At 30.8% G+C, this 61,947-nt stretch overlaps 6 protein-coding genes and 2 long non-coding RNA genes across 8 annotated transcripts in view; 4 read left to right on the top strand and 4 right to left on the bottom strand.

Annotated features, from left to right (window-relative positions):
• LOC111713785 (calcium-activated chloride channel regulator 4A) overlaps positions 1 to 4,775 on the bottom strand; it is a 14,440-nt gene extending 9,665 nt beyond the window's left edge. The window contains exons 1-5 of the mRNA XM_023488723.1: positions 4,704 to 4,775; positions 3,971 to 4,057; positions 3,028 to 3,099; positions 2,476 to 2,597; positions 2,028 to 2,125 (exon numbers count right to left, since the gene is read on the bottom strand). Of these exons, the coding sequence (XP_023344491.1) occupies positions 2,028 to 2,125; positions 2,476 to 2,597; positions 3,028 to 3,099; positions 3,971 to 4,057; positions 4,704 to 4,757 (433 nt within the window). The 5' untranslated portion in view covers positions 4,758 to 4,775. The remainder of the gene's footprint in view (positions 1 to 2,027; positions 2,126 to 2,475; positions 2,598 to 3,027; positions 3,100 to 3,970; positions 4,058 to 4,703) is intronic.
• A 10,123-nt stretch (positions 4,776 to 14,898) lies between these two features.
• LOC111713790 (uncharacterized) lies at positions 14,899 to 16,589 on the top strand. Its single transcript, XR_002767789.1, has 3 exons — positions 14,899 to 14,978; positions 15,211 to 15,288; positions 16,014 to 16,589. It is a non-coding gene; the product is annotated as an uncharacterized LOC111713790 (long non-coding RNA).
• Positions 16,590 to 16,679: 90 nt separating this feature from the next.
• Positions 16,680 to 22,008, bottom strand: LOC111713789 (uncharacterized). Its single transcript, XR_002767788.1, has 4 exons — positions 21,897 to 22,008; positions 21,603 to 21,647; positions 20,229 to 20,306; positions 16,680 to 18,598 (listed from the first exon to the last, which is right to left on the bottom strand). It is a non-coding gene; the product is annotated as an uncharacterized LOC111713789 (long non-coding RNA).
• A 1,140-nt stretch (positions 22,009 to 23,148) lies between these two features.
• On the bottom strand, positions 23,149 to 26,554 carry LOC111713784 (uncharacterized). Its single transcript, XM_023488722.1, has 5 exons — positions 26,395 to 26,554; positions 24,812 to 24,893; positions 24,020 to 24,117; positions 23,659 to 23,709; positions 23,149 to 23,224 (listed from the first exon to the last, which is right to left on the bottom strand). Exons 1-5 carry the CDS (start codon positions 26,466 to 26,468, stop codon positions 23,149 to 23,151), a joined length of 381 nt encoding a protein of 126 aa, XP_023344490.1. The 5' UTR covers positions 26,469 to 26,554.
• A 4,537-nt stretch (positions 26,555 to 31,091) lies between these two features.
• On the top strand, positions 31,092 to 34,394 carry LOC111713783 (uncharacterized). Its single transcript, XM_023488721.1, has 5 exons — positions 31,092 to 31,200; positions 31,825 to 31,856; positions 32,132 to 32,182; positions 33,417 to 33,620; positions 34,306 to 34,394. Exons 1-5 carry the CDS (start codon positions 31,180 to 31,182, stop codon positions 34,346 to 34,348), a joined length of 351 nt encoding a protein of 116 aa, XP_023344489.1. The 5' UTR covers positions 31,092 to 31,179; the 3' UTR covers positions 34,349 to 34,394.
• Positions 34,395 to 36,630: 2,236 nt separating this feature from the next.
• Positions 36,631 to 44,904, top strand: LOC111713787 (TLD domain-containing protein 2). Its single transcript, XM_023488726.1, has 12 exons — positions 36,631 to 36,736; positions 37,643 to 37,718; positions 37,805 to 37,878; positions 38,569 to 38,649; positions 39,807 to 39,855; positions 40,257 to 40,315; positions 40,589 to 40,653; positions 41,822 to 41,865; positions 41,923 to 42,021; positions 43,302 to 43,370; positions 43,884 to 44,001; positions 44,600 to 44,904. The coding sequence occupies exons 2-12, from the start codon at positions 37,674 to 37,676 to the stop codon at positions 44,695 to 44,697; spliced, it is 801 nt and encodes a 266-aa protein (XP_023344494.1). The 5' UTR covers positions 36,631 to 36,736; positions 37,643 to 37,673; the 3' UTR covers positions 44,698 to 44,904.
• Positions 44,905 to 54,687: 9,783 nt separating this feature from the next.
• LOC111713781 (neuronal calcium sensor 2-like) lies at positions 54,688 to 56,902 on the top strand. The gene is made up of 6 exons (XM_023488720.1): positions 54,688 to 54,807; positions 54,985 to 55,018; positions 55,308 to 55,390; positions 56,069 to 56,124; positions 56,752 to 56,771; positions 56,862 to 56,902. Exons 1-6 carry the CDS (start codon positions 54,724 to 54,726, stop codon positions 56,900 to 56,902), a joined length of 318 nt encoding a protein of 105 aa, XP_023344488.1. The 5' UTR covers positions 54,688 to 54,723.
• Positions 56,903 to 59,239: 2,337 nt separating this feature from the next.
• LOC111713788 (uncharacterized) lies at positions 59,240 to 60,567 on the bottom strand. The gene is made up of 2 exons (XM_023488727.1): positions 60,465 to 60,567; positions 59,240 to 60,044 (listed from the first exon to the last, which is right to left on the bottom strand). The coding sequence occupies exons 1-2, from the start codon at positions 60,468 to 60,470 to the stop codon at positions 59,502 to 59,504; spliced, it is 549 nt and encodes a 182-aa protein (XP_023344495.1). The 5' UTR covers positions 60,471 to 60,567; the 3' UTR covers positions 59,240 to 59,501.
• Positions 60,568 to 61,947: the final 1,380 nt, after the last annotated feature.

The following is a 61,947-nucleotide window of genomic DNA, read 5'->3' as shown; positions in this document are numbered from 1 at the left end:
AACCCGGACACTTACCCTCCCACCATTTATCCCAGTACAGCCCAGTACTTTGCAGTACATTGTAGTACCCTGTCCCTGAAGTACTCTGTATACCCTGTTGCAATCATTTTCCATAAAAAGATTTAGAAATTACAAATTGGTGTTTTTGCCATCCCTCCCTCCAATGAATTATCAGCTGTTTAGTTTTAAACCATCAACAGAATCTATTTTTTGCTGTTTTACATGAACTAAAATAATGCAAAACAAGAGTAGAATGCAACCCAGATAAGCTTCTATGTAAGTTCTAAATAGTTTTGTTCAAAAGAAAAATTCTGTTCGGTGTGGCAACTTTTTTTGCAGAATCTTTCCTACTTTCTGAAAGGTTTCACATTGGTGTATGTTTAAGGATATCTACTCGATATAAAGCAATAATTATAAATAAGTATTTTGACTTAAACTCTTAACACAGTGAATTTAGAAAAAACTTGTCGGTTTAAGAAAGTTTTCTATGAATATATGCAATCACACAGAACAAAAAGTTTTATCAAAATTAAACTTTTTCAGGTTTATGGGACGTTTTAAAAAAAAATGCAAAAAATATTTCTGACACCCCTAGGCTTAGTACGTCAATATAATTCACCAAAACCATACTGCAGTCCTTCAAGTATCATACAGGGAAATTTTCATCTTTCTAAACATCCCAGGGAAAGATTTTACAGGTTCTTTGTTAAATGTGTGCACGAAGCACCAAAAGTTTCTGTTCTTCTAGTTTCTTTTTGTATATTTCTTAACGTTTGTCAGTCTCTGGCTTAGTAATATTCACTATGTATAAAAAGTTTTTTTTTACAGTCTACATTGTTTTTTTTTTAATTCATCCACTAGTCCTTCTTTTTCACTATATAGTCCCTTAATTGTAGTTCTGTGTAGTCCTAAGCATTAAGTAGTTACTGGAAGTACATGACTATCTTTCGTCCGTCTATAATCCATAATAGTCTTTTTTTTAGTCCCTCCGCCCTTGTTTGTGGAGTTATGGGCCTAACCCTGTTCTTAACTTCTCCTATTATAGCATGCAAAAGTCCTAATAGTCCAATATAATTCTTTCTAACTTTAAGTAATTAATTTCTGTATCAATATCTAAAGATGGAGAAGGCTCCAATCCAAATATTACTATGCTCATCAGACGGTTTCCCATTAAACATTCCAGATGAATATTGAGAATGAACCCTAACATACATAATCAATCATATTTAATAGAGATTTTCCTTAAAGGAATGATTTATCTTCTATAAGAATATATTACTCAGAAAATAAATAAAAATCATTGAATTTAAATTTCTTTTTTTTTTACCGTCTGAGATTAATTGTGTTCTCTATCGATATCGAATCATAATTTGGTTTGAGAGTCACCTAGTGAGCATGTTTTCAACTATATTGTCGATAAGAATCCTTGAATATGATACCGATCCTCCACAATTTACCAACCATGCATGGACAAACTTTTGGTAACCAGGGGTCTCTGTAGGAATTTTTGGTTCACAAATATTGAACTATATAATGAAAAGCAAGAAACCCCAAATCTTGGGACTGCAGGTTTTCCTTTTCCTACCAGAATTATAGGAATTAAAGGGACTTTAAACGCAATTTTAAGTGACCCTTGTCTTTTAAAGAGGCATGTCCGATTTACTACGGAACCCTCACACGTAAATATCTTTCATATTATTGATCAGATAAAGATTCAAGGGCACAGTTGTGAATTAGACATGCTATTTCTTTAATGTATGGTTACTTATAATTACAACGCCATGCCCTTTAAGTAATAACTTTTATTTTCTCTTTATTTGAAGCGTAATTCTTGCTTGAATACAACGGAAATTCCAGTTGTGTCCCGATTAAAACAATTGATTCTCAAACATTAAATCTCGGAATTTTTAAAATGTGGTCTGCAATTTGTCTACCCTTTTCATACTAACTCAGATATATAGAAGCTTGTCAAAATTCCATATTGATAATGTTTTGAACGGCGAACAATGAGGCAAGAAAAAATATACCTTTCTCGTTGTCAGAGATTGATGAAAAAATGAGAGATTCTGGTATCAATAGTTTTAATCCTTGCTCCCCACACCCGTTTATATTTAAGGACCAGGGCCTGCGAGAAAAATATTGGTTGGTAGGTGGCAGGAAGATAGGTAGGTTGGAAGGTTGGTAGGTAGGTAGGTAGGTAGGTAGGTAGGTCGGTAGGTAGGTTGGTAGGTAGGAATATGTTGGTATATATAGGTAAGTAGGTAAAAAGAATGTAGGCAGGTATATTTTTTTATTTGTATTATGCAATGATTCCATGGACCTTATGATTTGTAAATGTAATACAATTTACAAAACTTGAAACTTCATAATGAAATCGAAGACGACATGCTTTCCTTAGGTTTCAAACAAAAGTCAGTGGTTAGGTACTTTATAGAAAGTTGAGAAGGTACAAGATATAGATATTATTTTTTGTACCTGTTTCCGATTCCAGGTAAAGGTTTGGTGATCTCAACGTCAGTTGTTGGATTGACCTGCCCAGCTACAATCTGCCTGCCAGGCTGACAAGAAGATATCGACCAAGTGGACGGTACTAACATCTGCAGGTTCGGAACAACAATAGTTTCGGATCACATTTGAAGTTTCAAATATGTAAAATAGTTCTGCGAAATCCATAAAACTATGGAAGACGATTGCCAGAGTAATTTTTTGAATTTGAAAAGTCCAATAACACAAATCAATTGTGCCCATATCCGTTTTTAAGTTGTGTTTCAAGTTACTGGTGAAACCTTTTGCTTTATAACAACATTAAACGCATGCACATTAACCGTCGTCTTCCTTTACACATGTTTATTGGTCCAATTGTAAAAAAACAAAAAAAAAACAATTTTAGCTTATGCAGGATTTCTATTTCAGTTCACACGTCATTTTTTTATATCTTAATGTTTAATTTTTTACAGTAATTAGTTTTCGTATTTGTATTACTTTTGATTATGATGGTTTTTAACTCATTTGGAATTATTTTGTTGCCTGAATTTTCTTGAATCTCTTTCTTCCAGCTGTTGTGGAATGAAGTTGTAAAGAGGCAGAATCAAATAAGCCCTGAAAAATTAATGAATCCAAATTTATTAATATTTATTACTTATTTGATTTCAAGGAAATATAAATAAGCTTATCTAAGTTAAAGACGTCTCTGAGCGGGGATTTACTTAAAGTATTTGGCCTTTATAAAAACTCATTGTTTTATGTGGAAAGGAACTGAACACTTGTCTCAAACTTTAATTTTTTAATCCTGATATCTTTGTAACCTGATGTCGGAGTATAAAAATATTTCAAACTACCAACATGTTGTAAAGATATATGGATTAGAAAGTTAAAGTATTAGGTGAGTTGTTAACCCAATACAACCCATAACACGACTTATTAAGGGGTCTTTTTATAATATTAATTATATTTTACAAAAAGAATCTATGCAGTAAACGCCTACTCCAAAACAAGTTCTGGAAAGTATCTTTCCAGGTTAAATCCGTCCGCTATCAAATTCAACCAGGACTGAATCCCAGGCTCTAAATACCACACAAGGACAAAAGCCTAGCTATACAACAAGCTATATATTGATTCCAAATTAACGGAGACTATCCAACCTTGTTATATCAACACTGGGTTTCAGGATTACTCTCTTGCAGTTATCAGTACAGAGTTACTCTATCAACTGAGGTGTATTTCTTAGTTTAGATTAGAATTGGGTCATTAACATTGATATGTTTCTGTTCCGAACTGATGGCGATGATAAATGATAAAGGACACTTGTAATGGACATATTAATAGTATCAAACTTATAAATTAAAATAATGGTTTTTAAATATTGAAACTGGACTTTGAAGGTTGCCAAACCTTGACCCTTGGATATACCATGTCATGCCATTTAAACTTTTTTAAGTCTTGAAAATCAAGATTTTTAGGTTTAGCTTACCTCTAGCTTATCCAGGTATTGTTGACAGTTGACCGGGTTTTCCACATGTCGTAAATCCACGCTTAGTGCATATCCATCATCCTCAACCTAAACAGAACCCTAAACTTAAGACAGTGTATCGTATTGAAACTCAGTATCGGAAACCCGGTTTCATGATTGGGGTCACGTAGTTTTGTAGATATCAAGGGTTGTGTTAAGAAAATATTGTTTCGTGTGGTTTCTTGATATTCTCTTTATGTTTTCTAATTTCTCCAACTATAATCTACGCCAATGTCTAGACCCAAAATAGGAAAGTTTCGTTCAACGATATTCTCTTAAGTTTCAGGCTCAGTGGACAATGTACGTACAGAAAAATACCGGAGCTGGGAACTTTTTTCTTGGATTCTCATAATCTCGATTGCTTGATCGCTTTTAATTTATGGACTAATGTCTAATCTTTTCATATTCAGTAATCCCTTCAGGGTTTGATTACAATGCGAGATATTGAATAAAGATAAAATTACGAAAGATGAAACTGAATAGCATGATTGTCATCTCTGATTCTTCTTTCAATAATAAAATCTCGCCAAGGGTTTTATAACTTTTTATAATAAATTCTATGCATCTTAAAATGTTCAAGGCAAAAGTTTCGAAATTTAATCAGTTACAAACTACAAAACTCATTTCATAATTATAAAAATCTAATAAAAAACATGCATGCTATTGTTATCTAGTCACTGCTTTAAAAAAATACCTCTAAAGCACTAAGCAGTCTTATTCCTGTCACCAGATAAAATAGTAAAATCATTTTCTGTTTTTACATTCTGAAATAAAAAAAAATTGATTTCACCATTAAAATATCAATAACACATTTTAATGATGACTCATTTATGTGCGCCAAGCAACCAAAAGAATTGAGTTTTTGCCACAAACTCAAATTTTCAAATCCTTATACTTTTGTAACCTGATCTGTGTAAAACTGTGATATTTCAAACTCAGATTATTTAATTTAGCAGAATACAAAGTTTGAAGAATCAAAGTCTACAAAACTGGGTTGCAAATCAAATTGCTTCAAAAACTCAATTTCTGTGACATAATTGCACCCTTAAAAGATTACCAAGTAGAAATCCATTTATCACACATACAATCTATCAAGGAGAATTAAATAGAAGGAGGGGGCGATTGGGTTTCCGTACACTTTGCTGTGACGTTTTTGGACTGCCGAAGAACTAGTTTTTGCGTAACACCTTAATAATAAAGATTATAAACAATAACACAAATGATAAACAGACATCTGGTGCATCTCTGGCGTTAGATGAAGATTTACCGTATACTAACCCATGTTTGTTTACATTAGATCGACTGCCTTTTTCATTGTTGTTACGCAAAAACTAGTTCTTCAGCAGTCCAAAAACGTCACAGCAAAGTACGTGTACAGAAACCCAATCGCCCCCTCCTTCTATTCGCTTAAAAACTTGTTCAGAATGTCTTCATGTTTGATTAATTTTAATCTACTAGGATGGGAGTGCATGAGTGCAAGGCTAGATAGCCTTTCCGTTTTCATGGTGTTCCGCAGCCATGTTAGCAACCTAATTATCAATATACATAAGTTCCGTTTCTATTTTTTGTTTAAATTTTAAACAGTTTTCAAAGCTTATCAAATCAAAATCAAAACAGTTCTTACTTTGTTTTAAATTAATTTTGAAGTTTTAATTAAATTAATTAATTAATGTTCGGAAACAATGTATATTGCCTTCTATGGCTACTAAAAGATCTTTCAGCCTCGGCTGATGTGACTGGATAGGTGAGGATTATTTTGATGTCTTTACACAAGTGCAGACTAATCAATAGGGAATGTATTTTTTTTTTTTGAAGGGAAGGGGTCAAGGCAACTGGAACTGTTACTTGTAGAGGCAGCTATTCAGGGCCTGTTCAGGGGTAATTACCCCTAGAATTCTAGGGGAGGGGGGTATTTACCCCCAGGATTCTAGGGGGGGGTAAATAACCCCAATAACCCCCCTTATGTCCGCCACTGCTTGCAATCTATCACGCAAAAATCGTTGAAATATTTTACCACACATCTAAAAACAAAAGCCTTAAACAAGTGCTTTAAATTTTAAAATGTACATGTCTAGAGCTACAAAGAAATATAGAGAGGTAAAATCAAAAGCCAAGGAGAATTGCAACACTATAAAGTTCATTTAAATTCATGAAATTAATCAATTACAGTATGTGGGAACTCATAAAACTGCAGAATAGAAAGACGACTTAAAATGTGTATTTGAAGCAAAAATTTTCACCAGAAGCATTAAAATCAAAATTTAGTGAAATTGGGTCTGGCCTTTAAATGCACAATTGCTTATTGGACTAAAATTCAATATTATATTTCTCATTATTACTTATTATGTTTTAAAAATCACCCTGTATCACTTTTTCTAAAACACCCTGGTTGCATGTTTTGTTTGCAAGCAGGTACGTCCATATTGTTTAGTAACAGGGTCTATAGGAAGAATGTGTCGTAAATATAAATATATTTGAAGTGAAACCGACCAACCTTAATTTAATACTGTTTATGTGGCGAACCCCAACCATGGTAATGGAGCGTTAATATTTCCGATAATATATGGTTTAAATATATATATACTGTACAGAAGTAGACTTTTAATTATAAAATTTTACTAGGTTTTTAATTTTTAACAAAACTATTTCTAAAAAATACTAGGGACGGAATTTAATGAATTTGAGCTACGTCGCTGCCCGTCAGGACATTTGTTGGAAAATGTACGCTAGATTGTGACGTGTGTATTTTGCTTAGTCAACTACACTGATCATTGTTATTAGTTGCAGTACGTGGGAAAGGGATATGAAAATAAACCAACATTTCATGGTCTAAATTTGTGTTATAAAAAGAATTGTAACTTTTTCTTCGCCTTTATTGTACTTGATAAAATGGTAAATGAGCATTGAAAACTTCTCTTAATTATACAGTGCTCCTCAAAATAATATGGTAAGCATAGACGACTTTTCACAAATATTCAGTACTCCCCAAAATAATATGGTAAGCATAGACGACTGCTCATAAATATACAGTGCTCTCTAAAATAAATCTTCTTTTCTCACTTTCTCTTTCTTCCTTTCTTTCTCTTCTTATTTATTCCTTACATTTACAGTAACATACAGTATAAAATGGTGAAGTGAAGACGAATTTTTTTAATATGCAATCTTTTTTTTAAGAAGCACTGTATAATTGTGAAAAGTGATCATCATTTACCATATTATTTTGGGGAGCACTGTATATTTATGAGCAATCGTCTATGCTTACCATATTTTTGGGGAGCACTGAATAACTATATATTTATGGAAAGTAGTTGTCTTTATTTACCATTTTATTAAGTAAGGTGAAGAAAAAGCTACAATTCTTTTTATAACCCAAATATACCATGAATAACACCCCCCCCCCCCACCCCAACGAAATGTTGGGTTATTTTCATATCCCTTTTCCACGTACTGCAACCAGGGAGTAAGGAATAGAAGGGAGATATAACTGACGCGGTTCGCCCTACCATATGATTATACATGATTTGCAGACGAGTACTCCATTTGTATAAGAAGTATTTGTCTGATGTACATTTACTGCGTATACAATAACCTATTCTGAACATTTCATATACAAATGGAGTACTCGTCTGCAAAGCATGTATAATCATATGGTAGGGCGAACCGCGTCAGTTATATCTCCCTTCTATTCCTTACTCCCTGACTGCAACTAATAACAATGATCAGTGTAGTTGACTAAGCAAAATACACACGTCAGAATCTAGCGTACATTTTCCTCCAAATGTCCTGACGGGCGTCGCTGAACTACAATGCCGCGCCGGTTCAAATTTAAACCACCGATTCAAAGTTAAAGGTTTAGGAATGATTTAAATTGGCGATTCAAGTTTGAACCGGCGGTCCCGGGACATTTTAGAGGAATATATCATTCGCAACAGGTGCAAATCACAAAATCGAAAAATAATCGATAACTACTGTTGGTTATATCTGAATGATTTGTTTGGAATTTAATTGATTTGTTTACGATCCGAGTTGAATGTTGCATCTTTCCGAATTTGTATATATATATATATTTCTCCTTATAGACGCAGCAGATAGAAGTAAGATTAGTAGCGATCAAAAGCGCTTTTTTATCGGATTAAGCCTATACCCCCTTTCATTTTTCGCAAACACTCCCTGTAAGTGACATTTCTTCTCTGTGTTTCCATGTTTTAACAGGATATAAATCAAACAAATTGAAATCGAAAGTAGTCTTTCTTATATTGATTTAGTCGCCTACTAGTACCACCGTATAAAAATTAGAATTTTTCCAATTACTCATATATTTAACCAATGCTAGATACAAGCTGGTCATTATTGTAGTGTGTACATTATCTGGGGCTACTGAAAAGTAATCCTAAATTATCTTGGTAAAACCAAAGGCAGGCACTCTTCTAACAAGTTGATGCATTTTTATATATTTTATGAATAGAAGCATTTGTTTCAATGAAGGGTGTTCTAATGTTCAGTTCAGTGAAAAATAATTGGCAGCTGAAACTAGTTTGTACGCAAATGTCGCATTTCAATACAGCTGAAACTAGTTTGTACGCAAATGTCGCATTTCAAGACAGCTGAAATTATTTTGTACGCAAATGTCGCATTTCAAGAGAGCTGAAAGTTTTGTTTAATTAAATTTTATTCTAGAAATTCAGTGAAATATCATTTCTTTAATATTTACAAAAATAGAAAATGAAGAATGAAGACACTTTAGAATAATTAAAAGTAATTTTAATATATAAAAAAAATATAAATACAGAACATTATGCGCATTACTATATTTTCTATCACGGTCAAAATTTACTTTTTTCTTATAGCATAGCGGAAGAAAATCAATTGTTTTTAATGTTTATTCTAAACATTCGCTTTTCATACATGTATATGTAAAGAAACAGACAAAACGATCCAATAACAAACCAAAAACAAACGTATTATTATAAAGTTATATTGAAAGTTTGATGAAAGCAAACTTTTAAAGAATATATGTAGTTTTAAAATCTTGGAAGTTTTATTAAAAAATTATTATAAACTATTAAGTACTAAGTACATTCCAAAGATGAGGATAAGAAATAATGAGAACAGAAATAATAACGGAGGCTTTTAAAAATTACGGAAAATTTTATTTATTTTTATAATTTAAATTGCATGAACGATCGAGAAAAAAAGTCTTAATGAATGTCGACCACTAATGAATGAATGACCACGGAAAACCCGTTATTTGAACTGAAAGTTTAGATAAAAACGAACAGCTACTTGAAGTTGATGAGTCGATTAGTTATCGAACCGTTAACGAACAGATTAAACTAAGTTTATACGTTAAATTCTCATTTTTTAATATATCATAAGATAAATTTCACATGAGAAAACCCTGTATTAAATCTTGTAATACATTTCAATTTACCGTAATATCCGTGAAAGAACCGAGTATATTAACAAGACACTTGTGGGAAACTATATGAGAAATAAAATACGCTGTTGCTTTAATAACACGTTGAAGTCTTTTTTAAAAAAGCTTGTTTTATTTAAAGAGTTGTTTTAAGACAAAGATATAATTGCTAGATACAAAATATATTATGATTGTGTGATTTACAGACGATTGAAATATTCAAAACATAAAAATCAAGTAAAATATATTGAGAATTGTATTAAATTAAAATGTCATCATAATTAAAAAAAATTTGTGCGTTTTCTGTAAAATTACTTGTAAAATTAATTGGCGGAAGAAGCAAGCGCAGATTTTCTTGTTCTTTGCTCATTTCAGTGAAAATATGTTACACTTTAGCTTTTTTTTTAACCACAAATAAAACAACACACTTAGATATTTTATCCAAGAAACTGTTCCCCAATTAAAACAAATTTTTCGCTGTCAAAAAATCCCTCTCCCTCTCTGCATGTTTCCTTTCGTCAAACCTTCTGTTGAATTATGATTTTCCAACCCTATATTTATCTATCTATCTATGTTCTCTCTATCTATCTATCTATATAACTATTTAGACCTGTATCCATCAAAGTATACCCTGTGGTAGTCTTCAGGAGTAGTAATTGTGGGAGAATATAAACATTTCTTTATACTCGACCCATCTGCTTATATACACCTTTCCGTTTATATATTTGTCTGCTTGTCTGCCTATCTGTATTGGTGTCTATCTGTATTGGTGTCTATCTGCCAAGCTGTCCGTCTATCTGTCTGTCTGTCTGTCTTTTTTTCTGGGTGTACATCTATCTGCCTATCTGCATTAATCTATCTGAATGTTTATCTGTCTTTATACCAATCTGTCTTTCTGTCGATCTATCTGCTTGTTGGCTTTCTATCTTTCTATCTTTATCTATCTCTCTATCTATCTATCTATCTATCTATCTTTCTTTCTATCTGCATCAATTTTCTGAATGTTTATCTGTCTTTCTACCAATCTGTCTTTCTTTCTATCTATCGATCTATCTGCCTGTTGTCTATCTATCTATCTATCTATCTATCTATCTATCTATCTTTCTATCTTTTTAATTCTATCTTTATCTATCTATCTATCTATCTATCTATCTATCTATATCTATCTTTATCTATCTATCTATCTATCTTTATCTATCTTTATCTATCTATTTATCTATCTATCTATCTATCTATCTATCTATCTATCTATCTATCTATCTATCAATCTATCTATCTATCTATCTATCAATCTATCTATCTATCATTCTGTCTTTCTAATTCTATCTTTATTCATCTATCTATCTATCTATCTATCTATCTATCTATCTATCTTGCTAACTATTTGTCTACAGATCGATCTTTCTGTCTCTATCTATTTATTCAGCTATCACTCTTCTATTTCTCTCTCTATCTATCCGTCAACCACTATATATATCTATCTATTTTTCTATATATCTATCTATTTGTCTATCTTTATTTCTATCTTACTATCTTTCTATCTTTTTATCTTTCTATCTTTCTATCTTTCTATCTTTCTATCTTTCTATCTTTCTATCTCTCTGTCTGTCTCTCTATCTATCTACGAATCGATCTTTCTAACTATGTATCTATCTATCTTTAATATATTTGCTAATGAAAATTTCTCCAATTGTAACCACACTGTAAATTATGGTTTTAAATCTGTTTGATTTAAATGGATTATTTGTCCAATTTTATTATATTTTGATTATATACAATAATGAAAATGATTGCCTTAACTTAGAACTTAACTTAAAACTTTAAATCCACTGTTTTTCATTTTTTTTTCATTTTTTGGTTCTTCACCCCTCTCTTTGAACAATCCTAAATAATCAATTTTACTTTTTTTTTGACTGCTCTCTCCTTCTATTTACTTTTGGTTTTTTATCATTAAAATCAATTTTTGTTTTGTTTAGTGAATTATTTATCAGTTTAGAGATGGGTCCCTCTAAATATCTAGCTAGGGACTCCACAAAGATTCAGCCGGCTTATAAAAGTCCCATTCATTAATATTTATACAGGATCGGCCTTGAATGCTTTGATTTACCGCTCTAACTCACGTATTTCTGTAGCCCTTTAATTACCTGTTTATTTTAGCACTATAAAGTACTTTTTATTAGCTTTGCCTTTTAAGAAGTAATGGGCAAAATTCTAATCGATTTTTGCTTGAGAGCTTGAGACCTTTAAATCACAGTGACTTTGATGATTAAGAAATGTCTTCTATCTATCTATCTATCTATCTATCTAAAATGTACTGCAGTGAAAGCAAAAGAATATTTGCTGTTTTTTTATTCAGTTTTAGTTAATTTTCACCATATTCTTTATAATTTTGTTTACACAGTTGCTTTTAATATGAATATTTCACTTATAAATTTTGTTTTTTTGTTTTTGTTTTGATGAAATGCCTTTTATACTGAGAATATATTTATCTTATTGCTATTATGTTTTTGAATCATTTAGTAATATGACGTTTTTTAGTATTTTTAGTATTTTCTAGATTTTTCAAATCACTGATGAGCCGTTTGGTTTGGTTTGGTCTTCACTTTTTATTTAATAATTAAAGCACTATGGTATATTAAATGACAACAAGAACATTTTGCATCTCTCACACATCTTGTGTCATTCACAGTGGCATATTGAATCACAAAACACAAAGATTATTCACAAATCACAAATTCACATTATTTTTTGTACTAGTGCTCTTACGTACGTACGTGTGTACACATACGCGTACGTACGTCCGACTGGACGTATCATGCTGCTACGCGCACAGGTGAATCTGGACTGGAGGGGGAAATATTTAACACAGAGAGAGCAACAAACATACTTTAATAAATATATCTTGTTCCGTCATAATATTTACACCACAGCAAAGAGCGTGGGGGGGGGGGTAGGGGGGCATTTTCCCCATATTGGTTAAAAAAACAAGTTTAGGTTTTTGGGCTTTTTTAAGGCAATACAAACAAACTGTGAATTTGTGAAGGTTTTAACATTTCAAAACTGTAAAAGTTTACTTTAATAAACTATGCTAAATTTTTATCCTAATAGAAAATTTGACATGGTGTACGGAAAGCAAATGTGTTTAGATTATCTATTTTAACAGTATTCTTAGTTTTCAATGTGAAGGTCTTCTACATTGGGTTGCAACCATATAAAGATTAGAAAATCAGAGTTTGTGGCAAAAACTCAGTTCCTTTGCAGTCCAATAATAAAAACTCTGAACTTTTAAACCTGCGTGAAAGTGTTTATATTTCGTTGATAGAGACAAGAGTGTTTTATGTTTGGCAGATTAATGATTTGGTTCTATTCCATTGAACTTTCAACATACATTCAAAGTTCTGTGTACACACGGTGAAAGTTTATTTTGGCAACCCTACAAGAAAAAAGATGATCAATAACAGATCCAAAATTTTATAATAATTAAAATTGTAAAATCAAAAATGTGAAAAAAGCGTTCGCAAAGAAAGAATACGTAAATATGTGAATAAAATTGACAGAAATATGTATTAATATTTTCCAGTTTTGTCACAATTTTGATCAAACAAAATGTCAAAATTTTTCCTTTTTTATATTTAAAGTAGGTGGAGACCATATTTCGGAAAAATGAGAAGTTGGAGAAGTTTTGCTTAAAAACTACAGCGGTCGGCGTATACATCAATACAATGAAGACGGCTTTTTATCCATATTTTTATCCTTGACAAATATTTTTCAAATTAATTGTTTAGATGTGTACATGTTTATGTCTCTCTGCTGAAAGCTTGGTAGAAATCAAAATTAAAATAGAAAGTCGTCTTCATTGTATTTTTATAAACGACTACAGCTGTATTCAACCAATTCATAATCATAATTGATATCTATCCATCTATTTCAATATTTATCTATCTTTCTATTTCAGTTTGGATTGGCAAATCTTATATCTTTCCTGCTTTCAGAGAGTTTTTACTTTTGCATATTTAAGAATATCTACTCAATTCGGTAATATTTATCACTACTTATTTTAAGATAAACTCTTAACTAAATGAATTTAGAAAACTATGCTGGTTTAAGAAAGTTTTAGAAAGGTAATTGCAATTATCCAGAACAAAAACAATTAATCTTTATCAGGTGTATAGGACGTTAATATGTTAAAAAAAATCTTTCTGACACCCTAAAGGTGTTGTACGGCTGTATAATGCACTAAAACCTGCATTCCTTAAATATTATACAGGGAAACTTTCATCTTTCTAAATATTCCAGGGAAAGATATGACCCCTTCTTTGAAATAATTATGATACACAGGGATTTTGATTTATATAGACTAAGGTTTGGTTTTGGTTTTAGTTTCATATTATTCCAATTTAGTTCAGCTCAACATATGCAATAAACATATTCCAGTATATATTTTCATAACATATGCAAAAAACAATAAACATATTCCAGTATATATTTTTATAACATATGCAATAAACATTAAACATAACATATTCCAGTATATATTTTCATAACATATGCAATAAACAATAAACATATTCCAATATATATTTTCATAACATATGCAATAAACAATAAACATATTCCAGCATATATTTTCATAACATATGCAATAAACAATAAACATATTCCAGTATATATTTTCATAACATATGCAATAAACAATAAACATATTCCAGTATATATTTTTATAACTTACAGACGAAAGTGAATCGAGCCTAGGCTTATTACGCAATAGCGAAACATTTGATCATTAATTAGATAATATTATAATCTTTCTTGCTGCATGCCATAACGAAAAAGAATTGGTATGACAACATTGTTCTTTCCCCAACACCTGTCGTGTTAATATGGATATCAGAAAAATAATATAAATTTTGTGCATTATTGCAGCAAATATTACCATTGTATAGTTATACCTGTAAATTTTACTAAGACTAGCACTCAATTTCGATATAATCAACATGCCTTTTCTATGTAGATAAATACAGGGTGTCCCAATAAACATAGGAATTCAGTGACGAATTCGATATCGTCTTTGTTATGAATTAGCATTGTAATAACTAATTTCAAAAGCCAAAATATAATTATGTCTGCTAGAGTTTAATTTTTTAATTTATGAAAACGGTAAATGGCTGTAAAGATGTGTCAATACTNTTTACTAGGTACAACCATATGCAGTCAAAACATAAACAAACAAATTGTAAACATAGCAGACGCAAATCTTACGGATTACAGCTTTCTCAGTAGGTATCACTGTACTAAATCAAGGAATTATTTAAAAAGGCGATATCGAATTCGTCACTGAATTCCCATGTTCATTGGGACACCCTGTATAATAGTCATAGACAATTTTTATTAAAATCAAAATTGAACGGAAAAACTCTTTCACATGGGAAATCAAAGGGTGTTTCCCGTTATCTTGATTTTTTAATATTTCTTTAGGAATTTCCGAGAGAAACGAAGAAAAGAGAATTTTCTAGATTTAATTTTGAAAAGACGAATTGCAAGACGAATAGTAAGGTAACAACCCTATATTTGTTGTGGCCGAGGGTAGTATCCATCATTTAAAACTGGCTTGCACTATAGCACACCTCATATAAATCCAAAAATCTTAAAAAGTTGGATTTTTGTCATGCATCACACTTCCCCCCCCCCAACCCTTTCAGGGTTAAGACAATAGATCTATTGTGAAGACTGACTTTGCAACATGTGCTTTTTTATGCAGTTGTTTAATATTTATATTTGTTATCAGGAATTTCCGAGAGAAACGACGCAAAGATACTTTTTTGGATTTATTTTTGAAAAAACGAATTGCTAGACAAATAGTTAGGTGAGAAATAAATTGATTAGTTGCAGAACTTTAATTTTTTAATTCGTATATCTAGGAAACCTGTTAAACTTTGATATTTCAAGATAAAACTAATTGATCAAACAGAATTCATATTTTGAAATATAAAAGCTCTACGACATCCTAGGTTGTCAAAATATATGAATTAAAAAATAGAATTTTATGTGTTAGTAAATTTTCAACAACGATTAATAATTTTTAAGTGCTACAGTTATATACGTCAAAAACTATGTTTATCTAACAATAATAATAAAAGATATTCTCTTAATCTTAGATAAAGTAAACATTATTCTTACTTGAATCGAATTTAATGAATTGGAAAGAGATCGCTACACTACGTATTTCCGGTTTGAATTTAAATTTAGCTGACACAGATCTAATCAAAACAGACTTCAGGAAACTAGGAAAGCTGGAACCTCTCAACCTATAGTTCCTTAAATTAGAGGCTTGGCCAACTGCTAGGATGTTAAAAAAAAGAAATTCTTCAAAATTAGCCAAAATATGATAAAAGATGTACGAAGAAGAAGAAAATGAATAACCAGAAATATAGAAATGTCAAAATGTTATCATTTAATTCTTTAAAGAATATTGTTAAAATAAAAAAATTAACATATGTAAAAGAATCTATGAGGATTTGAATCGGTGGTTCAGGATTAAACCTCTCCAGTTTATAAACGTTTATAATTATTTAAATTATCATTATTCAGGAATTTCCGAGAAAACCGCAGAAAAGAGAAGGAAGAATCAAACTAAAGAGAGAGAACTACGAAATGAAATAATTCGATCATCAATTCATACTTAAAATAATTATTATTATTAAGGACATCGGTCAGTCATGTCCGTCATTCGGTGAAGTTAAATGAAACTTATTCAAAGTTTGTCTGCTGAAAACTCTGACACACATCTTGAAATTATCTTGTTTAATTTTTTGATTAAAGTAAAATAGAGAGTATATTAAACTAATTTATTTAAACACTGGTCACATTAAGTGAAAGTTGAAAATAAAATAAATGTGACTTATTCAAGCCGAGAACACAAATTATGGAGTATTATTTATTGCAATAATGATTATTATTTTTAATCAACAGCTTAATACATATTCACAATCACATTGTATTACTATTTTAAACATCAAATTGTACAGAAGAACTTAATAAATAAATTATAAACAATCAAACTTGATTAGCCTTAATAGTCAATGTGCTCATGTTTTTGTAAAATACAGTCGCCGTCGTATATTTCAATACAATGACGACGATTTTTTTAATTAAGTTTTGATTTATAACAATCTTTTTTTCAAATTGCAAGTTTACAAGTAAACAAAGAGGAGCTTTTAATTGACAGCTTCTCTTTGTTTCCATTTTTTTGTATCCATGCTGTTTAAAAGCTTAAGGTGGAATTAAACATTGAAATAGAAAGTCGTCTTCATTGTATTGATATATGCGACGACGACTGAATATAAACAGAAAGTATGCTTTAACTTCTGGAATAACACTGCAGTACAGTTGATGTTTGCAATATATATAAATATAATTTAGGAAGCGCTAATTACAAAGTATTTACACACTGTAAAGTTTAAGATAAGAAAAGATACACCATGAAACCCCATACAAAAAACAGGGTACTGCATTTTATTGGAAAAATGTAAACAACCCCCAGCATCACTAGGTTTGCTTCTCCCAAAAATTTCAGAGCACTTTTTTAAACTAAGACATGAGAGCTTCTAGTGTGTATTTTTGGTTTTAGTTGCAGGGGGTGTTCAGTTGCAGGGGGTGTTCAGTTCCAGGGGTTTTCAGTTGCAGGGGTTTTCAAAGATCAAATTTACAATTTAATGTTTCCAACGCATTGGAAAGTGTGTTCCAAGAAAAAAAGAGGATTAAGTAACAAAAAATCATATTTTATTGCAAATATGTCCTTTAAACAACTATAAGGTTGGTGTTGTAAAAATCATATTTTATTGCAAATATATGTCCTTTAAACAACTATAAGGTTGGTATTGTAAAAGCTTGAAATAAAAAAATATCTGGTATTTTAATGAATGACAAATTAAAATAAATATTATTGCCCAAATAAAACACAACTTTTAATCTTTACCCTTATATCTCCATGTCAATTGGGCCTACTGCCTTTAAACATATATTTTTCTTCTCACTTACTTAGCGTCAAGGTATTATAAAAGGTAGAGTTTTGAGATTCATAAAACATATTAAATACTAATATCAAAAGATTTAGAAGAATAATTTTTGAAATTTATAAAAATAGAAATAAACATAAATTATAAATTAGAACATTTTGTGAGAAAATTGGACTATTTCGTCTAACTTTAAATAACTATGTTATGCCGTAAGAGAAATATAAGTTTTTGAAAGATTAATTATGATCAAATTTATCATGAATAAATCATGAATATACGCATAAAGTTTTTACTGTTTGATCATTAATTTAACGGTATTGATCATAAATATAAGATGAATTGATCAATAATAATTGATCATTAATTGTTCATGAATTGAGCTTAAATTTATTACTGGTTGATCCTGGAATTTTTCATAAGTTGATCGTAAAATAATAATGAATTTACACTAGTTGATTAGGAATTTCTCATTAAATAATCAATAATTTATCATAAATTGATCATAATTTTACCATGAATTTAATAATGGTTGATCATTAATTTGTCAGAATTGACCCTAAAAATAAATGAGTTTTGTCACTATATCTTTGCAACCTTTGTTGCACTAAATCTCTTATATTTCAAACTAATATCATTTGATCTGACAGGATTCATAGTTTGAAATATCTAAGGTTTACGACGTTATATTGCAAAAATATTGCGATTTTAAAAGACTCATTCCTTCCAGATTTATCATGAACTTATCACTGCTTTATCACTAATTGATCACTTATTGATCGCTGCTTTATCACTGATAAATCTTAAATTGATCATAAATTAACCATGAATTGATCACTGATATATCTTGAATTGATCAAAAAGTAACCATGAATTGATCAGTAATTTATCATGAATTGATCAGTGATTTATCATGAATTAATCATAAATGAACCATGAATTGATCACTGATTTATCATTTATACATCTTGAATTGATCATTAATAGATCCCTGATTAATCATGATATTCTATCGATCTCTGTTTCAATGTAAGCTGGGTTATCTTGATGATTATATTGATGATTAGGATTGTCTGCAGCATGTTCTGGAAGTTGATGCATCACAACTTCATCAGTAACATGAATAGTACTAGCATTACTCGCACCAACCATATCCTTCGCCTGGAACAGATTTGAAACATAAGTTTCATGAAACCTTTAATTTAACATAATGTTAAACCTCATGATCAGGGGGGGGGGGGGGTTTCCCCCCTTCGTTATAACTTAAAAACGGCTTATACTAGAACTGCTCAAACTTCTTCACTTTTTTAACTTCGTAGTTGTGAACAAATTTTCAACTTTTTTTGATGCATATGGTAGACTATCAGTCAAACGACGATTTTACCATTAAAATAAGAGGTCTAACTTACCATTAAAATAAGAGGTCTAATTTACCATTAAAATAAGAGGTCTAATTTACCATTAAAATAAGAGGTCTAATTTACCATTAAAATAATAAAAAGATAATACGGGGAAAAATGTAATTAGTAGGGAATAAAAAGATAATACGGGGAAAAATGTAATTAGTAGGGATATAAAGTTATACCGGGTGTATAAAGTAAGGAGTAGGGATATAAAGTTGCACCTGGGGTATAATGTAAAGAGTATGGATAAAAGTTGTTCCTGGGGTATAATGTAATGAGTAGGGATATAAAGTTGTACCTCGGGTATAATGTTATGAGTAGGTATATAAAGTTGTACCTGGGGTAAAATGTAATGAGTAGGTATATAAAGTTGTTCCTGGGGTATAATGTTATAAGTAGGTATATAAAGTTGTACCTGGGGTATAATGTAAAGAGTAGGGATATAAAGTTGTACCTGGGTTATAATGTAAAGAGTAGGGATATAAAGTTGTACCTCGGGTATAATGTCATGAGTAGGCATATAAAGTTGTACCTGGGGTATAATGTAAAGAGTAGGTATATAAAGTTGTACCTGGGGTATAATGTAAAGAGTAGGTATATAAAGTTGTGCCTGGGGTATAATGTAAAGAGTAGGTATATAAAGTTGTACCTGGAGTATAATGTAAAGAGTAGGGATATAAAGTTGTACCTGGGGTATAATCTAAAGAGTAGGTATATAAAGTTGTACCTGGGGTATAATGTAAAGAGTAGGTTTCGTTTTCAAAAACGATCGTTTGTAAAAACGACCCACCCGTTTTGAACTTTTAGAAAACGAATAGCGATCGTTTTTGAAAACGATCGTTTTTATTTAAACGATTTAAGACCGTTTTTTATACGATTGTTTCTTTAAAAAACGATTTTTTTATTGACAATTATGTTAACGATCGTTAACGAAAGGTCGTCGTTAACGATCGTTAACGAAGGGTTGTCGTTAACGATCGTTAACGAAATGACGAACTTTATCAAAACGGTTGTTTTTGGGAAAAAAATTACTTGCAACTTTATTGAATGTCGTCTTACATGAAGTTTAACAGTTGTTGGGGAGTTAAAACTCCTTTATATTTTCTTTAAAACTACTCAATGATAAGTACAGATGCTCTTCAGGTCGGTTTTCTCTCTTCGTTAACGATCGTTAACGAAGGTCCGTCGTTAACGATCGTTAACGAGGAGTTAACGTTAAAAAAACGACGAATTTTATAAAAACGATCGTTTTGAAAAACGAGCGTTTCGTTTTCGATATTTCGTCGTCGTTATCATAACGAAACGATCGTTTTTCTGAAAAATGAAAAATTTAACATACCTAGTTGTACCTGGGGTAAAATGTAATGAGTAGGGATATAAAGTTATACCTGCGCGAGTGTGAAGACAATCTCTTCATCGTTTGGTATAAAATCTAGAGAAGGATAATCCCAGCTCGGATTATGAATCTAAATAATAATAATTTATATTATTTATTTATTTATATAAATGTTTGCTATATATAGATTAACGAGTTATAACAGATAGAACACTAGATGTCGCCTTTTCAATATTAAGGGGTGTTTCGTTCACAATAATCCTGAGACAGAACCCAAAAGAAGATAAGCGCATGCTCCAGAGAGAGAGCGTGTTCTACACCGCATGCGCGTATTTTCATTGGGCTCAAGCCTCAGAGTTATTGTGCACGAAAAACCCCTAAATCGTCCAAAGACGACATCTTGTGTTCTATCTGTTATCGTTAATTAATCTATGTGTTTGCTATATGTATAGCTGGATAAACGGCTGGACTAAATCACGTTTTACTATGAAGTAAATTTTACGTAATATTGTAATCTAAGGCTCGGATTATTAATATAAATAATTATAATATCTACTTCAGTGAGAACCAGAAAACTGTAGAATAGGAAGACGACATTATAGCAATACTTTAGTGTATTTGATGTTTTACTAGTATAACTCGTTAAGTTGAATTTGTTGTATTCACTGCACAATGGTTACTGAACTATCTAAAGTCATATCTTATGTCTAATAGTCGATCGTCTTCTTATTCCATAGTTTTCTGGCTCTCACTGTATAGCTTCAGCTAAATTATACAATTTTAATATTGAGCTACGAAAAAAATGAAAGATCATGTTAAATCACGTTAAACTAAAGAAAATTATATTTTAATACTATCTCCTCTTATTGAAGATATGTAGAAGTGCAAAATGTTTTGAATTTCTAATATGTATTCTAATATTCTAATATGTATAATGTAACCAGATAAATTTGCTTTTCTTAAACTCGTACGTAAAATCAAAATTTGAGAAGGTACGAGTTCACAAAATCGTAACAGTAATATCGCATAAAGGAATTGAGTCTTTGCCACAAACTCAAATTTTCTAATACCTATATCTCTACAACCAGATAATGTAAACCTTTGATATTTCAAACTTAGATTATTTGATCCATCAGAATTCATGGTTTGAAATAACTAAGGTCTACGACACATGGGTTGTGAAGATATAGGGATTAATAAAACAGAGTTTGTGACAAAGACTCAATTCCTTTGATCTTCTCCTTCTGTCAGTGTAAAATAATAAATAATATCTTTTTAGAAAAAAAGATTGTGTTAAAAAACAAGTTAGAGTTCAATTTAAAACAAAATAAACTTTTTTAAAGTGTTAGTAAATTAAGCTAATTAAGTTATTTGTAAAAGAGAGAACAATTTAAAACTTTTTGTTTAAAATCTACAAAAATAGTACCTCTCCCTCGGGAACCCCGTCAACTACATCACAGTGATAATCTCCCTGAAAGAAAAATGGCTGAATCAGAAATTATCCAAAATGATGATGAGACATTTTTTGAATAACTTTTAAAAATCAGATTTTGTAAAGAATTGGAAGAAATTATAAAAATTAATGGAAAATAATTGAAGATATCAGAAAATATCAATCAATTATTTAGAAATGTCAGAAATAGAAAGAAAACAATGGGAAATATCAGTAATTGAATTTATACCAAATCATCCAAACATACCAGAAATATTTGGTAATTACCTTTTCACAAATGCATAATTTGAATGCAGTGTATGCTGCCAATGCAACGAGTAGTGCAGCTAATAATGCACCAAGCACTGCAGCTGCAATACCAGTACCGGATATACCTTAGATGATAATAATAATGATATGAGATATTTCAGATTAGCTAGCTGTAATAGCTGGAAATATTTCAGATTCGCTAGCTGTAGTAGCTGGAAATATTTCAGATTAGCTAGCTGTAATAACTGGAAATATTTCAGATTAGCTTACTGTAATAGCTGGAAATATTTCAGATTAGCTAGTTGTAATAGCTGTAAATATTTCAGATTAGCTAGCTGTAATAGCTGTAAATATTTCAGATTAGCTAGCTGTAATAGCTGGAAATATTTCAGAATAGCTTGCGGTAATAACTGGAAATATTTCAGATTATATAGCTGTAATAACTGGAAATATTTAAGATTAGCTAGCTGTAATAGCTGGAAATATTTCAGATTAGCTAGTTGTAATAGCTGTAAATATTTCAGAATAGCTTGCGGTAATAACTGGAAATATTTCAGATTATATAACTGTAATAACTGGAAATATTTAAGATCAGCTAGCTGTAATAGCTGGAAATATTTCAAATAAGCTAGCTGTAATAGCTGGAAATATTTAGGATTAGCTAGCTGTAATAGCTGGAAATATTTCAGATTAGCTAGCTGTGAAAGCTGTAAATATTTCAGATTAGCTAGCTGTAATAGCTGGAAATATTTCAGATTCGCTAGCTGTAATAGCTGGAAATATTTCAAATAAGCTTACTATAATAGCTGGAAATATTTCAGATTAGCTAGCTGTAATAACTGGAAATATTTCAAATAAGCTTACTATAATAGCTGGAAATATTTCAGATTAGCTAGCTGTAATAGCTGGAAATATTTCAGATTAGCTAGCTGTAATAGCTGGAAATATTTCAGATTAGCTAGCTGTAATAGGTGGAAATATTTCAGATTAGCTAGGTAAAATAGTTGGAAATATTTCAGATTAGCTAGCTGTAATATCTGGAAATATTTCAGATTAGCTAGCTGTAATAGGTGGAAATATTTCAGATTAGCTAGGTGTAATAGCTGGAAATATTTTAGATTAGCTAACTGTATTTAGCTGGAAATATTTTAGATTAGCTAGCTGTAATATCTGGAAATATTTCAAAATACTGATAAATCTGATAAGCTCAGGACCCCCTGTATCAGATTCTGATAAGCTCAGGACCCCCTGAATCGGATTCTGATAAGATTTACAATGATTGCCTAAGATTATGACTATGACAAGGAAAGTCGTCGTTACCAACACACAGCTCTGTTATCTCACATCTAGAAAATTAAAAAAATATGTGTCAAACCCTGCTTTAACATGAAATTAAACCACTCAACAAACAGAAAAAGTCCAATATATCTATATTTTTTCCTACAGCAATGATTGAAGTGTCCTATTTATTGTATTCCTATCTATGTTAAAGTGTCCTATCTATGGTTAAAGTTTCCTATCTATATTATACCTATATCTATGGTTAAAGTGTCCTATCTAAAGTATACCAATATCTATGGTAGAAGTGTCCTATCTAAAGTATACCTATATCTATGGTTGAAGTGTCCTATCTATAGTATACCTATATCTATGGTTGAAGTGTCCTATCTATAGTATACCTATATCTATGGTTGATGTGTCCTATCTATAGTATACCTATATCGTGTCCTATCTATAGTATACCTATATCTATGGTTGAAGTGTCCTATCTATATAATACCTGCATGTTGAAATATTGAATGCTGTGAAGGGAGGACAAGTGCATCTATCCCTGCAGATAAAACTTATCAAATAAAAGTGTTTTATTATAAAAATTTACAAAGTTCAGTTATTGCATGGGTTTCCATATTTCCAGAAATTATTTTCGCAGAGCTTATTTCGATCATTTTCGCGATACGCGAACCATCCTTTTAACGAATTTCGAAATATTTTTGTGAAATTTCGTTTGCTGTCATCATTGACGAAAATTTTGAGGTGGCGTTAGAAATCTTGTAGCATTTACATTTCTAGCAATTATGCTTCTAGCAAAAATATTTGCAACGTAACTATAATAAATTATTGATACTTGATTAGTTGTATCCCTGTGACAGATCATATTTGAATTTGAAGGATAACAGTCTTCGATATTTTCACAGCTTAGCTCTTGCAGGGAGCTGACATCTAACTTCAAGGAAATATCCTGAAATATGGAGAAATTAGTTTCAAGGAAACATCCTGAAATATGGAAATATTATTTTCAAGGAAATATCCTGAAATATGGAGAAATTAGTTTCAAGGAAAAATTCTGAAATTTGGAGAAATTAGTTTCAAGGAAATATCCAGAAATATGGAGAAATTAGTTTCAAGGAAATATCCTGAAATACGGAGAAATTAGTTTCAAAGAAAAATTCTGAAATTTGGAGAAATTAGTTTCAAGGAAATATCCTGAAATTTGGAGAAATTAGTTTCAAGGAAATATCCTGAAATACGGAGAAATTAGTTTCAAGGAAATATCCTGAAATATGAAGGAATACGTTTCATAGAAATATCTGAAATATGTAGAAATTTAATTTATTCTGAACATGTGAACTGTGTTTCTGAATAGTTTAGTTTTGAACATATTTACCTTTGAACAAAATGTTCCTGAACATGTTAACTGTGTTTCTGAACAGTTTAGTTTTGTACATATTTACATTTGAACAAATTGTTTCTAAACATGTAAACTATGTTTCTGAACTATTTAGTTTTGAACATATTTACCTTTGAACAAATTGTTCCTGAACATGTGAACTGTGTTTCTGAACAGTTTAGTTTTGAACATATTTACATTTGAACAAATTGTTTCTGAACGTGTGAACTGTGTATCTGAATAGTTTAGTTTTGAACATATTTACCTTTGAACAAATTGTTCCTGAACATGTGAACTGTGTATCTGAACTGTTTAATTCTGAACATGTTGAGAGAAAATCTCCAGCTCTGCCAACAATTTCAGTTTACGTCATCAATCAAATTTTAGAATAAAAGTTAAATTAGTTTTTTAAAGAGACTAGAATTAATAGAGGATTTTCTTGAGCAGTTTGTTTTGGAATTGAGAATTGGAGAACTTATAACTGAAAAGTATTTTATCCGATGCATTTCTTACCAAATTAAAGTATTTTTTTAACACACATTTAAATCTACATATTTTATCAAAGAAAGAAACCCAGACGAAGGGGGGGTGGGAGTGTAGAAGTAAAAAAAAACGCCACCCAAACGTGTTTCGATGAATGTGCGCTCCTCAATTGGTATTCAGAAATAAAAAAGTTAACATTAAACCTTATTACTTCTTAGAAAGAAGGCCATATTGACCTCTGTTAATAGCCATATGGTGTACAATATTCTTAAAGCTTTCTTTATAGCTCCTTACTTTCGAAAATAAATCTTTAAATATGCCACATGAAGCGCTAGAAATAAAATTACGTTTTTGAACCTTTGCGCACGCGCGCTCCAATGAAGCGCTATAAATAATTATTGAATTTAATACTTAATTTTCAATGGTTGCGCACTTGAAGATTTACTTTCGAAACTTAGGAGGAGCGAAGAATATTGTACACCATAGGCTATTAACAGAGGTCAATATGGTCATATTTCTAAGAAATAAACGGTTTAATGTTAACTTTTTTATTTCTGATTACCAATTGAGGTTGTGGAGATTACCAATTGAGGAGTGCAAATGCCGAAAAACACGTTTGGGTGGCGTTTGTTTACTTCTGCCCTCCCCCCCCTCCCCAGACAGGCGAAACCCCACTACCTCTAAAAAATTGAGATTTTTAAAAAAATATATATTTATTCCCGAAAGAAATTACATTATAGTAGGGACTAGGGAGACGTTTTTTAAAAATTTAATTTCTTTTAATAACACATTTGATAAAAATTCGTAAAATATGGCATAATTCCTAGTTTGATCGGAGTAAACTTTTGTGAAGAATAAATAAAGGGAAGGTAAGCATAAGCTCAAGCAGCCTTCCATACATTGTAACAATGCCAATTCACAACGGTACCCTTAAAACCTTTATCTGATCAATAATGTTAAAGGTATTGTAGTTTTAATATAGGTTTAAAAGTGTTTAATTCTGATAATTCCTATCTGTTTTCCTCCAGAGAAAGACGCAAATAACTTGTGTAGAAAACTCACAATTAAAAATAATCTGTTTTCAAGATTAGAAAAATTGATATATAATTATAATTCATACTTGATCCGACAAAGCTTTTAAGGGTATCATTGTGAATCGCGCAGGCATTGGCATCTTTGTAAGGAGGGTTAATTGAAAGTACGCTTCCTTTAAATCAAATCAAAACAGAGAGGCATCCTACCAACCACTATCCACCTTTATCCTAATAGAGAAAAGTAGTTAACTACCGATATTGAGATAAACACTTTTCATTAGTAAATTCCAATTGTTTTTATTTTTTTGAATTAGTTGTTTGTAAACCATTCCTTGTTGCTGTATCAAAATATGAGTGTACTGCATGAAAACAACCAATCAATAAAAACAATAACAAGTTCTTCATGATGTTTGTTTACAAATTCTTCGTCACAGCCTAGCAGGGTCTTTGGTGTACATATCGTGCAGTACAATTCAAACTTTACATAATGTACATCTGAAAGAAAAAAATGTAAATAATATAAAATCTTAATATAGTTAAAAATACTATTGTTATGTTTCTTAAAATTGGACTATCTCTTGAGTCTAACAGATGTATTTCTTTTCCAAAGTTTTATGGGTGCCACTGTATGATTAAAGTAAATACCTAAACATCTTCCATCTTCAAAACCCCTCCCTTTACAGCAGAAAATAATATTGATTGCTATCACTTCAAACTATAAACTTCATGATTACATTATTCTTTTGAAACGTGTTGAAACGTGTTAGCATTTTAACAAGAGCAAAATATAGTTTATCCCAACAATAGTTAGTTTTTTTCAACCGTCAGTATTCTTTTAACTTTTCCCTTTCTCTATCAAGGGGGGGGGGTTGAAACCATACCCCCCTAATATACACTTCTTACATAAAAATCTAACTCTGTTACCAGTATACTCGAGTACCACCCCTTTTGTAATAACAAACAAAATCAATTAAATATGACTCTCTCCGTACTTTTAGAGAGGGTGGGAAAATTTAACGAAACATATGAAAACCTTGTTTTACAAATCCTCGTCAGAAGGATCAAAGCAAGCGGACAATATTAATATATGATCGATCACTAGATATATTAAGAGAATAATAACGTTTATAGATATGTTGAATAACTTATACACAGATACTCACTACAGTGCACTTCCTACTTTAACCTGCACCATTTAACTGTTTTTTCAATTTTGGAGGCAAGAGAAATTCTTAATGCTACTCACAATTACTGATATGCAGCGTTTTCAAAGATTAAAATGTTTTAGACTTCCACCAAGAAGTTTCACATGAATCTGATATGTGAATTCTATTTTTAGACTATCAAGAGGGTTCATATGAATCTGAGATGTGAATCATATTTTAGACTATCAAGAGGCTTCACATGAATCTGAGATGTGAATCTTAATTTAGACTATCAAGAGGCTTCACATGAATCTGAGATGTGTATCCTATTTTAGACTATCAAGAGGCTTCACATGAATCTGAGATGTGAATCCTATTTTAGACTACCAAGAGGCTTCACATGAATCTGAGATGTAAATCCTATTTTAGACTATCAAGAGGCTTCACATGAATCTGAAATGTGAATCCTATTTTAGACTATCAAGAGGGTTCACATAAATCTGAAATGTGAATCCTATTATAGACTATCAAGAGGCTTCACATGAATCTGAGATGTGAATCCTATTTTTAGACTATCAAGAGGCCGGCTTCACACGAATCAGAGATGTGAATCCTATTTTAGACTACCAAGAGGCTTCACAAGAATCTAAGATGTGAATCCTATTTTAGACTACCAAGAGGCTTCACATGAATCTTAGATGTGAATCCTATTTTAGACTACCAAAAGGCTTCACATGAATCTGAAATGTGAATCCTATTTTAGACTACCAAAAGGCTTCACATGAATCTTAGATGTGAATCCTATTTTAGACTACCAAGAGGCTTCACATGAATCTTAGATGTGAATCCTATTTTAGACTACCAAGGGGCTTCACATGAATCTGAAATGTGAATCCTAATATAGACTATCAAGAGGCTTCACATGAATCTGAGATGTGAATCCTATTTTTAGACTATCAAAAGGCTTCACATGGATCTTAGATGTGAATCCTATTTTAGACTATCAAGAGGCTTCACATGAATCTGAAATGTGAATCCTATTTTAGACTATCAAGAGGCTTCACATGAATCTGAGATGTGAATCCTATTNGATAGATAGATAGATAGATAGATAGATAGATAGATAGATAGATAGATAGATAGATAGATAGATAGATAGATAGATAGATAGATAGATAGATAGATAGATAGATAGATAGATAGATAGATAGATAGATAGATAGATAGATAGATAGATAGATAGATAGATAGATAGATAGATAGATAGATAGATAGATAGATAGATAGATAGATAGATAGATAGATAGATAGATAGATAGATAGATAGATAGATAGATAGATAGATAGATAGATAGATAGATAGATAGATAGATAGATAGATAGATAGATAGATAGATAGATAGATAGATAGATAGATAGATAGATAGATAGATAGATAGATAGATAGATAGATAGATAGATAGATAGATAGATAGATAGAATTTAAATAAATGGACTTACGATTTGCAAAAAAGGATGTCTTGCAGTATTAATACAATTCCGTTGATACATGTAAGTAATAAAGCTCCCTGCTCATTATTATATATTTCTATGTTTGCAATAGCTGGCCAAACGGCGGAACCAAAAACAAGATTTTTAATCTTAATTTTAGATTCACAAAAATTGTTTTTATTTTGCCCAGGTGGGTTAGATAAAAAAAATTGTTAAAAAGGAGGGCTGTGGATTGTACCAACTGATTTCAAAAAGAAAATTGAAAACAAAATTATTGTTGTGGTCTGGGCAAGGTTCTCACGGAGGGGTACACATTTTTAAATTTTTTTTTAATGCTAATTTAATTTTAGATTGCTCCAAAAGTACTGATCGATGATCCAAAATTTTAGTTTAAAAAAAAAACCTTAGATTAATAGTTTATGATTAAAAAATTACGAAAATCTTTTTAATTTTTTCATACAATTTATGAACGAATGAAAATGAGATGTGAAAAATCGACTTACTCTCCAAGAAGTATGAAGATTTTAAGGAAAAAATTAACACCATAAAATAACTAAAATACAGAGCTTTCTAACAACACCTTGATTGTAAAAATTGAACGAAAATTGTTTCTTAGCAATATTCCTACTGCATAGTTTAGAAACATGAAAACATTCAAATCCCATAATCTAGTTCCGAATTTACCAGATTTTTCCAAAACTCAAACAAATTTCCCGAAAAAAATACTCTGCTATTTCTGGAAAGTTTCATGAATCTCTTGTATTGGAGAATTTATTCAGGGGGCGTAAGATGGGAAAGAGGGGGGGGGGTGAAAATGCCGACGCCCCCTCCCCCCTCTCCTATTATCCTGTAGTGACGCAAAAATTACGATCTGAATGAATGTGACGTAATGGAATTATAGTTTGATTTAAGTTCGGATCTAATTTCTGATCTAAATATTTTCAATAACCTCGGCCGACGGCCATGGAAGCATATGGTGTACATTTAATCAGCTGAAATTACGTATAATACCTTCAAGTTAATGTAGCAAAAGGGGGAGAACAAATAGCAAAGAAGTCTTAGTTTAACCTTAATGTCGTCATATTTTTAGAGTCTTTTCAGTCTACTGCTTTGTGGGTAACCACTAACCATGGTAACAATCTACTGAAATTATGTCGTATTTGACAAAGTAATCATAATTTATTTAAACTTTTCACTCTCATTTAAGATGTGTTGGGGTACCGCGAAGTTGTGGAAATTGCTTCGCAATTTTTAACAAAGCAGAGAAAACCATGAGAAAGCATTAAAAAAAAAGACATGGAACCCTTTAAATACATTGATTTAAGGTTTTATGTTTTTTTGTAACCCTCTGAACGGGATTATACAACTTAATTTTTTTTTTCCTGATCTTAACATAACTAACTTAGTGTATATTTTCAAAAAAAACAACTCGTAAATTTGGGAGTTTTTATTAGTTTAACCCTAATATACTTTTTAAAGACATTTAAACCGCTATAGCAGTTAGACTCCAGAGAAGACTGTACGGAATTAATACCGTCTATCTGTTTCCTAATACTAATGGTTTTGTACAACTGCAGACTTGTTTCTTTCCTTATTAAATCCTTAAATAAGATTTTAAATAACTATATTTAAGACAGAATTGACTTAATTTAACATCATAAAATCGTCATATTTGAAGAGTTTCATATCGTATTTACAGTCTCATCCTTTCAGGGAATTTGTCATTTGTCCTATTTTTTATGTACAGGACTACCGTTAAAGATGAGACTATAAAGAAGACCTGAAACTCTTTAATTGTGACGATTCCAAGGTTGAATTAAGTTTTCTGCTTTAACTACAGTGAACCCCTTAATAACAAATACATCGAAAGAATTCATCAAATGTCGTATTATTCACTTTCTGATAATGAAATGTTGCAGATTTTAGTTTTTTAATTAAATGATTATATGGAACTCTTTAAAACTGTTCCCGCATATTCATGGCTATTTATTTATTTTCGCAAATACTGAAATTTACGTAATTTAGTATAAAACTCATTGAAAAATTGTCAATACGACATTTATAAATTCTTCCGATGTATTCGTTGTTAAGGGTTTCACTGTATAGTAATTATTAATTACTATTTATCATTATTATTATTATTACTATTATTATCATTATGATAATTAATTTTTTAATGATTTAAAAGAACGGACCAAGTTTGAAGTTGCAGGAAATCATGAATATTAGGGAACTCTTGACAGTTTTTGTACTGTCGTCTCTGAACTCTGTTTACAGGTTAACCTTGCATGCAGAAATAAACTGAAACCTACTAACATGAACATATATAAAATAATACGCAGATTATGTATCCTTTTTTAGCTTGCGCTGAAATTAAGATATGTAAAAATTATAATAACTGATTGTATTTCAGATTTTTTACTCCCAACGGACAGTATAGCTATTCATATAAATAGCATAAATGTTTGAAAAGTTCAGATATGACCTGTACTTACATTCAGGCAAGAAATCGTCAATCTAGAAGGACAGAAAATGAATTGAACCGCATGTTGGTGCATGTTTGATACTCAAGTTAAAAAGAAATTTTAATTTAATCTTTTTCATGGCGTCAAGGACATGCCTGATCTTTACAACAAATATACACTCGATAGATCTCTATTCTTTTTTTAGAGATGTACATAATTTGAATTCTAATAAAGATGAAATAAAGAGTTCTCTTGAGTGTCGCTTTGTTGCAAAACATAATCTTAAGGCAAGAAAAAAAAGGCGATATAATAAAATATATCATTAAAATTAGGTAAGGCAGCAAAATATTATTATTTAAATAGTGAGGCGGAACGGGTTTACTTTGCTCTAAGTCACGGTATTCCATACTACTTTTGTGGAAAGACGACATTTCAGGAACTTTTTGAAGTTTTTGTTGTTTTTGACGTTTTCAATATTTATTGCTTAAAAATCAACTTGTGAAATAGGCCTGTGTGAACTACACATTTCTGTGTTTCATGATTATTGTAAAATATTAAATCGTAACATTAAGTCTTAACAGTCGTCTTCCAATTCTAGTTTATATGAGTCCTGTTTTAGACAATATTTTTGTCCTTTTTATGATGATTTTTTGCGTTTAGGTTATTAGAGAATTTATTCGTAAAAAATGCAGGTATTTATAACCTAAGATTAACACTTCTTATTAAAGCCAGGGGGGGAGGGTAAGAAGTAAGTGTATTTAGGTTTTTTAGGACATGATAGTTTTCTGACAATTTCTCAAGTGGCAACGTTCCAAAAGACCGAAGTCCTGAACGAAACTAATTTTATAAAAAAAATTTGCATTAAGGAAAAAACCATTTGAAAGCATTTATAGTCCCTTTAAAAACTGTTTAAATGAACATTTTACATTTACATTCTTCAATCGAATTCAAATACAATTTTTTTCAGTTTTTGTTGGACATCCGAGGTTTCAGCTGATACACACTGGGCAACCAACAGGTACATTACAGGGTGTCTCAAAAATAAGTGGATCAAAAAATGACAATTTATTCGTAATTTTTTCACTAAGACATTTTTTACACAACTAAATTAGGATTAAAAAGACATGAGAAATTTGTTCCAAAATAAAATCATAATTTTCGTTTCTAATAGTATTTAATAGATTAAATTTTTATTATCAAGGAAACGAAATCTTTTAAAAAGTGTTAAAAATCTGACTAGACAGTATTTGAGCTGAGAATAGCTTTGTAGAAAATTATTTTTAGGATTCATTTGAGATTTTTTTTTAATTATTCAAGAATTACGACAAAAAAGGAAACAAATGTTTTGAAACATATTTATCAATTGAAACAAATTTGTCCATAAATCTATGTTATAAAATCAAGTATTTCTTTTCCATTATTATATTGAATTTTTTTATTCTTTACGAAATTGTTCGCAGATTTCTTCAAAGTCTTTTCAATAAATATTCTAGGAAATCTACATATAGAAAATGTTACAAAAACCAATAACTGAATAAGATTACTTAATTTCGATGAAAAGCGTAAATTTTTATGTTCTCAATCTGTTCCTAAACAATTAATTAATTTACTGCAGAATGTTTTAAAAAAATTTTCGTGGTCCTCATTGAAAAATAAAAAAAAAATTCTCAAAATCATCCTTCTAAAATGAACAATCTGTGAGGATTTTAAAGGGACTGTAAAGGAATGAAAGACAGATAGGAACATCATATAAAACTTTCATGGGTCACGATCAAGAGCTAAAGTGATTAGCTTTCAGCCTATACCCCCTTTCATTTTTCCTTTACAGTCCCTTTAAGGATTGAATTTACGCTCTTGCTGAACAAATATGCACCGTAAAAACGTCTTGACTGGTCTCAAATAAATTCTAAAAAATGTCTTACAATACTGCATTCTCATGTCTAGCCAGACACTCCCTTTAGGAAAACTTTGCAGTACCTTTGTAATTTAGTCTTATATTGTTTTGTATTTAAATACAAATACGTTAGCGTCATAAAATGGTTATGCAGGAGGTGGGGGTGGTGGGGGTGAGGGAGTCTTCAATATGCAGGTAGTGGGAGGTGGGAGTGGGGGGAGGGTGTCTTCAATATGCAGGAGTTGGGGGGGGGGGGGGGGTGTCTTCAATGTGTGATCACATTTTTTACAGAAGGAGTTTAATCAGTTCGTAAAAATAGACGTTACATTTCTTTTTCGAAGTGTATATTTTTTTTCAGCCCAAAGAGCTTGAAAGGTGGCCATGATGAGAAGGGTGAGATCGATGAGAAGAAAGAGGAGAAGGGTGAGAATGATGAGACCTTGGATGAAAAATGTTCAATGTCGGACAGGAACTCTAAAAGTTTGAATATTCTAACAAGTACACGAATATATGATGAAGATGCTCCGGAAGATTTTGACGATTCTAACAATCCAGATTTCAGGTAAAATTGAAATATATGAATACTTATAGCTTGAGAACCCAGTGTACTCAATAGTTACTGCCACCATTTACCCGCGCTTGGTCATTTTTGATTTAGGAAATTCATTTAAATTTTTTAGTTTGGCAGACATCTGATTTGATTTAAAATTACGATTTCAAGTTGACCCATTTATCTTAGAATCTTAAAACCAAGTTGAGAACATTCCCGTTGTTCTCCCGAGTTCTCCAAATAAAATTTGAGGCAAATCAGTCAAGGGGTTTATGAGTTATGATCGAACATACAAACAGACAAACAGATATTACAAATTATATATAAATGATAACACTGGATACAATAGATGTAAAAATGTTTGGAAAATTTCGCAGACTAAACATTTTTATCGTTCATAACTAATCATTATGCTAATTTATCGTTCATAACTTATCATTATGCTAATTTATCGATAATAACTAATCATTATGCTAATTTATCGTTCATAACTAATCATTATGCTAATTTATCGTGCATAACTAATCAATTATGCTTATTTATTTAAGAATTCTTCTTCCTTTAATCTCTTATGCTTAAAGGGTACCGTTGTCAATCAAACAGGACACTTTAAAAATTAAGAGTCACTTAAAAAAACGTTTGCAGTTATGTTAGGTGTTCCAGTGTTAAAACTGTTCCATTTACAATTTTATTTTAGGTGTTCCCGGGTACAAACTGTTGCATTTTTATCCTGTTTTTAGGTGTTCCCGGGTTCAAACCGTTCCATTTCTAATTTTATTACAGGTATTCCCGAGTTCAAACTGTTGCATTTTTATCCTTATTTTAGGTGTTCCCGGGTTCAAACCGTTCCATTTCTAATTTTATTTCAGGTATTCCCGAGTTCAAACTGTTGCATTTTTATTCTTATTTTAGGTGTTCATGGGTTCAAACCGTTCCATTCATTTCTATCCTTATTTTAGATGTTCCCGGGTCCAAACCGTTCCATTTATAATTTTATTTCAGGTGTTCCCGGGCACAAACTGTTGCATTTTAACATTTTTCTGAAAATTAATTTTGTCTACTGCAGTAAAATTGACACTTGTGGACGGACTTCTAGCTGTAGTGAAAACGCGTAATGTTTAAGGGACTGTAGACATGATTGATTGTGACAGTGGCCAAGATGGTAATGCCCGATTCACGACCGTACTTTATAAACCTGAATCCGATCAATATTGTGGAAAATGTTGTCGTTTTCTTAGGTTTAAACGTGTTTAATTCTGACGTTTACTAAATGCTTTCAGAATCTATGCCAGAAGTTCACAGGAAAAAAGTTTCTGAAAAAACCTGGAAATAAAAACTTTGTTTAAAAGTCCCAATTTTCTGAAGTCCTCGGACAAATTTCACTGGAAATAAAGTCCTGAGGTTTAGATTCCTGGAACTTATTTTCCTAAAATAATATGGGGGCTGGCTAATAAAGTCTCAGGAAATAAGATCATAGACAAAAAGTGATAAGTGTTGGAAAAAAGTGGTTAAGTCTTAGACGTTATCATAAAAAGGACTTTTCTTCAATGCATCTGCATTTTGAATATACCCAAGGGTGTTTTCCCATGGTTGTAAACATCCTTTGTTCCCTGTAGTTTTCACTTTTTATAAAATTATACTGGAACCAGAAAAAAGTCTTAGAAATGAAGTCTCAAAATGGTAGTACTTACTTCCGAAGTAAAAATGCTTAATTTCAATTTTGTAGCGAAACTACATTAAGAAATAATCTGTGTTCAAAATTGTAAGTTCATTGATCCTTAATTCATTCTTGGTCAGAAAAGTTTTTCAGGATTCCGTTGTGAATTGGTATTGCCATTTTTGCATGGACTGTCCCATTGCGATAACAGCACCTTTAATTATTGTTTATTTAACAAGTGCAAAAGGTGATTTATTACAATGGTTTTAATGAGAGAGATGATGGATAAAAAATCTTCAATAAGTATTTTAAATTTCAAATGTAATAGACTTTTTCAAAAAATAAATCGTTGTTTTTTGAGCAAAACAGTATAGCTGAAAAATATCAATAAAAGAGATAAACCATTTGGTTGAATACGTTCTTCAGATAAAAGTTTCCAGAGGGTTTTCAATATTTGATCAATGGATTAGTTTAACAATTCTTCAGATAAAAGTTTCCAGAGGGGTTTTAATATTTGATCAAGGGATTAGTTTAACAATTCTTCAGATAAAGGTTTCCAGGGGTTTATAATATTTGATCATGGGATTAGTTTAACAATTCTTCAGATAAAGGTTTCCAGAGGGTTTATAATATTTGATCAAGGGATTAGTTTAATAATTCTTAGATAAAGGTTTCCAGAGGGGTTTTAATATTTGATCAAGATTAGTTTAAAATTCTTCAGATAAAGGTTTCCAGAGGGTTTATAATATTTGATCAAGGGATTAGTTTAACAATGCTTCAGATAAAGGTTTCCAGAGGGTTTATAATATTTGATCAAGATTAGTTTAACAATTCTTCAGATAAAGGTTTCCAGAGGGTTTATCCCTTTCATTCTCGTTGAAGGGTTAAAGTCTCGTCGACACCTTTTTTATGATTTCCAGATGTCCTGTTCACAGTACACTATAACCGTTTATCTGAGCAATAATGATAACTATATCGTCGTTTTTTTATTAAAAAAATGTAGTCCAACTTGTCTCTCATGCTACACATGTCAGAAAGTTACTTTATAACGAACCGCAATTTAGAATTATCAATTTTCAATTAAAACGAACAAGGATGTCTTAATCTCCGATGTTCTGGTCTTTAACCAGCTCTGGTAACTCTTGTGTTGGATAATTATTATACTGATCATTTGATCTCAATATCCACTGTGGACACTTTTGATTTGAGGATTAAATAGAACAATTAATCTCTTAATTTCAGTTATTCTCTCAGGGTAGAATTAGATTGCAGATATCGAAGAAAGATTAGATTAATCTGCAGATTAACAACAGGTCGAAATCAAGTCCGAAGAGTCACCAGCTTTGTAATAATATTTCAAGTTTTTAAATACAACTTTTTAAAATTTAATTTGTTTCTAGTCGACCCATTTTTTCTCTCCTCCATCCTGCAACCTTTCAGGTTCTAATCCCGGCCCACCGGCACTTAGGAGGTTGGTAATCATCAGTTTTTTAAGGGATTAGTTCCTAAATTTTAGTCAAGGTTACAAGGAATCTATGCGATATAATTAATCTAAGCTTTTTTTACAATGTTGGGACAATTTTCATACAATCAGATTTTTTCCTAAAACTAAAATATTATTTTGAATTATGATATCTAGGGTTCCAGGATTATTAAAAACTAAAATATTATTTTAAATTATGATATCTAGGGTTCCAGGATTATTAAAAACTAAAATATTATTTTAAATTATGATATCTAGGGTTCCCGGATTATTAAAAAATGCAATATAATTTTGAATTGAGATATCTAGAGTTCAAAGATTATAAAAGAATTGAATATTATTTTGAATTGTGATATCTAGGGTTCCAGGATTATGGAAAACTAAAATATTATTTTAAATTATGATATCTAGGGTTCCCGGATTATTAAAAAATGAAGTATAATTTTGAATTTAGATATCTAGAGTTCAAAGATTATAAAAGAATTGAATATTATTTTGAATTGTGATATCTAGGGTTCCAGGATTATGGAAAACTAAAATAATATTTTGAATTATGATATCTAGGGTTCCAGGATTATTAAAAAATGAAAAATTATTTTGAATTGTGATATCTAGGGTTCCATGATTATGAAAAACTATAATTTTAAATTGAGATATCTAGGGTTCCAGGATTATGAAAAAATTTAATGATATCTAGGGTTCCAGGATTATGAAAAACTAAAATATTATTTTGAATTGGGATATCTAGGGCTAAAAGATTATTAAAAAATGAAAAATTATTTTGAAGGCTAAAAGAAGGTTAAAAGATTATGAACAAGTTGAATATTATTTGAATCATGGATATCTAGGGTTCCATGAAAACGTAAAATTATTTGGAATAATTATGATATCTAGGGTTCCGAGTGTATCTGACTCGGATCTAACGATGCCAGAAATGTCGCAACGTTCTTCAGTTCTCTCACAACATCAGGTTTCTTCTTTAAATACTCGCCATATCTGTTGATGTTTTGTACATATACTTAATATACTTTTTATATGTTTTCACCTTTTGTTTAGGTGTCAACACTGTTTCTATCATTTACGCCCCGGCTCCGCCTCTACCCATGGCATCTATTATTCTCTATTTCAAGGCATTTAAACAAATTTAATAGTTCATACTGTCAAGAGGTGTGGGAGTGGAGGAGGGGGGGGGGGTAGCTGGCAACTTCAATTAAAGAGCAAAGTGTTTGCTCACTAAGTTTATCGGATCTTATCTTAGGATTCAGAGGCTTAGCCGGTATTCATCATTTTGATGGCAAATGCTGTCATTGGCGGGTTCTCTGATTTTAAGACTTTAAGCCCGAAATCTGAAAAGTTTTGTACTTGATATCGAGTTGATCTGCTGAATTCCTAGGCTATCACAAACATCCAGAATAAAATTTTCCAATTTAGTACAAACAAGAAATGGTCGGATTATTGACTTTTCTTTAAAATAATTTTTTTAACTAATGTTCTTCCCAAAAAAAATTGTTGTCAAATATTTTTGTTCAGTAAACATTTTTTTCTTCATTATTATATGATTCAATCATTCAAATTTCTCGTTGATCATTATTCTGCATAATTCTTATTTAATTTTCTCCCTTCCCTCTAAAAGATAACTTTTTCTCTTAAATAATGAATTTTTTTTAATAATTTCTTAATTTTGTTCTGACCGCTGAATCAGCAAATATTAGCTCTACACTCGCATTTTGCTATGGTACCGTATTCTAAAAGAGAAAGTATGATGCACAAGATAAAATATTTTTTTTAAAAATTTTTAATATTTGTTTGTTGATGTGCAGAAACGGATGCAGTTTGGCGAATCTGTATTCGAAACTTGAAAACTATGATTCTACCCTTCTCCTACTCATTCTAGATACAAAGTAGGTATATATTTAGTAGGTATACAAAGTAGGTATATATTTAGTAGGTATACAAAGTAGTTATATAATTAGTAGGTATACAAAGTAGGCACATAATAAGTAGGTATACAAAGTAGGTATATAATATGTGGGTATAAAAAGTAGGTATAGATTAAGTAGGCTTATATTAAGTAGGTATATAATTAGTAGGTATACAAAGTAGGTATACAAAGTAGGTATACAATTAGTAGGTATACAATTAGTAGGTATACAAAGTAGGTATGCAAAGTAGGTATACAATTAGTAGGTATACAAAGTAAGTATATAATAAGTATGTATACAAACTAGGTATATAACTAGTAGGTATACAAAGTAGGTTTATAATTAGTAGGTATACAAAGTAGGTACACAAAGTAGGTATAAAATTAGTAGGTATACAAAGTAAGTATATAATAAGAAGGTATACAAAGTAGGTATATAATTAGTAGGTATACAAAGTAAGTATATAATAAGAAGGTATACAAAGTAGTTAAATAATTAGTAGGTATACAAAGTAAGTATATAATAAGTAGGTATACAAAGTAGTTATATAATTAGTAGGTATACAAAGTAGGTATAGTATACAAAGTAGGTATATATTCAGTAGGTATACAAAGTAGGTATATAATTAGTAGGTATACAAAGTAGTTATATAATTAGTAGGTATACAAAGTAGGTATATAATTAGTAGGTATACAAAGTAGGTATAAAAACATAAATAGTGTCCTAAGAATTGGAGGGAATGGTTCCTAAGTCTTTAAATTTCCAGATTAGAGAACATTACATTTGTCCATGTAATTGTAATTGTAGAGTAACCGATTTATTGAGCCCCAATCTAGACTTGAAAGTTTCTAATTCAAGTGCCACTGACAATCCAACAGCATGCCGGATTCACAATGGTACCCTTTGAACCGTTAAACACTGAGTACAGAAACGTTAAATTCGTAAATATCCTCTTATGAAATTTAAGCAAGTTGTAAGTAAAAAGGCGCTTTTTTAATGTTTTGATTTTTTTCAATATTTTTCTTTACAAAATGTAGTAATTAAAATTCACTTATGTATAATTTTTTGCTTTTACAAAAGTATATAATATTTTCGATGGTATAGTTTCACCCTTTTATTTTATGATTATTATTTAGAAGAACAGCTTTCGGGGCCTTACTCTCCCCTCCTAATATCAAGCTACAGGTTAAATCTAATATAAAGCTACAGGTCTAATCTAATATTAAGATACAGGTCAAATCTAATATCAAGATACAGGTCAAATCTAATATCAAGATACAGGTCAAATCTAATATCAAGATACAGGTCAAATCTAATATCAAGATACAGGTCAAATCTAATATCAAGCTACAGGTCAAATCTAATATCAAGCTACAGGTCAAATCTAATATCAAGATACAGGTTAAATCTAATATCAAGCTACAGGTTAAATCTAATATCAAGCTACAGGTCAAATCTAATATCAAGCTACAGGTCAAATCTAATATCAAGCTACAGGTTAAATCTAATATCAAGCTATAGGTCAAATCTAATATCAAGATACAGGTCAAACTAAAAGAAAACATTTCTAACAATTAATTTTTCAGGGTAAAAAATATTCCGGAACTCCAGAGACGTTTCTTTTCACATTCTCTCCTAAACTAAGGTTTGTAAATTGGATACAAATTAGGGATTGTCGTCTTCTTGTATCTATTTATCATGAAGTGTCGCTAGGATTGGATAATTTGTAACTGATTTTAAAAATTTGCCAAGAACAATTCTAAGGAAGAATTAAAACAATTACAAATCACAAAATTACAAATAGAACGAATTAGTATACATCTAGCTTTCAGAGGAGCAACAACCGCCGAGTTTTCAATTTGAAATTTTATTCCCCAATAGTAATAAGTGTTTTCAGCTGAAGGTGTTTATTTTCTAGAAAATTCGCAGCATCTGGTGAAAACAATTACTTTATCCAATGTATGCCGGATGGTCTATCAATTGGTTAGTTCATTAGCTTAAATATAAACGGATTATCTTTTCATCTTCTTCCAATATTGACACATGCTAGTTAGTTTATTAGCTTAAATATAAACGGATTATCTTTTCATCTTCTCCCATTATTGACAAAAATTGGTTAGTTTATTAGCTTAAATATAAGCTAATTAGCTTTTCAGCTTCTCCCATTATTGACAAAATTGGTTATTTTATTAGCTTAAATATAAGCTAATTAGCTTTTCAGCTTCTCCCATTATTGACAAAATTGGTTATTTTATTAGCTTAAATATGAGCTAATTAGCTTTTCAGCTTCTCCCATTATTGACAAAAATTGGTTATTTTTAATTTATTACTTAGTTTTAATATAATGGTTTATATGGCCTGTAAATAACTTTTTTAAGTTTAATGACAGAATTTGAGCAATTTTATCCTTCCCTAGCACCCTAACCATTACTTTTTTCTTTTAATAAACTGACATTTCAAAATTGGGTTATGAAAATTTATTATTCGGTTGCAGGCAATAATATCAAAAAAGAAGACTACATTTGTATTTAAGTTTTTATAGTTTTAACAAGGTTTTTTTCGAATTACAAGTTTACAAGTAATTAAATTTTTAATTGACAGCTTCTCTTCTTTTCCATTTTTTGTTTATCCATGTTGTTTAAAAGCTAAAAGAAAGTCGTCTTGATTGTATTGATATAATCGCCTACCACCATGTACCTCAATATTTTAAATCGAAAACTTTTTCAATCGGGGGGCATGGGCGTAGGACGTATGGAATATTATTCACACTACATAGATTCAGACCCCCCGAGGGGGGGGGCGTAGGACTTATTAAGTATTATACACACTACATAGATTCAGACCCCCCCGAGGAGGGGGGGGGCGTGGGACGTATAGAATATTATACTCCCTACATAGATTCAGACCCCCCGATGGGGATGGGGGCGTAGAACGTATAGAGTATTACACACACATACATAGATTCAGACCCCCCGACGGGGAGGGGACGTGGGACATTGAGAATATATATAGAGAGAAATGTTATAGGAGTGAGGGAGGGAAGGTAATGTTTTGTTTAAAAAGTAGGTTTTAGCTTTTTTGTAATAGACCACCCATGGAATGTATTTTTGACATTTATAATTAGGTTTTTTGTTGTTGTTGTTTAATATAGGTGGCTGGCGAGCTGGAATATGGATTGATAATAATCTAGAAAAGGTAAAAAAAAAAATTCAATTTTTTTTTTCTTCTAAAAATTATTAATTCTAACTTCAGGGAACAACTGATGTGTCCCCTACTTTTGAAAATACTGCCCTGACAGACAATAACTTTGTTATTAAAGAGATGGAGTGCTGGGCTCTCTCAGATATGGAGGTAAACTAAAAAAAATAATTTTTTTTTTATAAAATCAAAAATTTAGGTTTTTTAAAAAAATTAGCTTGATTTTTTGTTTTAATAAGGCAGGAAATGTATTTTATATTTTAACAGTTTTTTAATTTATAATGTGTTGCAGTGGTTGACGGAAATATTAATGCAATAAACGACGACTTTCTATCTTATCTTAGTTCTTTAGCAAGTTTGATTTTAGTGTTAGTTACCCCATAATAGGCATAACAAAATCAATTTCCAAATTAACATCTTAAACCAATAATATTTTCAATTATTTTACAGTCTAAAATACTTAATTGAAAGGAAGCAATTGAAATAGAGAATAGTTTTAGAGATCAAAATTAGTTATTTTTGATTTAAAATTAATAGTATTGAATATGGTGTTGGGTCATTTACTAGAAAGACATTTAAAGGACATTTCAAAGATAGGACATTTCCTAGATAGAACATTTTATAGACAGGACATTTCGTAGATAGAACATTTCATAGACAGGACATTTCCTAGATAAAACATTTTATAGACAGAACATTTCCTAGATATGACATTTAATAGACAGAACATTTCATAGATAGGACGTTTCATAGACAGAGAATAATTTTCTAAGGTAAATGAATTTTTTTCTTCCAAGTTCTCTTATCTAATAAATCATACCCTGTTCTTCCTACAATCTCTGTGATTTTTACTTCACATATTATTCATATTTTTGTTTTAAACTGATAACATATTATATTGTTGATTTTTTATAAATCAAACTAATCATATTTTCTAAATTGTGACACATTTTTTTATATACTTAAAACCTTAAATTGTCACTGAAAAAATTTTATTGTGAAATTACCAATCTCTGAAAATTCTTCGGTGTATGAAAAATCTACTCTGTCTATAGAAAGTCCTTTCTATAGAAAGTCCTGTCTATGAAATGTCATATCTAAGAAATGTCCCATCTATGAATTTCTCTTTCTATAAAATGTCCTGTCCATGAAATGTCCTGTTTATGAAATGTCCTATCTATGAATTGTCCTGTATATGAAATGTCCTATCTATGATTTTGAAATCTACGAAATGTCCGTCTATGAAATGCCTTCCTATGAATTGACCCAACACCTTGAATATGCAAATACCTGAAGAAATCCTGGTGTATTTTTTGGGGAGGAGGGGGCGGTTTTAACCCAAAAAGTTTAATAGGATAATAGCAAAGCCTCATTAGAAAGTCGTCTTTCCTTGTATTGTTATATCTGCCGTTTATTGTATAAACTGTAAATAGATGGAATCTGGATACAATACCGCTGTTCCTATTTATCATCAGTTCTCATCTTCCCTACTAGCATCAAAGGTAAGAGTTAAAGGGACAGTAAGCAAGATTTTAACTGACCTTTCATTGACAGAGTAACATGGCCGATTCACAAGCGTTGTCTGATCAGTTGTGAATTAGCTATCCATGTTTTTTTTTGTTTTTGAGAACTAATTATTTTTGTTTGTTAGATCTCTATACAAAATTGATTTGCACATTTCTTGCTTTAGAATGAAAATAAAAATATCAGAATTTAACACTTTTAAAGTCATATTATTGGATACTAGCTGAAGGGCCCGGCTTTGCCAGTGGAAAAAAATTTGAAAAAAATTATCTACTTTTTTAGCCATAACACCCTTCGGCCACCCATCACAAAAAATTTCAGCCCATTCGGTTCAGCCGTTTGGCCGACTATAGGCAACAAATATATGAATATATGTCTTGTTTTATTTATTGATATTAAAATCTTGCGAACCAAAACTAAAACTTTTTTTTGGAGGGGGGGGCATTTTCCGTTGCCCCCTCTATATTCAATTACAATTCATTTTTATTTAGAAACCGGAAATAGAGGTTGGAGGAGTACGATGTGGAAGGCGGAGTAGAAAGTACCAACCCACCTGGGTTCCAGAGAAAGGCGGAGCAGTTTATGATAATAAACGAATATTCAGTTTAGGTATTAATATATTTAATATACTTCTTTTCTTTATCATGGAATATTCATTTTTTCAAAACTTACTGTTCTTGGAGTTCTGCATTAAGTTTTGCAAATTTTAAAATTGTTTATTAGAAAAATTTTATTCACTCCACAACGCCAAATTTTAACCTCAAGAGAAAACTAACACATAAAATTAAACCAACGATAAACAATAAACGACAATTTAAAACGATAGTTTTTTTGGTTTGTTTTTTTCTAATAATTTTTTTATATGATAACAATTTTGCATAATTCATAAAAAATTTTGAAATTTTGAAACCTTCAGATGCATAGAAGTACAAAAGTTATTGTATAATCACGGAAAGTTTAAATATAACCATGTTTTTATTTGTATTCTCCACAAATGTGATTTTTACATTTCATCCTTCTGTAACAATGAAAGTTTTATCATTTGATTAATCAGATGAAGGTTTAAAGGGTACAATTGTGAATCGGACATGCCATGTCCGATTTGATGTCTGGGTAAATTATTTTCAATGGCTATAATAGCACGGTTTGCGCATTTATGCAGTAGATAAAAACATGAAAATATCAGCTGACTGAGTTACTTGTTTAGGAGAAGATGAAGAAGATGAAGGATTAGAGGATGAATACGAGGTTGATCAAGATACTACACCCACTAGCTCCCGAGGCTGGAGCTCAATGTACTATTAGCGGATTTTCATATTTTCAATTTCGTGGATTTTTACAAACAGTCGTGAATTTTCATGTTACATTTTCAGAATTTAAAGGAATCTTAACAATGACGAATTTGGCCAATATAGCAGAGCTGTATGTTTATGAGTCCAATTAAAATTGTTTCTTTCAGAGGAACTGATTTCTGTACTTCCCTCGCTTACCTGTATATGCTCATAAATTATACAAAAAATAGAAGTATGAAGACCTACATTTTAAAAGGGTTTAAAAAAACATGATTTTATCAGTCTATTTTTTTATTCTTACTCAACTTAACGGATGTCCTAAGTTATCATTTTGTTTAAAAATTGATATCTTTATGAAAGATTAGTTAACTTTTAGATTTTTGATTATTATTATAAACCGTATGACCCTTGCGCTTTGTATTCGCTTTCGAGTTACATAAAATTTTTAATATTGAAAAAAAATAATTGTTGAGATTTTTATGTTAGATAAATTGTATTTTATACAGTTGAAATATATATTATGCATGTGATAAGTGACTTAATAATAGGGTGCTGGAGGTGTTTTAATGACGTCGCCTATGACTGACGCATAGGTGGAAGCACATGACGCAAATCTAGTTTGTAACGTCATTTGTGGGTCGGAGGTAAAACGGATGTGGGTTGCCTTCTTTTCCTCGTCCCATTGGTGATTCAGCCGTTTCAAAGTTTATTGGATACAAACAAGAAACTACAAATACATATTTATCCCTGTAAATGATTTCCCAGCAGTATTGAGGTAAAACTAAAACAATCAATAAAACTTTTCCTATTAAGGGAAATATAAATAGTCGTATACAATTCTTATTAAGTTATACATCTAAAAAAGTTACTTAAAAAAAGTTTTATTTAAGGAGAAAATTTGTCCTAACTTCAGTGTTTATGTAATCTGAAAAACATTTAAAACATGTTTAACTTTGTTCAAAGAGACAATGACTGATGTTGAGAAACTGATGAAAAAAGAGAAAAAAATAGTTGTTCTCAGGAAACCAAGAATTTTCATTTTAGATACTCGATATATCATGTACAATGTATGATTACTAGGCTTTTAGGGCGCTTCGCGTCCATCTTCTATTTCAATTGTAAACATTTTCTCTTTGTAAATGCACTGTGAAATAAAAAAGCAAAAAATTTCGTGGGTTTTATAAAAAAATGTGGATTTTAAAAATTTTAATGAATCAAATTTTGTGAGAGGCAAATTTTGAAAATTCGATCATTCATAAACCTTTCCCAGGGTCGTGCAGAGGTCTAACACAAAATGTGTTCCAGTTTTCGTTTGGTTTTCTTTTCGTTTTGGTTTTCTTTTCTTTAAATTTTTTTTTGTTTCGTTTAAGTTTTGTTTTAGATTTTTCAAATGTAAAAAATCAATTCCGTTTTCTAAAGAAAAATAATACTAAAACTAACTCTCAGATTTTACAGTTAAAACACAAATTACGAAAGCTGTGGTCTCCAGTGGAGTCAAAATCTTACAACAAACTTCCGTGACTTAATTTTTACTCAAAATATAGATTGTTTTTAAAATATTTTTTTCTCCTCAAAAACTAGGTTATTGACTAGAAAAAGCGTGTTTATACACAGGTATGTTTTATTATTAGGCAGTCCGTGCGAATATAAGATACTTTTAGCTTAGCCAGGCAGGCAGTAATTCAATCAGTGTTGCCTTGAAATAAACCAGAACAAGATTACCACCTGGCGACGCCTCTCTAGCTCTTTCTCTAACTACACATATATATATGGTTATGTAAATAATGGTTCCAATCATCCCCACTAGATGTCGACAATGATTCTGTATCAAATCATTTTCTGTAATATTTCAAATTTTTGAAAATACAAACGTAAAAAAAACATTGCTTTAAATTATTAAGGAAAAAATTATGAATTTTTATCGTAAATATAGTCATGGGAAATTTATAAGCGGTGAAACCAACTGTAAGAGTTCCCGATACATGCCATAAAGAAGCTGGAAAGAAAACAAATATTGTCGTCTTCTTTGAATTCTAATTAACCTTTTCCAGGCCACTTTTTCAGAGGCCGTTCTATCCATAAACTACATTGGTCGACAACTGGACGTCTCCTATATTGGTCGTAAAATGTAGAGAGAAATATCTATCTATCAGATAAGAATTTAGCATGAGACATCTAGCGGCCAACATATCGTCCCCCAAAGTACGTGAACTATACAAAGAGAATAGAATATTATATTAGAGGGGAATTTAAAGAATCTCTCGGTATGATTTTTTTCAGTCCCTTTCAGCCTGAAAGGGAGTTCAAAGTGTAAAAATCATGTAAATGTTCACAAATTATATGCAGTAGAGTACAATACAATTTATGTTCCCTAGGCTATCTATTTCAATTTCGAATTTAAAGCTGTTAAATAAACTTTATAATGAATTAGGTAAATAAAAAACATCATTTCATTTATAGCTATAACGGAAAATCATCGTTTATAAAGTGAAAGGCATAGAGTCTAAGTGAAATGATCATTGGTCAATTATGAAACCAGCCTATTTCATAATTTGGTTTTCTTTTAACATTAATTTTAGATTTTCTATAAAATGATGTTCCAGGGCCCAAAAATTTATATAGCACAAATATGTGAAGTACATCTGCAGTAGGGAAACAGTACAACGAATGGTCGTTTTACACTTTTTTCTATGTAGTAAATTCCCCTCTAATATATATTCTATTTTCCACATCTTTAGGAAAATACAAACTTGAAAAATAAATGCATTAAAATTATCTTTAGATTTAACTTTGATTTTTCGTTATGTATTTAGATAATTATGATAATACAAAAGCTCTCTGTTATTAAGTCGAAGTCTCTTAGTTTCCTAAATTCAGTTTTTTTTCGAGCACACTGCACATGTGCTGTAAGACTTCGATAAGAGTTGATGCATTCAATGCAGTACAATTTACAAACCTTTATATTTATTTGATCAATAACGTGGAAGATATTTTTCAGGTTTAAAAATGTTTAATTCTGACAATTCTTTTAATGTTTCCAGCAGTAAAAATAAGCTAGTCACTTTCGAAAAAAACACATTTGAAAAAAATAGCTTTCAAAATTAAAAGCTTGAACAGGTTTTAATCAATATTTCAGGGCTATTAATTTACCTTAATTAAAATTAAAAATAAGTTTCTTTAGGATTATCAAAAAACTTATAACGGTCTATATATTCATATATCTGGGATTCACTGTATACTAAAGATGATTTTTTTTGGTTTAGTAAAAGTGATTTGCAGTTTCTCAAGGAATATGAGTTAATGATTTTTTTTAATAAATGAATTATATACAGGAAGGGTTGGTAATCGTTTTTGTAAACGATCGTTATACGATTGTTAAACGATCGTTTTTTGTTTCGTTTTCGGAAAAAACGATCGTTTTTAAAAACGACCCACTCGTTTTGAACTTTTAGAAAACGAATAGCGATCGTTTTTGAAAACGATCATTTTTATTAAAACGATTTGCGACCGTTTTTTATACGATTGTTTTTGAAAAAAAATTTTATTGACAATTATGTTAACGATCGTTAACGAAGGGTCGTCGTTAACGATCGTTAACGAGGGTCGTCGTTAACGATCGTTAACGAAAGGTCGTCGTTAACGATCGTTAACGATCGTTAACGAAACGACGAACTTTATCAAAACGGTCGTTTTTGGAAAAAAATGTCATGCAACTTTATTGAATGTCGTCTTACATAAAGTTTAACAGTTGTGGGGAGTTAAAACTCCTTGATATTTTCTTGAAAACTACTCAATGATAAGTACTATTGTTTAATTCTCATGGGGCTTTAAAGCAAACTTTTGTTTGAAAATTTAATCATGCTTAATTTTACTTCATGATGGGGGGAGGGGAGGTGTCTCTTTTGAAAACGGATACTTTTTAGATTAATCTTTATTTTAAACTCGCAATGGCAACATACCATAACAGATATGCGCATAAACTTATGACATTTTTTCACAGGGTGGAATTAGAAAGTGAATTATTTGAGAAATCTTAGTTTTGATCCATATGAATTACATTAAAATCATGTGTGGGTTTAAATTCAATTTCTTTTTAAACAACCATCCTCTTAAATCGTGTATAGTTTGTCATAAATTTGATTTAATTACTCCAAAAAAGTGATAGATTTGATTTGTCAAAAAGCTTTTTATTTTTCAAAAAATCTTTATCTTATAAGTGTTTTTGTTTTCCTGCGTTTTTTACACTTATCCTTTGGAGAAAAAATTAAGATGTTTCTAACCTTTGTGTTCTAAAGAGGGGGGGGGGAGGGGGGTATTTGTGCATAACCCCTGAAAAATCAATCAATACATAATCAGGATAAAACCGACTATTCCGAAGAAGACATCAGGAACTTTATAAAACAATAAAGTTATAAAATAATAAAGTAATAAAAGTACAAATCAACAAATAATACAAAATAGAATGTTTTTATTTACTTTGATATTATCTTGATAAACCAACTATAAGAACTATGTTAATTACATTACTTTTTTATCTCGATTTAAAAAAATAAATTTTTATCAATATCTTAGTTTTCTTTTATTATATTTTGCTTTTGTTTTATCATGATTACTATTTACGAGATTTATGAGTTCGGTCGCGTAATTTTTTTTATCTTTTATACTTTTTTCTTTGGCGGATGAGTTATAAATTAATAAGTATAATAAGACAACTTTTTGAATTTGCAGATTTATAAATTATTATAGATTATTAGCCAAAAAGGGGTTGAATCTAAATTGAAAAATGTATTTGTAAGTTTTATTATTATTGTTTTATTAATGTATTGATGACTAGGGAGTGGCACACTGAATTTATTAAAGAATGTCCAAATGGTAAATTATCAAGGTAAATATTGTATATGTCACTCTGTAATTTTAAGTGACATTTCAACAGTTCCCTTTTAACATTTCTCTAAATAATGATAGTTTTTTTGTTGCGTAAAACATAAAATATGTGACAATTTCTTCGACAACTTGTTTTGTTTCTGTTTTTCAGAGAATTGAAAGCAAACATGGGTATCTCATTAATTCTTGAAAATATAAAACTTTTATTGGAATATTGTTGTGAATCGGACATTCCACTTAACAAATGGAGGTTCCTTTGGAATTACGCATACTGTCCCTTTACAAATTTTACCAAAAGTAAAATAGCGAACATATTTTTTTAAATGGAAAACAGTTTCTTTTTTAATTTTTGGTTTATCTCAATACACATTTGTCTTTTTCAATTTTCAGATAAAAAGAAGAGAAATACTTTCAAACTCTTGTACAAAGTGTACCGTTGTACTTTCAAACTCTTGTACAAAGTGTACCGTTGTTAATTATTTTTCGATATTGATCCTTCAACATTTGTTCGGAATGTTCTTAATTTTCTTATTATTTTTCCAATCCTGTTGAATTCAAAAATATTTCGTGGTTTTACGAATTAAAATACTCTTATTATTCTTTTCCCATCAAAAATATAAATTTAAGTTTTCATATTTAATATTTTGAATGCACCCCTTAGGAAGAAGGTAAACAATAATACTTAACTTTTAACAAAAAACAATCGAACCAAATTTTTTTGACATTTTTTTTTCTTCATTTTTGTAAACATCTATTTACAACTCTTTAATATCTTAATCAATACAAATCAGAACCCAAGTTCATATACCACAAACTCAAATTATTTAATCCCTGCATCTTTGCAACAAGATGGTTTAAACCTATGATATTTCAAGCTAAGACTATTTGATTTTACAGAATTCATAGTTTGAAATATCAAAGGTCTACGATATTGGATTGCTAAGATATAGGAGGAAACCGTTAGAGTTTGTGGCAAAAAACATTTCCCTTCGTTTTTAACCTTCCCTCAAAAAATTGAGCCAATTCGGTCTAGCCGTTTGGCCAGCTACAGCTAATATATAAATATATATTATTATATAGATACTAGGTGAAGTATCCGGTTTTGCCCGTGAAAAATAAAAAATATAAAAAGTTTAAAGATAAAAAAGTGTCCATCCATTTTTTAGCCTATGTTACACATAGGGTACCCATGGGTTTCCTCAAAAAAGTTCAGCCAATTTGGTTCAGCCACTAATATAACGATAAACATATATATATACATTTATAAGCGAAGAGCTTTATTATACAGATAGATAAGTAAATAATTATAATTATATATATACATATAATATAATTATATGTTTCTAAAATATATGTAAATAAAAAAACTATTCACACAATTCTTTATTAAATATGTGTATTTACAAATCTATGTCAAATAACTATTTTTAAGTGGTGATATAATTGATTAAATGCATTAAACCAGATATAATTATTTGGAACCTTTTCCCTCCAAACCTTTAAACGGTCTGTAGTTGTAATCTCCAGTACATGACCCTTCATTACAGGAGGAGCTTACCCGATTTACAACTAATAAACTATAGTTAGAAGCTGCGTGGTTTATCCGACTTTAAAAGTGTTTAATTCTGAAAATTCCCTCATTGTTTTCTAGAGTAGAATTTCGAAAGTCACTTTTGTAGAGAAACCACAATTGAAATTAATTAGTTTTTAAAATTACAAACATGGGAATCCAAATCATAGTTGATCAGATGAAGGTTTGAAGGGTAATGTTGTGAATCGGATATGCTACTTTATAAATGAAGAGTCACGTGAAATTACGTTGACAGTCCCTTTAATGTAAAACCAAAAATATGATCTCTAATCTCTTTATTATTAATTACGTTGACAGTCCCTTTAATGTAAAACCAAAAATATGATCTCTAATCTCTTTATGTTGACAGTCCCTTTAATGTAAAACCAAAAATATGATCTCTAATCTCTTTATCATTAATTACGTTGACAGTCCCTTTAATAAAAAACCAAAAATATGATCTCTAATCTCTTTATCAATAATGAAGATTAATAAAGCTAACTTCTGAATTTAAAACTGATGTTTAGGTGACAGAAATCTACAAGAAACTGGGAATAACAAGGAAAAAGCTGAAAATAAGTTTTTTTTGAAATTTTGATGTCTGGGTGTAAAATATTCTATAGATCGTTAAAATGGACAAAATAATATGGGTGAAATTAATTAACTTTAGTTATTTCTATAGCTATGCATTAAAACAAATAACAAATATTAAGGTTTCTATCTCGCATAATAAATAGATATACATTGGTCGACGTTTACATCAATACATTTAAGACGACTATTCTATTTCAGTTTTGATTTCTAACCAGCATTTTTCCAATTACAAGTTTACATGGAGAATCTATTATTTGACAATTTCTCTTTGTTTCCATATTTATGTGTATCAATGCTATTTGAAAACTTGGCAGAACTCAAAAAAGGAAATCGAAAGTCGTCTTCATTGTTTCCATATATACGACTGTGGTAAAAATTGCTTAAACAAATAAAAGAAAATTTCAAAATCATATGATCAATTTCCTAGTTTTCGCCAATATTCAAAAATTCAGATTTTTGTTTTCAGATCAATAATTGATCATCTAGTGGACCAGATCTTTACAATATTTGATAAGTAAACAATTCTATTGATTTAGAGGATTTCCTTGTTTGATGAAAAAGACGACATTTTGACAGATAATTTCAAAGACGACATTTTTCAGGCAGGGGAAGGGAAGTATGCACTTCAAAGAATTCCTGATTGCAGCTCATATGACGGTAAAACGAATCAGTTTTATAAAAAGTTTTTAATATAATAATTTCAAATCAAAGAAAAGTTTTTTGTTTATTTTTCCAAAGATTAAAATCAAACCCATTCAAACTTTTGTTATTTAAATTTTCGATATCGCCATAAAAGGGAAACTAACGACGCAATTTCAAGAAACCCTCCATTTGAAAAATTACATGCACGATTCCTGCAGTACCTTTTGAACCCTTTTCTAAGCTAAACTGATGGTGATATCCATAGATTAATAACAATACAGATAGAACACTAGATGTCGTCTTTTCAAGATTTAAGGGTTTTTCTTTTACAATTAAACCCTAAGGAAGAGTCCCTAAGGAGTTTCGCGCAGGCAATGATAAATTTCAAGACAGAGAGAGAGAGAGAGAGAATGCGCGTTACTCCTTTGGGCCTCTGCCTCAGGGTTATTGTGAACGAAAAATCCCTAAATCTGGAAAAGACGACATTAAGTTTTCTATCTTTATTGATATTTATCTTTGGTGATATCCTTGCTTTCTAATGACGAATTCTCTTCAGCGCCTTGGGGAATTTTGCAGCATGCAGAGGCAAGAAAGAAAACGAAAAAAAAATTCTTTCTCAAGATGAATAATTTGCCAATAACTTCTGAATTATTACTTAGATAAAGGGTGAAAAGATACTGTTTTGAATGAGGACTGTAATTCTTTATAAAGGGATGCGATTTGATATTGCTTTGGCAGTCCCTTTAAAGTTTTATACTTTGAGGATAACTATTGGGGGAATAAAAAAACGGGATTATCGATGTTTTTTTCGAAAACATTTACAAAATTTTCATCAAAAATGTAATATAACAAGGCTTTTAGGGAGCTTCGCGACCATCTTCTTTTTCAAATTTTAATTTTGGCTTTATCTGTGAGCATCTTCTCTTTGTACATTATAAAACAAAAACAAAACAAAAAGTTTGCAGATTTTTTTGCGCATTTTCAAAATTTTACAAAAATTAAAAACTTTTAAAACTGTGATTATTCATAAACCTTCCCTGGGGTCACGTTCGGTCCCATACAAAATTTGGGCCCGATCGGTTCAGCCGTTTTGACGTTTATTGGATACAAACAAACAAACCGACAAGCTAAGTTTATATATAGATGTAATATAATGTAATAAATATAATGTAATAAAATGTAATATAATGTAATGTAGTGTAATAAAAAAGTTAAGCAATAATATTATTTTTAATATATTTTAATATTTGTATGCCTAAAATTCGATGCAAACCAAAAATTTTAAACTTCTGTTCAAAACATCGATATTCGATAATCCCGGTTTATTTACACTGTATTAATTGTTAATATATTTGTATGTCAGTCAACTGGTTCTGCAGAAGAAAAGCTAAGGAAAAACATTATTTAAAGATATTAACACTTTACATATTACAATACAATTTTATACATAACAATAAAAATCTTTAGTAGACAATTCAAAACAAAGTGTGAATCAAAATAGAGAATATCTAATACCTACACCATTTGCAATCTTTTCAAATCTTATATAGAAAACTAATACAATCTTTCAAATTTATTTTATTAAATAGCTTTTAAATATCAATTACGATATTTTATTTATTCCTCAATGGTTATGTTTAAATTGAAAATTAAATTCACTTGTTTTCGAAATAGAGTTTTTTATATAAAAAACCAACAAGTTGTAAAAAAATTAATTCAAAAGAAAATGCAATGAATTAAATTTGATCGTAATTTAAAATGTTATGTTTTTTATTTAAATATGATTTTTCCAGGTGGCAATTCAAACTTCTGGACAGGTACATTTCTTTAGAAGATTAAGATCAAGATCAAGATCAAGATCAAGATTTTTTTAAATGATAGTGGTAAGATGCGTACTTGTAAATAAATGTTAGTCAACCATAGCAGTGGGACGGATAGCAAGTCAACTCATCTATATCGTGTAAGGAGATTTAGCCGTTAAAAAATGCCAACCCAGAGAACATGCTTTGAACGCATGTTTAAACGTGTGGAAAACCAAAGCCACTTGGACGGGAAATTCTATTTGAATTCAAGCCAATAGACATGAGACATGGCTTGACATGAGCTAGGAGGAAATAGAATCGGTCTGGGCTAAAACCGAAATAGAGTCAGTATTCACGAAGAGTCTGAATACGGCAGATTACCTTTTCATTCACGGCCAATGAAAGGCGGACAGTCCGTCAGAGAGCTCCGGCTTTCCATGATTCATTAGTATCATTTTTTACTTGTAAATACATTTTTCCTATACTCTGTAGATTTACTCACATCAGTTTTAATGCTTTAGATTTTCTCTTTTTCATAAAACTTTTTATGGTAACAGATAGAAAAATAAAACATATATTTTCTAGTGATGGTTCTGGAGGAATAGAAGTGGACGAAATGATTAAAATGCTGGAAAGTTTAAATTTTGGGGAAAATATTCAATTTGGGTCAATTCTTAATACTTAACTTTTATAAAAATGAAAAGATAAATAAAAAACAAAAATATATTTCTAATTAATAATCTTCAAATTTTTCACTTTTCAGTCTTTTAAAAATATCTTTCTCCAATCAATTTAATTTTTGGTTTAGTTGATGATTTACGAGAATACAGATTCTGAAACAGGTATTGAAATGAAATATCGTTTTAATAACCTATCTATTTAACAATCTTTTAATCTAAAGTCGTAATTTTGAGTAGCATCGTTGTGAATATTAAGAGCGGCATACCCAATTCACAATGGTACCTTGTCAGCTTTAGACTGCATGTAGATATTTTTTAACCTGAAATTAAAATGATTTAATTGTATCTCTTTAGAAGTGAGAAAAAAGGTTTTAAAGGGTATCGTTGTGAATCCGGCCTGCACCACTTTATAAAGATGGTCACTTGAAATTACATTAACAGTCCCTTTAAGGTTTATCCCGTGTTGAATGTGTTGAGAAAGCTCGAGATCTATTTAACTATCTCGACTCGGATGGGAATAATGAACTAACAGAGGTCAAGATATAATTTTACAGGGTTCAAGTAAAGAATATATTTCTTCAATAAATGCCTACTGATAATGGTCAAAATTCGGCATTTTGTAATAAAAAACATACGTTTTCTTATACAATGCCCAATTTTGACTATAACGGAAGATATGCGCAAAAATAACAAACCAAAAACGATGCAAAAACGAACGCGTTGTAACGATTGTTTTTGGTTTGGCTTTTCTTTTTTTAGGTCAAAGATATGGAAAACCTTAACAGAACTCAATCTTGAAATCTTGAAAACTTTACTATTCAAAAAACGAACAAATTATCAACAACACTAAATGCAGTGTATAAATGGTTTCCGCCAAACCATGAGAGACGATTTGATTTTACGGCGTGCATTCGTTCGTATGAAGAACTTTGTTTAGAACTAGACAATATTGGATTTATTTAATGAATTTAGTCGTGATCCACATTTAGAGAAATTCCAGGACTTAGATAATTTTGTGATTATCATTTTATGAAAAAGCAATATGGTGGGCGAAGGAATTTAGAGAATATTCAATCCAAGATCAAAGGTGATTTTCAAACCTCCTTTTTTGTTTCCTGGGACGTATTACAAAATATTATCCGGACGAGTTTGTTGACGTATTACAAAATATTATCCGGACGAGTTTGTTGACGTATTACAAAATATTATCAGGACGAGTTTGTTGACGGGTGTTTAGCTGATGAAACCATACTGGAACGATTGCTCAGGTAAGCATTTTGACTAGTGAGGATCGTCATAAGACGTGAAAATATAAATAAATATATATATACTAGAAATTCAAGGCGCTTCGCGCCCTTCTTTCTAGCCTTAGAGGGCCCTTCGCGCCCATCTTCTAGATTAATTGTGAACAATGTTCTCTTTGTGTACATCGTAAAACAAAACAAAAATAATTCGCGGATTTTCACAAAAAATTTCGTGGATTTTCAAAATGTTAAAAAATTTAATGAAGATCGAATTTTGATTGAGACAAATATTTAAAATTTCAATCATTCATAAACCTTCCCTGGAGTCCCTAGATGTCCCACAAAAAATTTGGGCCCGATCGGTTCAGCCGTTTTGACGTTTATTGGATACAAACAAACAGACATAAAATATTTCACTTTATGGAAGCGAATTTTAAGATAATCTGATCAAAATACCGGTCACGTTTTGCCAAAAAATAATTAATTTTATAAAATGCTCGAAATTTACAAAAACTCGTTTTTTTTCTGGCAAAAACGCAACATTTGGGTGAGAATGATTCTGGCTCTGAGACATACCTTTGAGATGTAAAATTGATCTTAATGTGAAGTTCCTAACCTTAACCTCTTTAAAATTAGTTATTTTTATTTCAGGGGATCAAAAACTTCCGAAGGCATACAATCCATTTTGTTCAATTTAAACACTTTTTTTTCATTTTCTATTTTAAATCAAAATTTTAATGAACAAATGCTGATTGATGTAGATGATGATGATGATGATGATGACAACGAAAACGAGAATTAACCAAATCAATCCATTTAATTATTTTTAAAATCTTTATTTTAAAATATTGTTCTTCTTAGGTCTTAAATAGCGTTGCGAAAAAAATGAATGAAAAATAAACAAGATTTTTGTTTAATTCATCTTAAGGAGAATATCATTAGATTTTATTTAAAAAGAGAGACATGTCGGATTTACAACGGTATTCTTCATTTTGATTGTGGGTTTCTGTAAAAGTGACTGCAGATTTTTATGCAACAGAGACATTAAAGGTAAATGACAAAATTCAGCAAATTAATTTAAGATGAAAATACGACGTTATCTTCCCTTTTTTTTACTCAGATAAAGATTTAAAAAGTGAGGCCCCGGTTTGAATCAACGGGAAATTAACAGGACGTCCACACAGCCTCTAACAGGCTTGTATTATCCCCATTAACCGGACGTTGTCCTCAGTATAAAGGGTTGGTTGCCTTATGCTAAATTTCTGTCGAATCTGAGAACACGCGTCTAACTAGACTCAACTTTAGACTATATAGATTTTGGGTAAAGATATAATTCAAAGTGGCAACCAGAGGGGCTGGATCTTAGCTACCTGTCATTGTATTTTAGCCTCAGTGAACACTTAGGACAGTTTACTGATAAAGGATATTAAGAGATTATGGCTTATTCATACAGTACAAACATCAGAGAAATCACAGTTAAAATAATCAAAGAGAAAATTATCTCGTGCCTTTGTAATCAAATAGAGCTTTAAGGGTACCATAGTAAACCGTACATCCTTCTCTATTTAATAGAAAAGTTGAAATTATGTCCTACAGTTTTATTAAGTTTTTTTAAGTGAAAACCTATTTCTGCTTAAATGAAAATAAATATATTCAGAAATCACCCCCGAGCACTGCAGTAATATACAGATTGACCTTTGAAAGTGGAGTACATGGCCTGTACAATTAGTAAAGGATTAGCGAACATCATCATATTCAGCAAGGTTGTAATGCAAGGAAAGTTAATTGCAGTTGCGTATACTCTGCGTACATATTGAAACCAGTTCTCTCTGGGCGGAATTTGTAAACAAGAATAGATGCATCAGAGTTCGTTTAGTATCCGAGGAGGTTAAAAGCATTAAATTTTGATAATTTTGATAATTCACATAATAGTTTCCTATGACCAGAATATTTTATTGATTTTTTATGTGAAAGATGGATCCCATGTCAGGCTTCGACATCCGTCTTGTGTTTACATTACTGCCCAGAGACAGTACACTGCAGTACAAACGATGCGCACGCCTCTGAAATAACTTTCCTTGCATAGCAACCTTGATATTCAGGCTTTATTCTAATACTATAGGTTGGGAACCCACCTTTGCCTTGAAGCATAGTTTTCTTTAGAAACCTAGAACATTCCCGTGGTTATACAAAGTTACTTAATCAAAATTTTGGCAAATCAGTTAAGGGCTTCCTGAGTTCTGATCGGACATACAAACAGAGATTACTACTTTATAAATATAGGATAGATGTAGGGTTCCCTGTAGTTATAAGGTCTTTTCTTTCTGTGCCAAACCAAAATATTTGATAATTACAAACTTTTTTGAAAACAGATTTTCGATCATTTTGTTTAAAGAGTGACAGTTCGTAATTAATTTAAGTATCATCCTTTGTGGGTAACCCTAGCCTGAGATAAAAACATGTATGAAGATTTAAATTTTTTTTTTCATCTAAAATATTTTATTTTAATTAAGTTATGGTTTAAATATCGTTAGAACCAAAGTGGGTCAGCCAAGGCCAAAATATAATTTCAAATAAATGTGGAATCAATAAATGTTAAAAAATGAATACCACTTTTTAAACCTATGATGAAATCCAAATAAATCCTTCTTGGAATCTAGTGATGGGCAAGTTTTAAATTTGTAATATATCAGATTATAACGAACCTTGCATCTTTTTTTAACCATTATTTTTGGACATTGTAAGGCCTCAACAAGTTTCAGAAGGTCAGTATGGAATGTAATGTTGTTTAAAGTTAACACAAGAATGAATTAAAATTCATTTGAAATCTTAAATTTTTGTATCTGTTAACATATTTTCAACATTTAAATGTCTTCATTCCACTGCAAACAGTTTGTTATGCTATGCACTTTTTTGAATATGATACAGGGTGTCCCAAATTAAGATTACAATTAAGTGTTATATTTTAAATTGACTTTTTTACCCTGAATTAAATTGTTAAAATGTCAAACTTGTCAAGATTGAAGACGATTAGTACTTTGTACCTCAATTTCTATATTAAATTTGAAAACCCTGTAGGACGTAAGTTAGATTAAAATTTGTTTTCAACGACTCTATCTTTGGAATAATAACAAAGTTGTTTGATATAAGCACAGATGTATTTGATAAATAGCTCCCTATGAGATCTAAACTATAACGAGGTACATTCAACAATCCTTTCACGAGACATACTGTACAGTTACTAGACGACGACAAACTGGAGCTTTACAAGACATTGCAGGTCCTTGCAGAGTTTAGAACAACCACCACGGGGTGCCGACACTATAGCTTTCTATAGATTCCACCCAAACACTATTCTCCTCTTTCTCTTTTGGCAAAAAGTCCTCAAAATATTGCACATATTAGTATCCGGCAACAAGGTTGGCACCAGCATGGATGGCAACGGGGGCAGCGGCGTATCCGGCGTGGGCAATGGGGGCAGCGGCGTAGGCAACAGCGGGGGCGGCTACAGCCTGGACGGTGTGGGTTCTGGTCTCAGTGACAAGAGGCTGGTGAACGGTCTGGTGAGTACGGAGGGGTCCGGTGACTGGGACCTGAGCGTGGACAGGAACCTCTTGGAAGATGGGCTGGGCAACATGGGTGGTCCTGACAATAGGGGCAGGCTGGTGGGTGGCAATGGGGGCGGGGATGTGAGTGTGGGTGGTCTCAGCAACGGGGTGGGTCAGGGTGGAGATCTGGGGGGTGATGCTGGCGAAGGCATGAGCCTCGGCGGTGGAGTAAGCGAAGTTGCCTCCAAGACGGTGATGCTCAATAGAAGCGGAATCATGAGCAGGTGCTCTCACCAAGTAAGAAGCAGCAGCTAATGGAGCTCCAGCAACAACGGGAGCAACAGCAACAGTGCTGGCCCTGGAGAAGGCAATGAGGGTTGAGAAGAAGAGGAATCTCTGAAAAAAATATGCTTGAAGTTTGAGAGTAAATAATGTCTTAAGAATCAACAGTCGTAAACAACACCCCATGCCCCCGCCCCCCCCAAGCCAAGCGCCTCTACAACTCAATACTGAGAAGTTTGACATTTAAGAAACAAAGAAGTAGAGGCTTAAAACTCTAAATATGAAAGAACAGTTAATGATAATTATAAAGCTAGGTTTATACAAACCAGTGATGCAACAAAAAGAAGGGGGGGAGTCCTCTTTTGAGATACAACTTTTAATCAAATTAAACCCCCCCCCCCCCCTCCTTAAAACCCCTATTGTACAAAGATAAAATTATAAAAGTTCAAGTCTTTATATTCAATAAATCAAAATCATAAATAAATAGAAAATTAAAAACTATTTTATGTAAAAATATTGAAAATGTAAACTTACGTTCATGGTGGTTGTTTATCTGACTCTGCACTACCTAGCAATGTGACTCAAATCTGTGCACGCACCATTTTATACCTTAGCGCGCGTAGAGCAGGATTTCAACCAGTCTGCGCGCTTTTCAACCGGTCTTATGAAAGAGCAAATTTGGGCTTTCTTAACTCCACCCTAACTCCAAAATATTCGTAGAAAATAAGAAAAAATATTGCCTAAAAATGTAAAAAAGACGAAACAAATATTTATTACATCATCAAGAAACGAAATTCAGTCTTGACAGTTTTAGTTTTTCTGTATTTTAAGTGGTGTGACCTAAGTGTTTACGTTAACCTTTTACAAAGTGCCAAAGGGTTGCTTTGTGAAGATCAACTGATTTAAACGTAACAAATTGTAAACCAACCATCGACTATTGTCATCCCTTATATTCTCTTTTTAACCCCCTATACCCCTCATACTCATTTATTTGTAATACGCATCTAACATATTATAACCCTTGGACGAAAAGTTTAGTTTTAGAATAAAAAATAGCACTAACAAAAAAACTTTTTAGCCTATTTTCTCTATAAAAAATGCTAAATTTAAAAAAAAATCTTTCCCAAAGGAAACATTGAAAAATTGCTTTTCATTTTTGTGTAAAAGCAAACATAGAATGCCTATCATTCAATAAATAAGTTTAAAGTAAAAGATTTTTTAAATGAAAAATAAAGTTTAACATATTGTTCCCAGAAGAGTTATTTTTTTATTTTTTTTTTCAGCGCGAGTTTTGTAAATATTAAATTCTTCCAGTGACAATTTTATTACAAGATGTTTTTAGTCTTTCTTTCTAGAAGGTTATTTTCATATTTGTGGTTGAAGAGTTTTTAATTGTTTTCATTTTGCGAGTGTTAAATTTTTTTGCAATTAAAGAATTCTTTCTTCTCTTTTCTTATTGTGAGCTAAGAGTTTTTTAATGTCGAGAATAAACTGTTGCTTATTACTGCTCGTAAGAATTCCTAGCAAGAGGAGAATATTTTGAATAGGATGAAACACATAGATTGTAGTACAATAGACGGCAACGTAAGTTTGTACACACTCTATACAGCTTTATTCTTACGTCACAAGTGTCAACTCAGTTTTTGTGTCTGACCAAATTATTAATAATTGTGATAATAAGTGTTGTCTTAAAGTAAAATAATTGAAATTCATGTGTTCTTTATTTTCTGTTTTTACACTTTTTTATTTAATCTTGGAAAACATGTCAACTAATGTGATAAAATTTCGTTTTCCTTGTTATATTTGACACTTGTGACGTCGTGTGTATAATTGGTCCATTTCTCTGTTGCCACCTATTGTACTTGATAATCTATTTGGGACGAAAGAGTGAATCTTAAACACTCTAAAACTGGTATAAAGATAATGTCAGCCTTAAATTGATCTTTAAATGTTTTCATTATATGATATTCATGAATCCAGTTATTTTATTAGTGCTTCAATGGTATTAAAACTATTA

Source organism: Eurytemora carolleeae, unplaced genomic scaffold (genome assembly GCF_000591075.1).
Source record: "Eurytemora carolleeae unplaced genomic scaffold, Eaff_2.0 scaffold1375, whole genome shotgun sequence".
NCBI lineage: Eukaryota > Metazoa > Arthropoda > Copepoda > Calanoida > Temoridae > Eurytemora > Eurytemora carolleeae.
Note: the sequence above shows the minus strand (reverse complement) of the source record. Positions and strands in the feature narration are given on the sequence as shown.

Bases quoted from the DNA above. Each gene is read 5' to 3' on its own strand.
- LOC111713784 (XM_023488722.1), bottom strand. From the start codon at position 26,468: ATGAAGAACTTGTTATTGTTTTTATTGATTGGTTGTTTTCATGCAGTA. The intron at 24,894-26,394 runs GAATGGTTTACA...AATTGTTGGCAG, and splicing joins TATTTTGATACAGCAACAAG to AGCTGGAGATTTTCTCTCAA. The intron at 23,225-23,658 runs GTATTATATAGA...TTAATTTTCTAG, and splicing joins TTCAATATTTCAACATGCAG to ATGTGAGATAACAGAGCTGT.
- LOC111713783 (XM_023488721.1), top strand. From the start codon at position 31,180: ATGACCTGTACTTACATTCAG. The intron at 31,857-32,131 runs GTATTTATAACC...AATTTTTTTCAG, and splicing joins TTTATTCGTAAAAAATGCAG to TTTTTGTTGGACATCCGAGG. The intron at 33,621-34,305 runs GTAAAATTGAAA...ATTTTATTTTAG, and splicing joins TCTAACAATCCAGATTTCAG to GTGTTCCCGGGTACAAACTG.
- LOC111713787 (XM_023488726.1), top strand. From the start codon at position 37,674: ATGCCAGAAATGTCGCAACGTTCTTCAGTTCTCTCACAACATCAG. The intron at 37,879-38,568 runs GCATTTAAACAA...GTTGATGTGCAG, and splicing joins CTATTATTCTCTATTTCAAG to AAACGGATGCAGTTTGGCGA. The intron at 38,650-39,806 runs GTAGGTATATAT...ATTATTATTTAG, and splicing joins CTACTCATTCTAGATACAAA to AAGAACAGCTTTCGGGGCCT.
- LOC111713781 (XM_023488720.1), top strand. From the start codon at position 54,724: ATGGTAACAGATAGAAAAATAAAACATATATTTTCTAGTGATGGTTCT. The intron at 55,019-55,307 runs GTATTGAAATGA...AGTCCCTTTAAG, and splicing joins GAATACAGATTCTGAAACAG to GTTTATCCCGTGTTGAATGT. The intron at 55,391-56,068 runs GTCAAGATATAA...AAATATTATCAG, and splicing joins GGAATAATGAACTAACAGAG to GACGAGTTTGTTGACGGGTG.